The sequence below is a fragment of the Glycine soja genome, chromosome 1, assembly GCF_004193775.1.
Source record: "Glycine soja cultivar W05 chromosome 1, ASM419377v2, whole genome shotgun sequence".
NCBI classification, from domain to species: Eukaryota; Viridiplantae; Streptophyta; class Magnoliopsida; order Fabales; family Fabaceae; genus Glycine; species Glycine soja.
The window spans coordinates 52,406,944-52,479,032 of record NC_041002.1 but is presented as its reverse complement, the minus strand read 5'-3'; the positions used below and the strand labels follow the sequence as shown (position 1 = coordinate 52,479,032).

The following is a 72,089-nucleotide window of genomic DNA, read 5'->3' as shown; positions in this document are numbered from 1 at the left end:
TGAAAATGTTCAAGACAACTAATGTATTTATATACGAAGATGTGTATAAACTAAAGTAAAATATAATTTAAATTAAAACATGGAAGAAGCTTATTTATACACCAAAAGAGTAACATTGTATTTATCACATTGTTGAAGGATAAGATCTACTATTGCCCTTACAAAATTCTTCTACACGTTGTCTTCAAATTTAGCTCTTAAGACACTATTGAGAGATTCTTATGATAAGGTGTTATCTTTAATTAATTATTGTCTTTAGAACATTGTCAATGGATCGGAGTTTTTTCTATTGTTCTTTTTTACTATTGTTATATTCCTTTCTCACAGTCCACACTTAATTGAAGTTTAGTCCTATTATTATTATGATAATTATATTTTGTGTTCTGTTGGCTTTGTTTTGAATTGGAAATGGAACCTCATCCGAAGACTCAATATAAAGATTCATTGTGTTCTTCTTGCTGCCCACTCACTACGCCATCAACATGATTCAGCTCCCCACGTATGTAAAATGTTCCTCTGCAATTTATTTTACTTTGCCGCCTTAAAAGCAGAAAAGTACCATAGCCCACAATTCTGACCCTGACCCGTACGTATTTTATGTTTCAGAACTTGATGATCAGATTCAGCTAGCTAGTATTACTTTCTTTATCGGCACCTGATCATTTTAGCTGAATTGCTATTTCCCTTGGCATCCAGTGATTACAATTTACAAGAGGTTAATTGATATTACTATAATTAAAAAGGTTGATTAATTAAAGATGAAGTAACACTGCGTCATTTATAGAAACTTAGTCAACTGTTTCTAATCATTAATTCCTTCATTTAGAAATTTAATAGCGACAAGTTACCTTCTGATGAGCAATGTTGTGACAGGAAATAAACTAAGTTAAGAATATATATATATATATATATATATATATATATATATATATATATATATATATATATGGGTGTATGCATATATAATTAGAGTATTTGACAACCAAATTAAGAATTTTTTTTTTGTTGAATAGAATCATTTAAGTTGGACTCATTTGAAACACAATTGTCATAAGTATTATTTAATTAGTACTATATATTCACACTATCATACTTATTGCTAAAATCCCGTCCATTACTATGATTATGTTATTTGGTGTACTTGATTTCTTGTTTTGACTTGTATTTTATATTGATGATGCTGGAAGCTGATGATGACTCACTGAAAGACAACGCCTATGGCATTTGGCGCCAAATCCTGAGGTAATTATTGGCACTCCATGGCATGTATGCTGGTGTTTTTGGGAAAAAAAACAAAACTATAGTAGTATCTTGATAAAATTCAAATTGGATTAATGAAGTGTCAATAACTACGTCCGTCCAAAAGTCAACAACTTTTTAAAATGACAGAATTTGCCTTAGGAGTTTAATTATTCATTATTTTTAAACAGACGGACAAAATGAATGAAATACAATCGAAAATTTAAAAACCCGCCATCCCCACTCTTCAAAAGATGAAGACCAGTTATCGTGATGTGATATGACTTAAGATGCACATAATGGATAAAACAAATGATTCCTAATTAATGCAACATTTTGATAGCTAGTTTCCTTGTCACTAATTGATTACATTGTTCAAAAATCACTTTCTTCATTACCCTTGAAAGTAAGTTGCAACAAATGGTACTTCTGATTTTCACATTCACACACCAATCCGTGATTTTTGGTATGCCCATAAAAGCGAAGTTAAGTTAATTGATCCCCTTGCTAGATAATACATTATAAATTAAACTCAGATACATTTCATACTTTGTCAAAGTTCAAATTCTTCGTTTTGGTGACATGGTTTAACTTGTCTAGAGAGGATAGCATCAAACATTATCAAAGTTTAATTCAATTTACAATGGAAAAAGGTTGACTTCCTCAAACAATAATGAGGCATGTAATTAAAAGGAGTTTGGTAATCATGTTACTAAGAATCGAAACACAAAGGAATTTTTAATGAAAGTCAAAGAGGGAACCTCAACGGAAAGTAGTGATGATGGGGAGAGTGAGAAAATAAGGCTGAACATGCACGAAGAAGACATGGTGGTTCACGCATTGATGACTACCTACCGCAGAATTTTCATATCAGAGAGCCCCACTATTGATGCGCATGCTTACCCTCCTTGTCCCCAACAAACAAGAAAAGAAAAAAAAAATATTCGCCCATTTTTCTATCTATCTTTCTTTGTTAGCGTCATTTTCCTTCCTTCCTACCCTAACCATAACATAAGAAATGTGTATTAATTTGAAACTGCAGGTAAAGAAAAGATAGAAAGCGAAATGAAGATTAGTTCTTTGTCAGTATTCATCCGATCAAATTCCAATTCCTTCATGTGATAAACCAGCGTCAGAAATTCACAAAGTAAGTAAATCACATGTGAGTTTAATTCTATAGGCCGGGTCAGAAAATATCTAAAATAGGAATTTAACTTTAGAGCTACTGCATACCAATAATTCAATGTATTAAAAAGCACTACATGTGTATCAAACACTTTGATTTTAATTTAATCATGGGTCAAACAAGCTAATTAATTAAACTTTATTATACATACTATAGGTTTGATATCTTCTAATAGTACAAGTCAAGGTTAATACATATTTAATTTTTTTGTATCATAACGTTTGAGGTTGAGAGATTGTGTGTCATTGATTCTTATTAGATCGACTTACTTAAGACTTCCATTAATTTGGATGTCGAATGATCCAACTCAAATATGATATTATTATATAATACATATTAAATCAAACAAAGACAGATTAAACTTTTATATTTAAATGTTTTTAGACAAAGGATTTTTTTCTCCAAGTTGTGTGCATATGTATAATGTATTTTTTTTTTTTTTTTGAGATAGAAGAGGCAAAAAAGAACAAAGGAAACTAGCTCGAGTCTAATGGATCACAGAGGATGCATCGTGCAGAAGTTTAAAGGAAACAAAACTAGGAACAAGGGAGATGTAGCCCTTTTGTTGTCGATTGGTCGGCCAATGCTGCCCGTGACATCCGGGTCGGAAACCCGTGTTTTTCTCTGGGTGTTGCTGTGATTGTTTCATTCTACTAGAAGATTTATGGGCTTACCCGCCCAATGGATATGCAATAGATATTTTGTTGTTCTGGGCCTGTGGCCCTCCTTCAAATAAAAAAAAAAATTGAAACAACTTAAAAAATTATACTAGTATTACATTTTAAGTTTAAAAAAACCTTTTTAGTTTCTATAAACTAGGGTGTCTTTATATCTTAATCATTATTTTTTTTATTTTGTTTTATTTCCTATAATTTTTTATTTATTTTAATATCTACTATCAAGTAATAATATTCATTGATGATATAATAACATTATTTGTCTCCTATTGACTTATCATATTATCAAGAAAATCATGTGTCTTTTTTTTTGTAAGCTGTGCTTTTAAAAAAATTTCATATCCTCAAAATAGTTAATGACGTCTTTAACCAAGGATTTATATGGGGAGGTATTTTTCCTTAAACTAAACTTTTCACAACTAAAAGAAAAATAATACCATTTAATAGTTGCATACATTAATTATCGAAACAGTAGACAAACAAGCCCCTAGCATATTATTATACATTTGTAAAATACAAGTTTGCAATGGCTTTTAAAAACCAAGAGCAAGTGCAAATGGCTGGATATCTAGTTAACAGCCCTACAGTTAGTCCTTATTTGCCCCCGTGATCCTGTGAGTACACCTATGCGGCTCATTTTCTCCATAGATACCGCAAAGTCTCTGAAGAACATAATAGGCCACTTGCTATACACGTTGACTAATGAAGCAATTGTGCTGTCACCTAAAAGAGCCTGGTCTGATTGAAGCAGCCCCGAATTGTTCACAATGTTTTTGTAATACATGTTGTCAAATGTGTTGGTGGTGACGGGATCCAAGGGAGCCAAATTGGTGTCAGAGTCAGCTTGATTTGGACACAATTTCACTAAATTTTGTAGAAGTGAAACATCAAGTGATGGATCGGATTTACCAGAGCCACCAAAGTCGAAGAGCCTTGGCTTGAACGTGAAGCATTGAGCAAAGCCAAGAGTGTGTGCACCTACATTCATTAAATATTATATAGACATGAATAATTTAAGCTTAATTAGTCTCATGATTAGCAAACCTGAGAGTACTGCCACATCCTTCTTTTCAAGACCCTTGGATATAAACTTGGCGGTAATGTTTTCTACTGGTTCGAAGGGTGATGGCAAGTTATTTGCCTCGCTCTCACTTGCTGTTGTACCATCTCTACGACCCAGAGGCACATACCAAAATGGACCTTTACTCTGGAAATATTATGAAAGGTTTTAATATGTTTGGAGTATAAATTCAATATGATTGAACTATGATCAAAACCAAATAACTATTAAATATATTTTTTTTGTTTGTTTAATTAATCATGTGATTTCTATAATTACAAATTTTTACCTTTTGACCCTGGGTCTAAAGTTGACTAACATCATTTGAGATAAAGGTAGATTAAATGAATTATATCTTGTTTGTTTCAAATGATATTAGACAGGTAGAACTGAAAGGTAAAAAAATTAAATTATAGAACCAAAATAGAATGTTTTAAACGATAAGGAGTAAATCGAAAAATTGTTGCAACCGCATGTATGTATTTTTAATATCATATTTTAAATGCTATATTTCAAATAGTTAAAAATTGGTGTCTTACTAGATAAACAGTTTCTCTTGCCGCTAGAGTAAGTATATCAGCACAAGAAACAGTGGAGGGACAAGCCTTCTCCAATGCAGCCTTGATTGTGTCAATGACCTCAAATCCTCTGAGTGAATTTTTATTAGGCAGTGCATTTTTCTCCCCCTTTAAAGTGCCCGTATCATCAAGTAGCACAGAAGCATCACATCCCTTTGTAACAAAAAATGAAAGAAGCAGCACATGTAAAAAATCTTTAACATTATCCCAACTAAAAGAATAACTAATTAAAATTGAGACAGCTTAATTATTTACAATGACGAAACAATCATGGAAATGAAGGCGCAGGAGAGAAGCAGCAATCCTTGCGTCCTTGGCCATAGCTGACCGCACGTTGTCTCGAACAATTCCGGTCAGGTTTGGACATGTTGTGTCATAGAAATTATAATAAAGTTGACAGTTCACTAAAGGACTAAGGAACACAAACCAAAATATTGAAACAAAAAGAAGCATATTATTAGATTTAAACTCCATAAGTTGAAACTAGAATATGACAACAGGAGAAATTAGTTAACAACTCAATTAGAATTGCTTGTGGGAATATAAGTTGTAAACTGATACCATTTATAGGAAAATAAAACACTTACTAGCTTGGTTTTATTGTAGAGTGGCAGAGCCACTATCCATGTCCCTATCACTCTAGTTTGGTATAAGTCCAAATTGTCTGCTCTTTTTATTTTGGTGTAACAACTCTTAACAAGTCCGCATTTGGTTAATGGAGTGAAGAACTTGCGTAGACCCACCTCATGAAGTTTACAATTGCTCTAAGTGGCAAGATGACGTAGTGTGATAATATATCTCTTGATAAAATAATTAACAGCTTCAAGACTACTAACAATAAAGTACTGCATAGTTGACACATTACGTCTCCATATGAAGAAAATAGGGGCGCTTGCAAGGGTTCAAATTTTCACACAAGTCCAATACAGAGTGAGTGTGGACTATACTAAACTTGTATCAAGCATGAGAGGAATATAAACTTTTGATTGTCTTTATTTATCCAATGTGATTTTACTTCTAGTAGTGAAGGAAGAAGGAAAGGAGAAAAGGGTCTGAGTTTGAATCCCCTAATAAAAATTAACAATACTAACAACTAACATTTAATGATAAAATAAAGTCTAATTAGGTTGGTGTGTGTATTGCCTAGTTGTAACTTAGGTTCTATTTTTTTTAGCTATTGTGAGACTTTATACTTCTCCAACAAAGAGTATAATCACTCTGAGCGTGCTCTGTGTATCTTGTTTTCTTTTTTCCTACTTGTCCTAACACTGCAAAGTTTGCACTTTGAAGATAAGTCGTATGCATTGTGGGAGTAGGAGAAGAATTTTCAAGGCAGAAATTATAGATATATACCGAAAGTGCGTTACATTTGACTGTGTGTGCCATGTGGTGGACTAGTTATGTGTGTACAGTCATGATAAAAGCTAGCAAAACAGGAAATAATAACCATGCATTTTGTGGGAAACGACTTGATCAAATTCACGTAACTGCTATTATGTAAGATATATATAATTGTTTAGTTTGCATAAGCTAGTCAAACGCAATATTTTTAATTAGAGCACTTTTATCTCTGAAACGCTATTGGATTGTAAAATAAAATTTTATTTCACTTGCAAATTGTATGGATGATTGTGTGATCTGACAGTTGCTTATAGAAGCAACTCTCTTCCTCACCCTCTCTTTGTCTGCCACTTCATTACCAATCGTGCACCTTACTGATAAATATATATTCTCTTAAAATAAGTTAAGTTTAACATAATAAATATATTATTTTTTTGGTGTGTGTGCAATAAAATATATTATCTAATTATATTAATTGCTAAAGGCATTATAGTTGCATGTTAAATTGATGAGAAGGAATAAAATAAAACAGACGAATATAGTAAAATAGAGTAATTTAAACTGAAAAATGCTCATAAGACGTATGGCTTGCACGCAAGATCTTCATGAGTTCCCCCAAACTTTCTAACTGTTTTTTATTTTCTCTTTCATTTTTTCAATTTAGAATTTATCCAATAATAACAAACACTTTGTTTCATCTTCAATTCGTACAAGCACATACATTCCATCATAATATCTAAATATATGTTTAAGAATATTCCACGTTGAAATAAGATACAGTGAGCTGTCCACATTAGGATCCAAAGGTGAAGAAACAAGGTTGTAAAAACCTCACATTTTAACCATCTAAAAGTATGTTTTCTTCTTTTCCCTAATCCACGATTCTCGATCATTTACGTACCGACTTAAGTACTTAAGACATTGCAGTTATACCCTACTGATACAGAGCACAGGAAATTACCATTGGAAGATCACCTCAGTCTAGCTCTTTAATTGCGAGATATGTAATCACTCTCCTCTTTGAGCTTGATATATAAGAACATGCATAATGTTTTTTTTTATCAGGAGTATAATGAAATATTAACTCTATATTATTATACTTCTACTAGCATAGTGTCTCACTGCTCTGCATGGATATTAATTTTATCATTTATAATTTTTTATATATTATAACATTTTAATGTATTAATCTACTATATTTTAATTAATAAAAAATATATTAGTATATATATACATGCATAATAGTTAACAATATTAATATATAATAAAATGTTAAATGTTATAAAAATTACATCAAAATTTTGTATGATATATACTATTTTTTCATATACATGCATCAAATTTGTATTCTTTTTTATAAAACTTGTACTGCATAAAAGTTGTATCCCATGAATTTTATTTATATTTAATGTATTTTCTATATTTTTATATTTATAAATTTATAGATTCTTAATTGAAGAAATTTGAATGTTAATCAAATAATTTAATTTAAAATATGAAAATATTTTTTTAATTTAATAAATAAGAAAAAAATTAATTTAAACTAAAAACTTATTTCAAATAGGTGAATGTTATTATTGAAACTTCAAATGCTCAATTACTTTTTAACATATTTTTATCAATTAATGTTTAAATATTATTCATGAATTTAATATTTTCTTTTTTATATTTCATTCTTATGATTTTTAGTTACATGATGTTTATCTAAATATATATTTTCTAAAAAAGATATATTGTTAACTAGAAAATAATAAAAAAGAATGAAATAAACTGATTGATTATTTTTTATAGTATATTATTAAACAATATTAATATTAGAAACGTTATTAAAAATGCTAAAAGAGAAATAAAATAATTGATAAAGAATAAAAAACTTTAGAAATAGAATAATAATTGAATAGAGTTCTAATAGAATAAATAATAAAATAGAATCTATTTTTATAATAAAATAATATTAATTTAAATTAACAATTCAATTAAATAATATCATTTAATTTTTTTAAGAAAATAAATAAAAATTTATGATGTGACATTACCCTATAAAATTAAATCTTCTTTTTTATATAGATACATTAGATTTTATTTTGTTCCACTTAGTTAAGCTTTATCCATCCATTTTAATTCATTCGCCGTTAAATATCCAAAGATATTCTTCGTGGATGTTCACCAATCACCAACGTGGAATTAAAACACGCTATGTACTTGAGAAAACAAAATTTGGTAATCCTTGCTACTTGAACTAATTGACATAAAATAAATTAAAGTAAATATTAACTAATATTCTAAGGTTAAAAAGAAAATATTTTTATTAAAAGATAAAAAAATTATATTATAATTGATTATTTTTATATTTTTCTATAATTTTCACGATAAAAATATTTTTTTCTTTAACTAATATCCTAAAAATACTAATGAGTGAGATTCATCAATCAATATACACATGCACGCAAAATACTAGATAATGGTGTATTGGAACTAGAAGAAGATAGTAAATTAGACTAGACCAATCCCCTTAATTATTATCGTTGGCGCACTGAAAAAAAAAGAAGAAGATATTTTAATATTTGATTTCCGACCTGGATTCCAGTGAAGAATGGATGTCCCTTTAATTAAATTGAATTTCAATAATCCACCAGCTGATGGAGGTCTAAAATCCTAGCCTGCCCCCTTTCTATTCCTTGACTTCTTTATTTTTTTATGTAATTATTTTGGAGTAATCTTTATCAATCATACCTCTCTTAAAAAAAATGTTTGGAATTCAAAATGTTTTACACAACATAATAAAAAAAAATGTTTTACACAATTCGCTTTGAGAATGTTTTTTCTTTTCTTTTAATGATCCGTCAAATGCCCATTATTCATAAATGTTACAGGGAACCGATTAATTCTTCGAATATAGTTCAAATTTGTTTGGACTTACATTACTTGAATCCCACTAGCACCATGCACAATTGGTATTGTTATTATACTCTTTGGTACTAGTTCATTATCTCAATCCAGAAAAACGTGTATATTGTGATTCAGATAAAATAACTTCATTCATCAAACATGTAAAAGGAGAAAAGAAAGAGTTTTTTTGCATGCCCACACTACTTTTTGGTAAAAGGATTCTCTTTTAGTAAAAAAAAGAATAATGAAATTCCCAACGCGGCTTGGATAGAATCAAACTCAAATTCAGTTGGTAAAGGCATACCAAAAGACAGAGAAACGAAGAATATTCTTACTAATAGTCACAATAATGATTAAAAATCACAACTTTTTCTTAGTTAATTCTGATCATCCACCAATTCTACGATAACAAAGGGGAGGGGAAAAGAACATCTCGATATACCTATGTCCTAATGACTTTTACATATTGCTATAAAGTAATAACACTGAAATTTAATCTAAAGACTTCTAACAAAAGTTGCAGCACAAGAAATCGAAGATACCCTGTGTACAGTCATAGCAGCAAGACAACCTACATACCCAGAAAGCAAAAGTTTCAATAATCAGACATATTATATCTCACAATCACATCAAATTTTACAAAAGAAAAGAAGATTACCATTCATTAATGATCTTGTCTTGTGTATCATCCCCAGCTTGGCATCCGGTGCCAGAAACTTCAATGGATTGTGATGGAGGAGGTTCCATGGCTCATTCACCTTCTCTCTCGCACTATTGGAATATGACAAGTAAAAAGTGAAATAAATGCACGTGAAGGCGCCTATTTGTCACCAGATCACGACGTTACAAAAGACAAAAGAATCAAATGCCATTCGTAATCCATGATATGCCCAAGCCCAAATCCATTTCTATGATAGTACCAGACAGACAAAAATGCTACTAATATTTACCACTTCAGTTCTCTTTTTAATGAGATCTTATTTAGAATGTTTATTAAGGAAGGATTTTATTAATTAAGTAAATTGTCTCTAACATTTAGTGTCCGTCCAGTTTATAGGTAGAGTCAATTTTACATGCTATGGCATATATTATTTTAATGTATAAAAAATTGAAAGTGAAATTAATTTAAACATATGAATTTTAGTCATATTTAATGACTCAAAATTTACTATTTTTTTTTGGTACATGCTTAAAGTTTACTTTAGTAATGTTTGAAAGAATAGACTCATTCTCTCGTGAAAATATTTTATTATTATGGTAAATAAAAATTATAAATTTATATTATAAAATCATATATTGATCACATAACCTGATCATTACCTTAAAAAATTATTATTTTTTAATCTTAATCATTTAATATGATTTTCCGTAGAAAAATCATTTAATATGATTTAATGGTCTAAATTTTGATTTATAATTTCTCATAATCAAGAGGAATCATTTTCTACCTTTTAGTATATTTTTGTTTTTTTTTTTTTGTATGGAAAGTGGCTAAACGGCAAACTAAAAGTCACGAAATCTGCAAACAAAGTTAGATGAATCCACGCAGGAGGACGATAAAAAATATCATAAACCTGATTTGCTTCTCAGACGAAAAAATAAACGTTAACTCGATCATCCAATTGAAGACCACATTTAAGAAGAATATCAGCAACCTAATTCGCTTCTCGGAAGATATTTCATGATTTTGACCAACCAAATCCCCCACCCTCTTAGCCAATGGGGAGCGCATAGTTTAATACAAATGATATCAACACCACAGACTGACAAAGGGAATAGATTAAAAAAACAATAAATTACTAAATTGTTGCGCTAATTTGGAAAAATAAATCTATTAGTTTGTGGTTTTGACCTTGATGTTATGACCAAATAATGATCCCACAATCTGCTGAACAGGGAGTGGAGGGCATCTAATTCTTAAAATACTTTTGGCTTGGAGGGACCAAAATCAGTTCATTTTTTAATATCCTATTAGATGTGTAAGTATGAAGTCTAGTTAAATTAATTAAATATTATATATATATATATATATATATATATATATATATATTATAAATCTTTCACATTCTCACGTATTAACAAAAAATATATACGTGTAAGTATATCTGTGGAACTATCAAAGATATTGGTTAGGTAAACTTTTTTTTTTTACCCAAATAGCGATTTATGGCGTGAAATATTTGACGTTACAAGCAGAGTTGATTAAGAATTACGTTATACTTTTAGTGGGACGAATCGTCATTGAATATACCTATTTATTAAGCCATCACTTTCTTTAAAAAAATTCTAATATCTTCTCAAGAAATTTCCTAATATTTAATAAAATAAAAATAGAAAAAATAAAGATATTTAATATCTGAATGATATAAGAGATATTTTCTTTATTTAATAATTTAAAAAATATTAAGAATATTTGAAACTACTGATATATAATGAACGAATGTTGAAGATTTATTGGCCATTAATTTTAACAATAAAGGCAATTTCTTATTTCGTGTTAAAAGTAATTATGTTCCGAAAAAAGGTTTACACCTATTGATCGATTATCACTGTCATGTGAAAGAAAGTTTCAGTTTTATTCAATTTTTTTTTATCTATTTGTATTTCTTTTTCTTTTTTTATAGGAAACCATTTGTATTTCTTACCTTCTTTAAAATATGGATGAATATAATCTTTCATGGTACATATGTGTTTTTTTTTTTTTACATGGGATCAATATAATCTAATTGAATATAATATAGTTTATATATTTTTTGTTTGCATGAAAACCTAATGATTGGTCTAGTTGATACAAAATAAACTTATTTCACGAGAACATGAGTTTGTTTTTTTATCCATGTGAAAATCTTATGCATAGATAATATATAAATATGTTTGTAAGGTGTTCATTGAGTCCTGAGGTCTATTGTAATTTATCTAAACTTTTATTACAACAAAAAAATTGTCATGTAAAAAAATAATTTTCTTGTAAACCTATTTTTTTCATAATTTTAACTCTTCAAAAAGGAATTTACTAAAGAAGTGAGAAATGACACATGTTGTTAGGTATTTTTGTTTTGTTTATAACACATGTATCTTCTGTTAAAATAATTATGTTCATTAGGTTTTTTTTAATGTAGAAATCTTCTTAAAAAAAGCAAAATACAATGGTGTTATTTGTACAGGATTCGTGTGGCTGCTGGATCCCTCTAATATTATACAAAATCTGCTTCTATATCCTCATGCTGTAAACTCCACAGTGAACAAGCTTGTCACTTGCAGGGGCATCAATGCTGATCCCGGGAAAGAACCTTCAACATCTACAGGTGCAGGTGCAAGTCACCTAAAACAAAGTCCGTATGAACTAATAAAGCCATTGGCATAATGTGTGAGAACTTCTCCCAGCGCAATCATTTGAAATTAAATACCATTTTTTTTCCTATTGCCATATTTGACAAAGACAAAGAAATCTCATTGAGACTGTTGCAGGCGAGCTTAGAATTAGAGAGTAGTGAGCTAGGAAGTACTTCAGGAGTAGGGCACTGCAATGCCACTGTCACATAGAACTTATTTTGTTAGATATATGCCCAATCTTAGCAGAGGAAAAGGATGGATCGTCGATTCATTGGTTCAAATATTCATGAAGATATAATCTATGGAAGTAATGAGAAATTCTCACCTCTCAGTGGCTAATTTTCCTTTAGCAATATGTGCACTGGGAATAGAAATTTGATCAAGTTTATTTTCAGACAACTCTTTGGGACTATGGATATCCTGCCAACATGAGATAGATAAATTTAATACCAAACACCACATGGTATGACAAATATAAAAGAATCACAACATTTATATTATTATTACCATCAAGGATGTTCCATTATACAGCTGCATGGAAGATGAAACATCTGGTTGTTGCAAGTTTTTCAGAAATCGATGTTGTAGTAACATTGAAGCAGTTGGTCGCTCTGCTGGATTTCTTATAAAGCAAAGTCTCAGGAAATCTTTACCCTCTGCCGACAATGTTTCTGGAATAGGAGGAGTATCCTTCATTACCTTAAACATAGCTGCGGCCTGCATAATTAGATGAGAATTTACCTCCGGTTAAAAAATGAATTGGAAACGTATACATATAGCATCTATACTGAATCCACAAGCTGCAACAAAAGAAAAATAGTATAAATATGCTTTAAGCCGGTTGTTAAACCAAACTTTAACAATGGAAAAAGTTGATACATTATAATCCATTAAAAAACTTCAGCATCTCACTTAAGTTCATATAACCATGTCTAGATACGAAGTTATTGAAACAATCAATAATATTCTTTTAATGAATATTGGGGTTCTTATACCAATATTGAGAAGGAAATGATAACACTATATTCTGCAACGCTTTTTTGACACACTCTTTTATTTGGTAAAATTGATGAAGGTCTCACTAAATGAGGTTCATTTCTGATTTGGTGCATCTCCTTTTAAACTAGTGGGATTCACATGAATTTTAACCAACAACAAAAGAGAGTGTAATTATGTTACACGGTGCTGAAGTGCCCTGAATAGCAAATTGATAAAAAGACAAGAAATGTTTTTTGAAGGTACTTACTCCTTCGTACTCACTCCAAGGAGGCTTCCCGGTGAACATTTCAATAATTGTACAACCCAAACTCCAAATATCAACAGCAAAAGCTAGGTCAGAGCTGTTATCTTTTTGCACACCCGCTTGAAAAAGCTGTGTGAGAAATAAGTGTCAATAGAGAAAGCATGAGATATCGTGGAGTAATATAGAGTTATAAACTTAGTATATACCTCTGGAGCCATCCAATATGGACTTCCCTTTAAAGAAAGATCTGCAACATGTCCAGTTAGCTGTGGACATAGACATCCAAAAAGTATTATTAGGGCACAAAAGCTACTAGTTAGCAATGGTATTCGTGAAACCAACAAGTAAATTTCAAAAGAAACCATAGATATATGTCATAAAAAATTCAAATTAAATAACATATAGAACTTGGAGACACAGCACTTTTCTACATGTCACAAATTTACAGGTAAGCATTAAAGCACAAGATACATATTCAGCCAAGGAAATTAGAAGATGTACCCGATATACTCCAATGGCTGTAATGGGTAATAAAAATTCAAGATAAGAAATTTCCAAAACAATAAATTTGGTCCTTTTATCTTAATGCCTGCATTTTGTAATGCAAATACCCACCGGAATGTTTTAACAGTGTAAAGATAATCATATCATACTTGGAAATCCAAAATAGTGGTACAACGAGAGAAGCATTCTCTTTCGGGATATGAATAGAGACAAGAACAAGTATATAATAGAAGGGGAATTTTACAACTCACGTGCTTGGCCATCCCAAAGTCAGCAAGCTTAACAACACCAGCAGAATCAACAAGCAAGTTAGCTCCTTTGATGTCCCTACACACATACAACAAAAGAAAATATATACATCAGATGTTCTAATTCCAAATTGAATTAGTAATTTCTGAAAGAAAAAAAAAGGAACTAGTAATTTTTATAATGGTAACGCAAATATCTGGTAGAGATTTCTTATACTAGTTAGGCACGGATCTCATGCAGGTGACCAGTACCTATGAATTGTTTTTTTGCTATGCAAGTAAGCCAAGCCCGAAAGAATGTGGCGCGTGAAATTCCGAACAACACATTCTGTTATTGCACCACAATGTTCACGAACGTATTTATTCATTGAACCGGGATGGACATATTCCAAATAAATATAAAACCTGTCTTCTACCTAGTCAAAACATACCCAAAGATATTAGAAGGTTAATTTGTGGGCAGTTCTATAGATAATGGTTAATCTTAGACAACTAATCATGAATAGGAATTCTTCCTTACTATTTCGCTACCATAATACTGCACGATGTTTGGATGTTGCAGATGGCTAAGAACTTTAATTTCCTGAAAAAGGCAGAAATTGGGTAATCAGGATATATAAAGAAAGTGAACTAGAAAAAGGAAAATGATTTTGGATAAATAAAACATTATAAAAAGGAAAATTGTTAATAAATAAACAGTTTATATACTTCATCCGATTAAGGTTTCGATATAAGTATTAAGAAATATAATTAATTTTTTAAATTTCATAGAAAATATTAAATAACCTTTTACTATATTGATTTATCTTTTTTATACACTATTCTTCTTAAATATTGATTAAGGGTAGTTTTAATGTAATATTAATTTTATAAAATAGCAATTATTTTAAAATAATTTTTATTTTTATTCTCTTACAGGTCATATCATCTAGAATGAAGGGAGTATTAACTAATGAGATGAATAACCTGCTCTAACTGCTTTATGCACTCTGCAGACTTTGGATCATCAGAAAATATTTCTGCTTCCTTCATTGCACACAATGCTCCAGTTTTTCTATGAGGAACAACAATATGTTTTAGACGAGCTTCGAAGAAAGAGAGAATGGAAGAGCTTAAAATAATGCTTATGAAAAATGTAGCACTAGAACCACAGATATACCTGTTGGTGGCAACATAAACAGTTCCAAAAGTACCACGACCAAGAAGTTTTCCTTTTTGCCACTGGTTTTTCATGGGCAAGGATTCAGTCTTAGCCACAGGTGGGGAAAAGGTAGAAGATGGTGAAAGCAAGGGGGGCCCAGGCCCAGCCCAAGGAGGCAAGGGTAAGGGGTGAACAGCGAGAGGAGCAGTGGTTTCACGACGTGCTATAGAGGTGTCAAGGGATAACTTGGGAGGAATGGATAAGGAAGAAAGCCTAGTTGGGCTTTGGTGGGGAGAAGGAATGTTATCGGTGTGTAATGCGGATAAATCAAAGAAGGCAGGAGGTGGGTGGGAAGAGTCAAATGTGGGCATCTCTGGTGCAGACCAGAACTGGTTTCCTTTGGGTGAGACGTAATAGTATGGAACCAAATCATCATCGTTTTTGTTGCTGGGACTGCCCAAAGGACTCGTTGGAGCACTTCTTGGAGGGACGCTCAACCAAAACTTATCTCCTTCACTCCTCTCTTGCTCAGCCACCACCCCTGCTGACCTTGTTTCTTGCCTCGCAAAAACACTGTACACACAAACCCAGACATCAGAATTCTTAAAGACCAACCACTTTTTTCGACTTTCCATTGTTCCAAATACTTAGCAATAACATTAATATCAGCAAAGCATTCGTGCAAGAGGTATGGACTCGGTTCTCTTAAACATGACTATAAAAGTCTTGCAAATCAAAAGGATAAAAATATTTAATTAAATCTTTTAACCAACATTCATTATTAATAAAATTAGTAGATATTTTTATCAGGTTATAAACAAAAAAAAATTACAACTTCAAACCTTGTAAAGTTACCTAACTTTCCCGCACCAATTCTAATATTCATAAATAACTCTGTATTAGAAATATTTATTTGACATTTTTAACTTTTCTTTTTTTTTTCTCTACTTGTTTTTAATATGTATTTCTCTCTTTTATTTCTTCATCTTCTTATACACCAATTTCCCCCCCTAATAATTGATCAATTGGTTGAAAGGATAGAGAAATAAAGTAACTTGACTACATACCTGGATAATTACATTGCACACAAGCACAATTAATTAATAAACATTTAAATATTAAAAAATCAAAATTTATTTTAATAACCTACTGCATAATGAAACGGAAACCCTGCATGCACCAAATGAAATGAGTAACATGGGAATCAAGTTATGTAAATTACCTGCGCATTCGAAAACCAGGGGTGAGGGTGACATCGACGGCGGCGTCAGGTCTGTCGGCGGCATCTTTAGGCGAGGGCGAACGGTAATCAGCGTCTCTGGGCAAGGGCAACGGCTGAGGCTGAACGCAGGAGGTGGAGGAACGATCGAAGGTGCTGGAGGAGCGAGACAAGGGGGGCACCACAAGGGAGTCTAAGACGGCGACGTGGGTTAGCTTCTTGGAGTGCTTCCACGTCGACCTTTTCCCGCTGCCGAAGAACCAGGCCGAGCCGCTGTTCTTCCTGGTGGGGTCGGAGGCGGAGGACGTAGAAGGGGAAGACTTTAGAGTCGCCGAAGAAGATAAGGATGATGATGACGACGACGACAACGATGATGATGTTGATGATGGTGAATTAGAATGAGAATGAGAATGGGAGAAGATGGGGGTGGGGAACCAACGCATGGCGGTGGATATAACTACAATGCTTCATTGTGCGTATATGATAGTCATTGTTGTTAGTAATAAATGCTGTGGCTGTGTATGCATGCAGAGAAAGGAACAGAGGAGAGGGAAATAAGAAATTAGATCATCATGCATAGATTTGTCTTTCTCGTGTATTATTATTCTTGAATCTGTTATGAGCCCATGCTTCTGCAGACAAACAAGGATGCGGTTTTACAACGCCAAATCCGGGTGCCGACAGATGTACGTGCAACCCTTCCTACCTTTTCTCTCAATAATGCTGAGCCGTCATGACAAGATTCTAACTCTTAACATAACATTAACATTCCCACCCTCTCCCATTTAAACCTTTCCCTCCTCTATCCTCTTTTTTCATCATGCATCTTAAAACCAAAAATCTTACACCCCATTTTTGGAACAAAAAACAAAGGAGAGAATGAAACTTATATATATGACAAATAATACCATGAAATTTTATATATATATCATCTAGTAGTAAGATTTATAAAATACTTTTATTCCAATCAATTAACCTACCAATTTTCAACTCTAAACAAACTTTCTAATTATATGTTAACTTTGCGGTTAATCATGACAAATAAAGAGTAACTGAACTATAGGAAACAAAATCTATACATTCATGGAACAGGGAAGAAAAATAACGAAAAACCTTCTTAAACATAACTTTTATCATTTATCCGAAACTTTTAATCCATTTAAACCAAACAAAACCGTCTGAAGTAAAGTTTCTCAAGTAATAGTACGTATATAGGCATAAATAATAAATACAAATGGGCTAGAGGGGCTTATTCTTTTGCGGGTAGTCCTTGTACCCATCACTTCGGTGATATCCCTAAGTGCATTACATTGTTTTGAGATAAATAATATACTCAGTTCCTTTCAAAATATATAAATATAAATGAGTTATTTTAAATATCTATAACTATATATACGTTGAAATTGGATATTTCAGCGTACACATTATTGTACATATTTTATTTCTATAACTACATTCATAATAAGTTATTATTTTATTCTTATAATTATCTTTACAAATCATCTGGTTATTTCTATTATCTAATGGAAAAGCAGTTAGTTAAGCAGGGAGTGTTGTTTCCCTAGTCATTATAATACGACATGATAAATGATGATCAATCAATATTTCACTTAATCCGGATACAAATCGGGAAGAAACCCTTCTACGTCAATCAAAAGGCAAAGGAATTTACCACTGTACTCTCTTGTATCGTGTGGTAAGGAGGCCTTCCTATGATTTATTATAATATCAGCTGCTACCCAATAAATAGAAACTTTGGGCTTAAGGCTCCAGGGCCTTGAACTATCGCAATTTTCCAGGCCATTCTTTTTTAGCCTTTCAAACTGGGCCTCACTTGGACCTAGAGTAACGCCCGGTTTCACATAACATTTCCTTTGACTTTGAGTAGTTTTATCTGTTGTTTTATTGACAAACGAGCAATAATGAAAGAAAAGAACAACAAGATCTTACTAACCTATATCCATAGAGCATTAATTAAGAAATTTTAAAAAATATTTATTATGTAAATCATAAGAGCATAAAAATAAATTATGAACCGTATAATTTTTCGTCTCCTAATAAAAATATTCTTACTTTGGTTCTTTAATTAGTGTTCTTATGATATTAATTAACATTTAAAAAAAAACAAAAGCTTGATTTCAAAACTTAGGTTTACGTAAGAACTACAGTTTATCTGTATGCATTAAAAAAAAAGTGGGATCCTCACTAATGGTGATGCCTATTATTTATTTCGTACCACCCGCCGCACACGCTACCGTGCGTGCCATGCGAAAACTCCAAAATCTTTTGCTTGCAGAGAAATAATGACCTTTTGTTTATGACCCTCTAAAGTGGGAGACAGAGAAATAGGAAGAGTAGTTTTTCTTTTTAACCAAAAAAAAAAAAAAAGAGTACGTAACTTGTCTAGTTTCCTTTTAGTGTGCAATAACAACATCTTCTTCTTATGTGTGCATTATTTTGTACTTTTTAAACTTTTGAAGGGTGGAATCATTTTGACAATGACTGTGAAAGCCCACCCTCTTAAAACCCGATTGCTCTTTTTACTCTAATAAGCTAATAATGCCTTTTCTGTTTTTTAATTTGCAGTTGCTTTTCAACCCAAATAGCTTTCTGGCCATTGGTGATGCTTCAACTTTTAGCTACGAACCTTTCCACGTTATGCGTTGTGTTTTTCTTTTTCTTGTGCTTTTGTTGGAAAGGTTTTCTTGTTTTTAACAAGACAAGAGTTAAAATTCAACTAAAATGATCTGAAATCATTTTTGTTATATTTTTTAATTTTAAAAGATCATTTTTTAAATTCATGTATACAAAATGAATAAAAAGTTTGTATAAAATAAAACCAGTTATACACTGTGTCAATTACTTAAATTGTTTTAATTTGAAAAACACACCCAAATTTGTTGAAGAATAAATTAGCACTGACAAAAAATTCTTGCAGGTTAAATGTTTTTTTTTTAATTTTATTAGCGTATCAGTTAAGTAGTTAAACAAATCATTTGACTGTAAAACATTATAAATTCTTGTTAATTAGGAAGGGGTTATTTTATTAATTGTAGGTTTTTAAGCAACTCCCTAATCGACTAAATTAGGTGAAAGTATGGATAGAGCAAAAAGTAAAGCCGTAAAATATGAAAATGAAAGGTATAAAATGAAATGCGGTAAAGTCATAAACAAAGCTGTAAAGACGTACTACAGTGTAAAGACAAATGCAAATAAATACTCATGTTTGATTGATGTATATATAATGAGAACTTGGCTTCTGAATTATTGTATAGTTAGTACTGTATTAATTTATAAGTTTAAACTACTTGTTAACTGCACCGTACGCGTAACTGGTTTTTTGCATTAAAATTGCATAAGACCTCAATAATAGTGGTCCATACATTTTTGGATTTGAACGACTAGGCCTTGGATGGTCATTATTTACTGTGGTAATGATTGTTCATAAAAACCATTTTTTATAGTGCCTAGAATTAATGTCTATAAACAGTTTTTAGCCTTTCTTCTGTTATCATGTGTGCCATACACTATTTATAGCGGGAAAATGAAACATTAGAAGAAACAAGAACATAGAAGAGACCCACAACTCTTCACGTCATATGTTTCTTATTATGGATTCACGTCGTATGCTAATTTATTATGCGAGAAGCTTTTCTTTTTTCTTGTAGTCTTCTCCTGTATATAATTACTTTTTAGATAAGTTATCCAAAAAGATCTTGAGTTACTATGTAGGCTATATTCCATAAAATTACTTAAAAAGTTGGTTGGAAGTTTAAAAAGTAATTAAAGATTAGTTAATAGCTACAAGCTGTAAAATTAACTTACTAAATTATTAGTATTCAATAAAATTAAGTCTTGAAGTAGTTGAAAAAGATAAAATGATTGACAAATAATAAAATTATGATTTCTTAAAAAATGGTAACTAGAAAATTGGATAAATATATTAAGTATAAAAATGAAAAAAAATATAAAAAGTTAGAATTTCGAATCTAAGGTTTTAAAAAATGTTACTTCAAATAGTTTGAAAAAATGTTAGAAACTATTAAAAAAAACTTGTTTTCCAAATAGTCAAACAAATTTTTTAGCTAGTGAAAAAAATTAAAAATTAACTGAAATGTCTTATCAAATATAGTTGTAATTGATGAATTTAAGATTAAGTTAGATTACATATACACAAACTTTCATAAATCAATAGCATAAATTATTAATTATAAAGACAAAATTATATATGTTTGAGATTTATTTGTAAGTATTTTATCTTATGACATGAATGTTTGTATGATTATTTTATAAAAATAATTTGTGATAAATTTCATAAACTATTTTTTAACTAATATTATAGCAAGCTTTGTAAAATAGATTATGAAAACAACTTATAACTTATATATAAATGTACTATTTGGATTCAACAAGCCTTTGTATTTGGTGGCCGACCAAGTAGATTACTCGGATTCATAGAATCTAAGTGAATTTAATTAAGAAAAGAAGAAAACTCTATCTTCTACCAACATATAAATAGAGATATCCCCAAAAAATATGTCATTTATAATTAAAGGAAAAATAAGATAAAATCATATTTTTTTTCGTTCTTCACATTATCTTAGAAAAATAATTGAGATCTTATCATCCAATTTCACATCTATAAAAGGAAATCATCATGCTTCAGGTAAACCAACTTTTATTCCAACGATGGTTATTTGAAAACTGTCTTGATTGTCAATAAACCTAATTACAAGGGTGCTACCGCATTGACTTTAATGACGGTTTCTTGAAACCGTCATTGTTGATGTGTCATAAAAAGTATTTTCCCTACTAGTGTAGCTTGGGCACTAGGACAAACTTGAAAGAAATTACCTTTAATTTTTTTATAAAAGGTAGTATATGGGCCAATAACAGCCCATCTGGGAATATTGGTAAGAGAAACCCAACCCCCCCCCCCCCCATTTGTTTATCTTAACTTTATAGTGATAAGGGAATTTGCAAACAGTAGGAGTATTAAAGAATTTGTCACATAAAACTCTAAAAGCACACATGGCTTCCCAAACATTTGGATGTAACTAGGTAGGGGTGACATTAAGTTCTCAAAAACATATATGCCAAACTTATCAAAATGGATAGTTAGATGTAGGTTCGAGAATAAAGTATAGTACATATACATAAAGTGAATCTCGGTCAAATATGCACGCATAAAGGCACACTCATTGACAAGACAAGATTCAATGACCACCATATCTGGTCCACTAATGTGATAGAACTCGACTATTTCAAGTAAGTAAGTAATAGACTCATAAGTTAAGAAACTACTTTCATAGAATATGACTTCCTCGTGAACTCAAGAGTAGTCCAGAAGGGTTATAGAAGGCAACTCATAATTTACCTTACTAGGTTTTTTAGGAGGAGTAGGAGGAATAAATGAACGACAAACCAAGACTTGGACAACATAGCCTTCAAGTGTAGGTCAATAACATTAAGAAGAGGAACAGGCAGAGTAGACTTGGCCTCGTCCTCCCTGTGAAGTGAGTCAACTCCAGTGTGAGGTCTTCCCTTAGAAGCATTGGCACCACTAGCAAGGGTCGTAGCACTAGCAATTAGAGGAACACCACCACCAACTAGGACGACGCTACCAATGGGGATACTAGATTTATGGTCACGAATGACATTAAAACCGCCGTGATGGTGAGAAGGATCATTGTTTTAACTTTCACTAGTAAGGCGAACCTCTAGCATTAGTATTCAGCCCTGTTAGAGCGTACATAACCCTCCCCGAAATATGACATAATTAAGATAAAAGGTTGAAAATGTGTACTTGGGAGGCAAAAGGGTAACTAACAAAAAGATACTGGGAATAAGGAATTTGGCCGGAGAAGAAAACACATAAGCAAAGGAGTGGGAGAAGAAAACGTTTCTCAACCCTTTTATAGTCTTCTGGAAGCTTCGGGTGGCTAATAGGACGCATCCATTTGAACCGTCAAATCCTTCCTCAAGGAGATAGATCAACAACTGGGGATAGATGTGACCCTTGGGAATCCCAATGATGCTTCAAAATTCAAAGGACACAATCATTGCGCCTTTCTTGAAAAAGTGGGAAAACATTAAATGTATCTCAACAAATGTAACAACTGATAAGATGTTACTTCAAATCCTTAACCATTTGGACTCGGCCCTACCTAACTATTTAAATCCCTTTGTGACTAAGTTAAAAATTTTGCCAAAGAGAACATCCCTCTCAGGTTCAACTATTACCAAACAAATAATTAACACTCGAACTTGACTGGATGATAGCTTAGTCAGAGTTGAGGACCTAAATTTACTTCTTATACATAAAAGCTCATACATGTACCGTTAGCTTCAGACTTGGCATACTTTCGCACTTGGAAGGATGAGTAGGTTACTCGGATTCATAAAATTTGAGTGGATTTAATTAAAGAAAAAAGAAAATTCCATCTTCTATGAGAAAGATAGAGATATCCCCTAAAAACAAATATTATCTATTATTAGAATAAAGATAAGATAAAATTATATATGCTCCTATGTTACATTATCTTAGAAAAATAATTGAGATCTTATCATTCAATTTCACCTATATAAAAGGAAATCATCATACTTATTTGGTTTAGATAAATTAACTCTTAATGAAACCTATAATCTGATACTTGTATATTTTTACTTTGTTAACTTGAGCGTTAGAATATCTTTCCAAATAAAATCCACCACATAAGTGGAGAAGCTCACATAGGATTACCATCCTGAAAAGGTTTGGTCAAATCCAATTTGAACAATAAATAATCATTTTATTTTTATTATAAAACATATATAAATACTTACGTGGTAAATATTTATTCAATAACAATATTGCAGAAACTACGGTATGTTGATTTTAAATGAACTGAAATATATATATATAAAAAAATCTGTAACTTACAATGTGAAATCTTCCTGCCTTTCCAAAAGGCTACTTGTAATTGCATAAAATAATGAACTCTCCAATATGACTCAAATGTTGCCACAACTTTCTCCCTTATTAGTAGGATTGAACTTTATTGGAAAGCTTAAATTTAACGATCATTCCCGTGCGCATAAAAAAATGTCGTCGCTTAATAGAGGTACAACTTTTAGATGATTGCAAGCAGCGTCAAGATTCTATCAAACATTTGGGCTTTGTGAGCCAATAATTGCATTCCATATTGTTAACTTGTTGTTCGACTTTAAACGTGTTGCTGGGTCTGGTTAGTCTCTCTTTCCTGGTTGGCGTGTATGATTAGTGAAGTTGTTTCCCAAACTCACGATACTCTAACGACATGTTTGACAAATATGCTTTCATAAAGTCTAAAATGGCGTTTAATATGTTCTGACTCTACAAGAAATCTCATCATTATATTCATGTGATAATTTTACTGACTGTTTGGTACTAGTATTTGGTAAAGTGAGCTTACCCTTATAATTTGAGTAGGCTCCCAGTCCCTCTTGTCAACTTGTAATTCGATGATTATATAATGGTAGTAATTCTTTCAGACAGACTCACTTAAAAATAAAAATTATTAATTTTTCACTCATTAAAAAAATTACTTCACATCATTTAATTTTATTAATTTCAAATGAAAAAATTATTTTTAAAATATATTTCATTAAAACTTGTTATCATAAATAAAAAAATTATTAAAAATAAAAATAAAAATAAATAAATGATATTTTAAAAATAATAATATTAAATAGGATAAAATTAATTAGATTTATTTATATTAAGTCTAACTAATATTTTTTTTTTTGTTTATATATAAATCTAGAGGAAGTATTCTTTTTCTTTCAATTACTATTTACCCCAATGATCATGCAATAGAGTGCTTTAAGAAAAACACTAAATTGATTGCAAACTTATAATTAAGATGTTAATAATATTGTTCATTGATAGTTTTTTGGAAACAAAAATACATAAAAAAAATTGTGTAGAAATCAAACACAATGTAACTTACGCATCTTATTTAACTAATTTAACTAAACCTCTCACACAAGACTTTTTGCAAATAATTATTAAAATGGTACATAAAATAAGAGGTCATTAGCATCTACTACAATTTATTTAAAATTTAAATATAATTTTAGTCGCTTAAACTTTGGATAAAATTGTTTTTAGCACTCCAAATTTAAATCAATTTTTTAGCTCCTGTAATTTTAAAAAAAAATATAGTTTTAGTTTCTCAGTTCAAGACTTCACTTAAGTAATTAACAGCATGTGACTTATATGATAACTCATTTTGATTTCATGTTCTTATTAACAAACACCCTCTCACCCACGTATATATATTTTTTTCTCTTAGATGATATTTAAATAACGTTAATTCATACAAATTAAAGAGATTAAAACGAACTTTTCTCAATTATATAGACTAAAAAGATTGTTTTAAATTTTTTAGAACAAAAGCATATACTCATCCTAAATTTGAAAGATAAAGACATTTAAATCTTTGTTTAATCACCGATGTGCTGTTAGCTTGGGGGGGAATTAATTGGAAAATAACATGACGGTGCAGTGAAATTAAAATGATTCTCTCAAACAAGGTAAAATCTCAGTTACCAACAAGAAGAAGGTTAGGGTTCCCTTTCGGGGCATAGGTTAAAGGGATGGATGAGAATGAGTGGGGTATTGGTTGGGTGAGAGAACAAAAAGGTAGTAAAATCAGACAACACAGCAGACCAGACCAGGGGACGTTATTGATGGCATCAGAATATTCATGTCATCCATTTAATAGTAATAATGACAATAAAGTTTCCTTGGTATTCATTCCATCATGTCAAATCCATGCACGTGATGGACTCCCCAGTTCTCCTCTCATTTTCTAAGTCAACAGCGACAAAAAGCATTAGGAAAAAGGAAATAACAAGGTGGAGAATTCAAGTTTTGGAGGGTTGGGAAATAATTGAGTTCCACCCATATGAGACAAAACCCAGTGCTGTGAGTGAATGTTGCTGCAGGGTCACCTGTCAATTCTCATGCAACAAAGTCATCACACATATCACATCTACTACTTCCTTCTCATTTTTAGATGATGTTCTTTTCATAAATTATTTATTATTTTAAAATATTTATTTGTTTACTTTCAAATAATATAGCCTTAAAAACTAAATACACTACCAATATAGTTGTAACTGTATAATATAACTAATCATATATATGGAATCAATATTTTAGTCTTCCCGTAAAAAAAACAAAAAAAAAATATTTTAGTTGGATAAACCTTAAGGGTCCATTCAATAAAATAGAATGAAATAAATAAAAAATAAAATTTTAAATTAAAATAAAATATAAAAATGTGAGTCTCATTTTATTTCATTTTTATTTTTTTTCTATCCAAACGAACGGATCCTAAACACATATATTGTTATGTATATGGGTTAGTCCAAAAGCGATTTGTTAAAGTTTAAACGGCAGGCTAAGTATGTTAAAATTAGGCTGTGAGTATATGTTTTTTTGGCCTCATCTACTATTTAACTCATAAGTTAGTTAGGCTAGTTTAATAATGGCTCACCAAGTCAGTCTGCAATTAATTCTTTTTAATATTAATTATTTTTCATACTTTTATTATTTATGTTTTATCAAAATTTAGGAGTAAAAGCTTAATGCTTGGGGTTTTACTATTAGAATAATCCATACATATTTTTTATATTTATATCAATATTGGATATTTTTCAATTTTTTATCTGTTTTTAATCATTTTTAAAAATTCAACCACCTTCTAATATTTTGGAAATTTTCCCATTTTTTATTATTTGACCGTGAACTAGCTAGTCTATTAACTGCCACTGAGCTAAGCAGGTTAAGCGCAAATTAACTGGACACCTATTTGATTTAGCAGTAGCCGAATTCGATTCATTTAATTAAGGCCATTGACCATCAAGCAATGCAAGTAGTAAAAAGTCAGTTTTCAACAATATGATTTAAATGCATGAAAAATTGTTAATTATATGTTTAGTTTAGAATTTGGTAAAGTTAATTTTAATAGAAGTATTTTTGAAATATTGAATACCATGGAGATGTATGTATAAAGTAATTTTAATAACATATTCAAATTAGTATATTTATACATACGTATATATTTGGTGTGTGTGTGTATATATATATATATATATATATATATATATATATTACTCAAAAGTGTGAAGATCAAATTTTTAACTTGAAAATAAATAACTTAAATTGAACTTGTACTCTCGACATTTAAAACTTTAAACTGACGTTTCCTTTAACCATGTTTATTTCTCATTTAGTACGGTTGGTTAATTAATAGTAATATCTTTTGAGTGTTTTATATTTGATTTTTTTATTATAAAGTAAGTTAGTAATAAAATTTAGTATAATTTTTTATTTAACACAAAAAAATTATCTAAAATTATTTCAACTCAATGAATTTCACATCCAAAATCAATTCATTAACATAGTATAAAATATGTGAACATTTAATTAAAAGTACATTATTTATTGTTTCAATGAAGTTTCTAAATAATTCAACATAAACTCAAACGTTTATTAAAAAAATAACATTCCTCTAACTATAATTACATTATACCCTTCTTAAAAAAAATACATTATACCCATTTACCAATACTTTTTCCATGAAAAAATATTACTTTAATTTTATCATCGAGTTACAAACATATTCATGTTGGAGAGCATACTTGTTAGGGAGTTCTAAAGCTTGATATGAACTCAAACAATCCTACTAAGCCTTTGTTATTATGTGTAATTGACTTGGTCTGACTCTAGTCTACAGGATCAAACCTATTTATGAAGTGTATCCTTTAATTGACTTGTACGTAACAATTCTCATCTTTTTCATGGAGTCTAATGTATTTTATCTTCCTCGATCACATGTGAGGAGAGGGTGTTGCTTCATACACCTCAATTATGTGTGAGACAGGTATGAGATGCCTTTGGCTTCAAACTATGGACTCGAGACCTATAAGCTCTTCTGCTCTTGGATTATGTTGTTGAATCGACAAATAACAGTAGTATGTCGGGATAAGTTTTGGCTTGAGTGTTGTAATTGCCTTACTCACTTGATCATATTATTTGGATTAGTTCCACTAAAGATTCATATTATTTGGATTAGTTCCACTAAAGATTCTAATTGGTTGTACATACTCAACTCTCATTATTGTCAAATTGAGTTGTCCTTGTGCATGACTATTCAAATATTAAGCCTAAAAGGCATGATCACTTATCATTTTTATTTGGTTAATCCAACCAATAAACCTTTACAATAAATAAAGATTTATGGATACTCAATGTTAATTTACACATATTAAGAGGGAAGAAAATAGGAGAGAAGTGATAATATAATAGGTAATATAATGTGAAAAAAATAAAGAAATAGAAGAAAAAATATTAAGAGATATCAATTATAGTTATATTTTTTAGATGTTTATATTGTTAGACTATTGATATTAAAAAACTTGTAACTGTTCTATTATATCAATAGTGTTATATATATATATATATATATATATATGCTTCTTTATAAAAATATTGTACAGTACTTAACGCAAAAAGTTATATTTCTGCAGCCTTTTTTCGCTTTGTTAATTCTTATATTTAACTTTTGTTTCACTGACCTATATACAATTGTGCATACCGCGGAGTGACCTATGTTGATTGAAACAGCCTCCGGGATGTAGCTGATTAATTATAGTACTTAATGGTGGGGGTGTTATTGAACGATGACTTCCAATAATTCAAAATAAATAAGTTTGGATTGATTAAATTAATTGATTTTTAATTTTAATTTTAAACTAAATAAATTATAATTGGTTTTTTATTATATTTATATTTTAAAATTTGAATTAATTGGATAACTCAAATAACTATATTTTCTTCTACTTCTATCTCTATTTTTTAATTAATTTTGAAATGGCCATTTTTTAATTGGATATAAATTTCAAAGTGTCTGTATGTAATAAAAAAAAAATAGTAGGCATGAATTTAAGGTAGTAACACACTAACATTTGAATTGTATGTTAGAGTTACATTGATTGAGATTAGCGACTATTGTGGGGTGGATAAAACATAGTTAATGGGTTTTGTAAGAGAAAAGGAAATTAAGAGAGGGGGAGAAGAGAACAGAGAGGAAGGACGAAAGGAAAAGATGAAAAGACAATGATCCGAAGTGAGTATGAACCAAAAAAACAAAAAATGTACCTGAGAGAGGCAGAGGGAATACATTAATGAGAAGAGTCCCTCTGTACGCAATTGTTCACCAACACACTGAGTCACTGCACCACCCTGATGCTCTGCTCCTGCTCCTGCTCCTGCTCCTGCTGTAGTCACTGTGACTCTCACCACCATCATTCTCCCACCCTTTTGCCCCCCTGGGATCCTTTCCTTTTTACATATCTTTATTTATTATCTTACAAAATGTATAATTAAGCAAGATCACCATGGCCTTATCCCCCGTTAAAAATGTACGATTACTTGAAAATGGACAATACAATCAAGAATATATGTTGTCGGTTAATTTCTTCTACCCCTTTTTCTTAAACTATGTCACCTTTTAATTGCTCCTTTGATACATCCATTTATAGTGTTTTCTAACACTCAAAAATCAATTTTATTCATATATACAATCATGGTTATATCATTAAAAATTGAAGCAGTTGTTTATTAGTATTTAAATTTCACCATGAAAAATTAATTAATTATTACATGGTAGTAAAAGAAAACAGCAATTGTGGATGAGAGTAATATTGTCACAATGCACTTAAATATTTTTAACGATTTTTATATCTATTTTTTTGTGATAAGTACTTAAGTAATTAATATATAGACTAACATATCATTAGTTTGACTGAAATTGAACTTATAATTTTTAAACAGTCTCCAATTCAAATAAAAAAATATAATTCAAAGAAAAAATTGTAATTGAGAAGTTCACCCAATAAAGTTAATCAATATTTCATACCAATAATATAATAAAAATAATCAATGTATAATTTTTTAAAACAAAATATATTTTATTTTGTAGCTTTTATAAAAAAATTGATAAATGGCATAAAATAGCTTATTTTTATACCTGCTTTAGAAAAATTGTAATAACATTGTTTTAAATATTTTGCTATTAAATAAACTTCGTATATATTAGTCCTGCAACCAAAGAGTAATCCTAAATTATTTTTTAAAATGGATATAAATTAAGAAGAATAACAAATCTCCTTGTTTCTATTAAAATTATTTCTAATTTTCTAGTAAATTATATATTTTTATTTACTAAGTTAATATTTTATAATCGGTTACATCTCGATCTACAGTAAATATATAATTGAAAATTAATATTTAATGATATTTTACATTTTAAATAACGGAAAAAATTAAAACAAAAATTTCTTTAAAAGTGATACAGTGAACAGAAATGGGATGAAATAAATAAATAATTATATCAAACCAGCGGAAAATCACCTATTGATCGAAAACCTTATGATACAAGTACTGCAAAAACGACCAGTGGATCACAATTCACAGGATTAGGAAGTGTTATGTATTCCTATTTACGAGGGAAAGCTGAAGAAGGTAATGTTGGTTTTCAAATTATAGGAATGGCATTGTCATTTTCTCTACGCGTGAATTTCAATGCATAATCGATCATAAATTGTGTTACTATTGCATTTGCACTCATTATATGCGTTAAGACAATGAATTTTGATATCATATTCATAGTCATAGTACTAGTAGTATATTACATGGGTAGGTGCAAGAAGGGGTATTATAAAGTAACTTGCACGTGGCATGATATCACCATTATATGGGATCTCGCAGGCTCTGACGTATAACCAGATTGAAGAATTGAAACTTCAAGTCTGGGAAAGCTAAAGAGAAAATAAAGGCTCCTTTCTCGCCAAGTTAAGATAACTTAGTAATAATACTACTATCTTATATATAAAAAAATTAGTAATTATATTTTTTTCAAAGGCACTCGTGTAAAAACATTTAATACCTTTACAAGTGTACACGAGTTAGTTTTGAGTCAAGTTGGACTAAATCTATTACTTAAACTAATTAAAACATTTTAGTTTTAGCTGCGTTGATGAATTTGGCAATTTGCACATCTTTCTATTCATCTCAAAATATATAAACAAACTCCATCAATGATGTACTGATTTGCAATAGAGCTATCAGGTCCAAAAGATTAAAAATCATTTTATTTTATAAAAAATGAATAATAAATAAATATAATAAATATATAACTAATAATTAAAAAGTAAAATGTCGCATCAAATTTGTTATCCATGATGTGTTGATTTGCAATAGGGTAATAGGTTTATGGGTTTCAAAATAAAAACTTGTTATCCAAATTATTTTATTATAGTGATTTTCTTCAAATGTGTGCTATTAATATTCTTTATGTGTACGTTATCTTAAACAATGAATAGTTTGAACTTTGAACTAGTGGGGGTATACGAAACAAAATGTAATTTAAGTAATGCAAGTTGCATATGAATAGACACGGAACGCAAGCTTGCATGGTGTTGAAGTGTGATTTACTGCATTATATTAGCTTACGCATAATCTTCTTATAATATAATTAGAGTTGTACCATATGTACGACTATAAACATGTGTTATACGGATAGCGAGAGTGTAAGGTGAGAAGAGTTATAAAACTACATGGATCATTTTAGTTAATCTTAGTTTTAATGATTAATTTTAATTATACTGTTAATTTTTTTTTCTTCCCACGTGAGACGCTTCGCGTGCGTGTAAAACACACTGACTTTTTAAAATACAACTATCATTTTGTACGAAGGTTAATTTGGTGCAAAAATCACTTGAAGTAATTAGTTTTTTGGCTTTTAAATGAACAATTAGCAAATCCTTAGTATTGACATAATTATATAAGATCTTGTTGTGTTTAATGTGGGAGAACAATCTATTTAATAAGATAATATATGTTCAATTTTGTCTATGAGAAAAATTTCTTTAGATCAATGAGTTAAAGAATACTTATAATTTTTCACACACGGACAAAAAAAGAATTAATAAATACTACATAGTTTGTCTTTGATAGAATATTTCATAGGACTAAGATGAAGAGATAACCTATCAACATATTTCATCTTTTTCTTTTGTGTTTTGTAGTTTAAGAATCCTAGTGTTATTATCTTTTACACTCTCTTTATGATGGACTAAAATTTGTTAAAAATCATAAATTTTGATAGGTTTTATTTCTAAATCAAGAGATAAAGTCATTGAATATAAAGTGTGATCCATCACAATTGATAATTTCCAATAAATTTTATCTAATCATATATAGAGCGTTAATTAGAAAGGATATGTAAGAAAAAGTGTGGTAGCATTCCACTTTTCAATAATTTTATGCTTATTAAGATGCTTCTTTTTACAAACTTTCATGATTTATTCATTTTAACTTTACCACTCATATGTTCTTAACATTCAATGTTTATTCTTTTTATTATCAGATAAAAAAAATCTCCTATAATTATTCAGTAATGTAACTCAATTCCCACAAATACAAACCAAATTAAGAGAATCTAGTTGCACACTAAATTGAATATGATGTGTGAGTTATTATTAATTTAATATTTGTCTTTGTTATAGATAAATGAAAACACAAATTACAATTAAAATTATAGGTTATTTACTAACCAATTTCCTTAGAGCATTAGTTAAGGAGCTAAAAGAAACAAATATTTATTATATAAATCATAAGCCAACGTAAGAAAAGTCATATACAATGTAATTTTGTGCATTCCAATAAAAATCTTTCTTCTTTAAGTTACTTAATTAATGTCTTAAGGACATTGATTAACATTTGTTAAAATTATAAACTACACATCTATAACTAAAAGGCTTAATTGCAAATTTATCATCAAACTTTCATTATTTTGTAAATTTTATCATTCAACTTTTAATATTTTGCAAAATTATCATCTAAGTTTTTAATTTTTATACATTTTATCATCATAGTCGTAACAAAATGATATCATTTTGTTTTATCATTAATTTTTTTGTGATACAACATGGTTATCAAACTCTCGAGTTAACTCGTTAACTCTTATGAGTTTATGAGTTCACTTGTACCCTGCGAGTTAACTCTTAAGTAAGTTTTTTTAGCAGACTCTCGGTAAACTCTATAAACTAGCAAGTTAAAAAAATTAGACCAAAATTTAAGTCATTTTTTATTGTTTTCTATCTGTTTAGCATTCAACATATCTTCATTTAGCGTGTTATTTTCAAATACAAAATTCTCACCTTTAATAATATTAAATCCTTGTTCTTTAATAACATCAAACTCTCGACGAGAATAATCTATCATAGTTATAACTTCTACAAGTTATTGCCTAATAGTAATGTATTATTACTAGACTTGATTATTATTTGAATATTCTGAACTTTCTAATTTACTGTTTTATTTTATTATATTGTTGAAGTATTTAATTAATATGTTATTTATAGATATTTTGTTATTATTTTTATATGAAGTAGACTTTTACTAGTCTACGAGTTGAGTTTATGGAACTTCCGCAAATTTGTGCGTAAATTCTCGAGTTTCATAACTTTGGATACAACAATGATAATAAAATACACAAAAATTGAAATTTTGAATGATAAAATTTGTGGAAATAAAATTTGGGTGGTACAATTTTAAAAATAATAAAGTTTCACTGATAAAATTAACGAATTAAGCGTAATTAAAATTGCATTCAAGAATATTGGTGGTGTGCTGATTCGACCAAAAGTTTGCGAATTACTGTACGTACAATTTTTTTAAAAAAAGTTACCATATTTATTGACATTAATTAGTGTGTCTTGGACCACATAATCAAAAGCCGGATCATTGGCACGGCAAGAACAATCAAAGTTTCAGAATAAAATGGAGTATGGGTTATGTTATGTAAACCTAACATTTCTAATACACTCCTACGCACGAGCACATGGTCGCAGTAGTACGTGAAAAAAGTTGCTTGGAAGGGGCAATAAAGCAAATATAATTAGGAGTACTGCATGCCATATTTAATATGCTCAATACTTATATTAAAGTGATATTAAATTTAAGTTGACGCAGGAATTAGAAGATTTACTTGTAATAAAAAAGAAAGAGAGAGAGAGAGAGAGAAAGATTATAAGTTTGATTATTTTTTTGATGAAAAAAGAACTAAATTGATGCCCTACTTGTAATGTTTTGGGGTGGTAGGGAATATGGTGAGAGTGGAAAAAAGCTGAGCGGTGACGGCTGAGTTGGGAGGGGAATGCGTTGGAACAGAACAGTTATTCGCGGGGGAGGAAGCTTAAGGTTTAGTCACTTCAGGAATGAGTGAAAATACCAAAAGCTGCTAAGAGGTCAATCAAAACGACTGTGCAGCATGTGCGCAGTAGTCAGTAGTAGGAGCTCAAGTCAAGAACGGGGGAGGAGAGGAACAACTAAGCCACTCTTCTTTTTGGGGCTGTTTTCAGTACGATCGACTTTGACCGGGAATAGCAGGTCACACTCAAACCCCCCTCGTTACTCGTGCACGCCTCGCTTTGGAGGTGAGATTACGAAAATCTCCCTGTGTTTGAAGGTTGCGTTGTCTTGGTCTAGAGACAACTGTGGCTAAGTGGTGGAGAGAGGGTACGGGAGCGAGCGGTCACAATAGGGTTGACGCGCACGGTACACGGACGTGTGCTGCAGTCTGCAGTGCATAAAGAAAATACAATCATCATTGCGTTTTGCAGTAAAAACCTGATCTTCAACTTAACTATCAAACTTCCCCCCCCTCTCTCACACTCTTTATTTTACTATGTTTTCACTTTTTACATTGTCCCCGAGCTTAGGATTCAAGTGCTTTTTAATTTCTTTCTCACCCAATACCAGTACTACTCTACATATACTTCACCATTTACACACTTGCCCACGATAGATTTAAAAATTAGTCTTATAATTGATATTAAAGATAAAAAGGTTTAGAGAATATTTCAGTGAGAAGAAAATAACAATAATAACTACTGTGGCTTAAAAAATTGAAAACAAAAAAGGAGTAGATGATTTAATTCCTAATAAAAAAAAGTGCAACAAATGACCAACATGTTCACTTGAAGAAGTCTTCAGAATTTTTAAACGTCAAAATGAAATTAATAATTAAGTGGTGCTATTTGGTACGAGAAAAATGCACCAAGTCATGACGTGGATCAATATTCTTCAAACTTTGAAAATTTGAAAAATTATAAAATAAGAGTTGAGGGGAAGCAAAGCTTTGTGCAATTTTACAACACTTGTTTTCATACTTATTATGTGGAGAAGAGGAGGTTCTACAAACCAATATGTATATAGATAAACTAGTCAATTCCACGTTCGAAACTAACTTAGAAAAAAGAGAGGAGATGGATCTGGGAAGAAACTGTTATAGCAGTACTGAAATAAACCATAAGATAACAGCTATATATATCAGTAATTTTATTTTCAAACTTGGTTTGTCAAATTTGGGAACTACAAATTCAATGCCTATACTAGTACACCACTGTCATTTAAGATTTATGACACACATGCATGACGATTAATTGTGGCACAAATTGAACAATGAACATCACAGCATATCTAGGTAAGGTTATATGAAAGTCTTAAATACGATCAACATCACAAAAAGCTACAAATCATTTGCTCGTAGAACTATATAATCACATCAAGAATTTGATGACTAGATTTTGCGGAAGGCAGAAAATTCCGATAAATATATGCGTTTTGTTTATTGTGAGTTGGTCTCTCAGCGATGAGACAACTAACTCATCTCTCTATTAACAAATATTAAATGTGGAAATCTAAATTTGTTAAAGATTAGTAAAATCTATAATAATAAATAATAATAAAGTATTGCTAAAAAAGAGAAGGCAGTTAAGAAAATAATGATAGTGACCGTAAATAACAATGATAGTGGAAGACATATAGGGTAGGACGAAATAGGATTTATTAAGATAGATTTATGAAGAAGGGAAGGGTAGCTGGTCTTGAAAGCTCTTACGCTTGTGGCAGTAGTGCTCAAGAAACTAGAAAACAAACAAACAAAGGCCTTCCTCCTTCTCTATATATCATTCCCCTCTCTTCTCTTTCGTTTTGTCTCTCTCATGTCAATTTCTATCTTCCGTCGCGCCGATCTATTCACAGCTGGTCACAGTAAGTTCTCTTTCTCTCTCTCTCTCTAGCTTGTTATTAACCATTTTTTTTTTGTTTCTAAAATCACAGGAATTTCGATTATGAGCCACTGATGGATCTCATCTCATCACCTCTTTTCTCCGGCGAAACCCTTCGATTTGTCTTTCGTGTCTTCAAAATTCACCACCACGCAAACAACGCCGTATCCAGATCTACTGGTGCAACTTTTTCTTCTTCTTCTTTTCCTTTTTTTTTTCCCCAAAGAAAATCGCTGAGATTTTCGTCTTTCAAGATTTCGACGTCCTTCTTCTTATTGCGCCAAAGTTATTGATTTTCTCCTTTCCCGTATTTGAATCGTTTATTGGTCATTTTCGTGTCGGTTAATTTCTTGGCGAAAAAAAAAAAGAAAGAGGAAGGATTAGGAGACGCTTTTAATGACCTAGATTAGTTTAATAATATCACGTTTGAAATCTGTTTTTAAAATCCGCGATCACGAATCGGAACATGAAGCTTCGTTGAATAATAATCCATTTTGTTATTCTCAATGATTCCTCAATTTCCATGCCTTCTATTTTTATTTTTTTTACAGCTATGGCGATTTAATTATTAGTATTATTCTTATTGTTATCTCCATTTGACTCACTCGCTCTCTCTTGTTTGTTTGCGTAGAAAAATAAAATCAGGTACTGCAGGGTTGTGAAAGCTAGATACTAATTAGATCGCTGAATCGAAGAAAGAGAAACAAACCATAGTACTACTACTAATTTTGATTAGGGATTTGATCTAATATAATATAATTTCACGATTTAATTAACCGCAGAAGCTGCCTCGGTGTGTGAGGGACAAAAGTGAGTGAGAGAGAGAGAGAGAAGAGGAGAGATTGGAAAAGATGTCATCATCATCGAACTCGCCGTGCGCGGCGTGCAAGTTTCTGAGGCGAAAGTGCACGCAGGAGTGCGTGTTCGCGCCGTACTTTCCGCCGGACAACCCTCAGAGGTTCGCTTACGTGCACAAGGTTTTCGGCGCCAGCAACGTGGCGAAGCTTCTCAACGAGCTCAGCGCGGCGCAGCGAGACGACGCCGTTAAGTCCCTCGCGTACGAGGCCGAGGCGCGTCTCCGGGACCCCGTCTACGGATGTGTCGGCCTCATCTCCGTCCTCCAACACAAGCTCCGGCAGATCCAGGTCGAACTCAACAATGCAAAGAAAGAACTCGCAACATATATTGGCCCCCAAGCGATTCAAGGAATTCCCGCCCCCATGCTCCAACAACACCCTAACAACCCCTTTCCCGGAGCCATGTATGGGAACATGCCGACTGCGACGGCCGCTGTTCACGGCGGGCAGTTGGTGATTCGCGACGCACAGCCGGCGCCTCAGCAGCAGCAGCAGCAGATCTTGGAGGCGCAGCAGTTGGCTGCCGCTGTGGCGGCGAGGGAACAGCAAGAGATGTTTAGGAGTTACGAACACCAACAGCAGCAGGAGTTTCTAGGGTTCAGTGGTGGGTTCGATGTGGGTTCGGCTTCTTCTGCTGGTGGGTTCAGCCAAGTGTCCCCAGCTGCTGCCTCTGCTGATCAGTTGTCTCCTTCGTTGGCTTTGGGATCATTCGATAACGCTTACCACATGCAGCAACCGCAGCAAGAAGAGCCTCACCATCATCATCATCATCCTCATCACATTCCTCTTGAGGCGCAGCTACTTCTCCCTCCGCAGCAGAAGCAACAAACCCATCATGAGTCGCAACTGCCCCTTCACCAGCAACATTCTGATAACGAGGAGCGTAGGAGTGTTGGTCCATCTTGTTGATTTCCAATTTTGCAGCTCAACGCCTTTGTGTTTTTGAGTCCAACAATTTTCAGCCTAGGTATGTCTTTCTTCCCTTGTAAACAATTTTCCATTGTGGGGTTTCCATTTTTTTTTTTTTTTGCTCCCTTCTTCTGGTGTTAATTCATTATGGCTCTTGTTCACGTGGGGTTTTTTTTTTTTTTCTATAACTTTGATGAACTGATCTGTGTTTATGAATGATTATTATTTATATGCTTTTCTGTGTGAGATTGTAATTATTGGCTAGCTTTTTCATTACGAGGGCAATCTAGTTTGGTGGCAGGAGAAAGCGAATATCAGTCCTCGTGGTAGGAAGTAGAGGGTCGGTTAGAGGAATGGTGTTTTCAAAGTGAGAGACGTGTGATCTGGTTCATCAATTATGAGAAGTCAGAAGAGTAAGGAAATGTTAAGTCTAGACAAGTAGGGGAAGGATGAGAAAGATAGCGATAGACGTGAAATCTGATGCAAAATGAAAGGAGACGACATAAGAGGAAAATAAATAAAGTAGATGGCAGATGAAAGAAAGAATGAAATTATAAAGTATAATATAATTATTCAAGTCAAAGTTTTTTGCTTTAACATTTTTTTATTTTGTTTAATTTTTAACTACAAAAAATAGTCCTATTATATTTTTTAAAAAACTTTGTATGAAATAATAAAAATTATTATATTTTTATACAGACTTTTGAAAATAAAAATATATATTTTCCTCAACCAACCAACACCTTAAATTTGTCATTCCATCGGTGGTCAGGTCAAAACACTATGCTGAATAACAAAAGAAAGTTTGCATATTTAGGTTGCAAATGTTCCAAAAAACCTATGTTGTGCTCTTAAGCTAAGGTATCTATGGGGGTGTTACGGGAATTTGGCAATCTCTCAATTCAAGTCCTTGGCATTTGTAATCAGAATGGCTATTCTAGCATTTTGTTTGCATTAGCCTCATTGTGATTGCTGATTTTTGCCTAATGAAAGGTATTACAAGCTAATCTTCTGAAAGGTAGTAAGTTGTGGAAGCCGACATGCCAGCCGAAAATTAAGTTGGTATTTAATACAAGATACATCCAATTCCCGGCAATAGGTTTGGTCTGCTTTTGTGGCATCCTTAAATAGTAATCACAACCCACTCACGTTTTATATCTTGAGTGCTTCAATAATAAGAATGAAAAAACAGTTTATCTTGATTTGCCATATGAATATTTAATGTTTCAAATAAGTACACGGTGTCTAGTTTGAACAAAAGAAGAAGAAGAAACTGCCTTTAGAAAGACAATAGTCCATAATTGTATTTGAGCAAATAGATTATATCAGAGATCACGGTAATGTTTATGTGCCATGCACTAATTTAAAAGATTTGCAAACATGCATGTAAATAATTGTTGCATCACTATTTGACTATATTAATTTCAGTGTTAACATTTTATACACTAGATATCTCTTAATTATTTTCTGGCCCTCTTCTTCAGTTCTACCTGCCGGATACAAATGGACAGCAAAGAGAGAGAGAGGGGGTCGACGAAGCGCACGTGCGTGAGCTAGATTCATTTATCCGCTTCGGTCTGCTAGGCTTTGAAAGGAGACAATTGCAAAAGTAAGATCTTCACCGATCTTGAGGATCTGTTGTCCCTTTTTTCCCCCTCTTAAACTAAAGCAGTAGCTACGTTTTACCTATTTTCTTTTTGTCAAAAACTAAATTGTAAATCAGAATTCAGAATGCTTTTAAAGTCGTGTTTGTCAAATCATTTCTATCACCCTTAGATTTAATGTGTGTTTGGATTAACATGCATGATTCATGTTTAATCAAATTTTCATATCACAGTACATCAAAAGTAACCAAAAGCTTTTTTTTTAATCCACGTTTGAGTTGGATGGGAATCCAAACACGTTATTATTGTCGTTTAGGTGTGGAAGGAAGATTTGCAACACACTAACTATGTGATACATTTGAGTAAAATTTACCTATTTTGCATTAAGCAATTTGTTTCATGATATATTTATCGAGTTCATTCTCTAACACATGATATATTGAAAAAAAATATATATAATTGTTTGTTTAATGTCTGGAATTCAACATGTAATTATAATTTTAAAAAATAAAATTATTTTATTAATTATAAGTTATATATTCAAAAGTAATTTTAAATTACAACTTATAACAATTTTGTAGAATTATAAATAATTAACTTTTACCATTTCTAATTCGTAACTAACATCTTAAAAATTGTTAATTTTACATCTAAGAATTAACAATAGAGGTGAACATTAGTTTGGATAGGCATTAATATAAAAAAAGGATTGAGTTTGGTAAAAAAAAAAAGACTTAATAAGTTTTAAATTCATCCAACCTAGCTCTTTTTTTTATCAGTTTTCTCTCATTTTCTTAAATTTTGTTACTTTTAAATGAATGATTAGAAACTTTACATATTTATGTCACTGACCGGTCCAATTTGAGATATTTCAAATTTTATTATAATTTTCATGTGGATGACTTTTTAGTTTTTAAACAAACATCAAAATAAATTGCACCACGAACACTGTTGCTAACTCATCCTTGCCCAATTAATTTGAACCATTATTTTTACAAATTCAACATAATCCAACCTCATTAATATATACTAGTATATAACTAATTCTTTAATAATGCATAATAATTTTATTTAAATTTTAGATCTTATACATATATTCTAAAATTGAAATTAAATTTTAAATTTGTAATTCAAATTATATGGCCTAATTGTTTACATATATAACCTAGGTGTAAAATTTATTATTCTAACTACTTTTAATTGAATTAAATTTTTAAAATATATTTCCACTTTCCTAGTGTAAACATACTAAGGATCCACTAAATTCGATTTAATAATGAAAGAATTTGAATAATATGCATTGAGATTCAGATTTAATCTTCATTATCGTTATTATTATTATTATTATTAAAAAATACATACTAACAATATTCATTGCTAGAATTTTTCTTTGGTTTAAATACTGTGGAATGTAGATAATTATATGTGAAGATTCTATTGGTATAATATAAGTTTTATGGGCTAAAAATATCCTTAGTGAAATATACGTACGGAAAGGGGTGCACCAATCAATTTAATTTAGAAAAATTTATAGTATTAAATTTGATTCTTGAATATTTAATAATATATGTTAAATATTTGGGAAAAAATATCACTCAATGATTCCACTTAGTTTAAACATAGTTGCTTCTTTTGTAAAAAAAAAATGATTATTTCTCGTAAAAGAGTGTGATGTTCATAAAGAAGTTAAATGGGAATATTCACCAAAAAAAATTCATCAAGAAATTAAATAATAGGAAAAAGAAGATAAGAAAACATCTTCAAGTTATTTTATTGTTTTAGCTATTAAACACTTGTTTTAGAAATCATTTTCATAAATTAATAAATTTGGTATGAAGAATTAATTATTGAGTAGTATGAAATTGTTTAGCTAAAAAAGTAAAAGTTTTTTAAAAAAAAATGAAAATTGAATATAAAGAAGACCCTAACGTTTCCTTTTACTTCCTAAGTTGGCTCCGTGCGCAAAACTCAGTAGATTCTGCGAGCAAAAGAACTATTTTCAGAATTAGATTAGTAACTGTTAATCTAAAATCTACCATTGAGCAGTTGTTTGTATTATCTATGAATTTTAATTTTTTATCTTTTTATCATAAACGTCCTATCTCAATAATATTTCGTTATATTTTTTTTGTATTTAAAACTCAAACCTAGAGGCGATCGAGAGTATTTATCGTCATCACCATTATATCATAATTAACTACATGTGCAGCAAATTATTCTGTGTATATAAGTTCATCAACAGACTCTTAAATTAGAAATAAAAATGTTGTACATAAAGACTGACAGTGGCATAAAATGTCACGTTAGAGAATAATAATTAAACAACAGTACCCTAACACGTAACTTTGTTAAGGTTTTGCAGAAGTATTCAGCTCCCACAAGAAATTTGCTTAGACGCTATATAAACCAGTAATGTACGTCTTTACACTGAAATATGTAGAGTTCTGGTGCATGATTCGAGTTTTGTAAGTATTGTGAAATCCACATTCCTAATCTCATTTCGTCATGGCAATCTTTTGCTGTTTCTTCGACGGTGTTTCTGGAAACATTTTATTATTATTTTTGCTCAGAAATAGATCATAAAGTCAAAAATGGCACATATAAACGCTTCAAAGAAATACAGCTTCACGGAAAGCGCAATATTTTAATGGAGTGATTAGTGCATAACCGACAATTTTGGCAAATGGCAATCAAAGTTTTCATGGTAAGTTGACAAAACAAAGATTATAGAATTTTATTTTTCTTTTCACAAAGATTGCATGAAAGTCAATTAATAAGTGTCTTCTCGTCCAATATAATTAATAGTCCATTTGTATTGTTCATACTGTGTTGCAATATGTGATTACTCAACCGTGGCTTGGCATGCTCACCGATTTCGGTAATTGACTTTGATGCGGCATGTGCTTCGGGCCCAAAATACAATAGTGATATTGTTTAATTTATGCATCAAAATATTACAATAAATTCTAAACAAGGGAGAAAGATAGGAATAGAAGAAAGAAAAGTGCGTGACAAGATAAATAATGATGTAATGGAGAAAAAAGTGAACTTATAGAATTTTGTATGAAAATTGATTATTTGAATACATGGTTTAAAATAAAATGAGAAATGATAAAATGCTACTTAATTGAGTTTTTTTTTTTAAATGTGTGATTGTTTGAATGTTAATTTGTGTTTTAAGACATTAGTTAAGAAAAAAAATTCTTAAAATGTATTATTAAAATTGAAAATAGAAAAAAAAATTGATACTCATTTTATAAAATAAATACTACTCTAGGCTTGAATGTTAATAAAAACTAATTCATGCTAATTGAAAAATCAGATAAATTGATTTAATTCATCCCCTAAACTATCATTCATGTTAATTGATGAAAGACTTCAATTTTATAAGAATTTTTTCAAACAGGAATACTCTTTCTCCATTTTGAAAGTTATGCAGTAGATATCACGAAAAACAAAGGAATTATTAGAAATAAATTTTGAAATGAATAAAAGGATATACTTTGTAGATAATTTCATTAAATATATTAAAATTAGTTAAAATTTATTTATATTTAAACGGTTTATCTTAAGAAGAATAATTAAGAAGTTAAATAAAAAAATCCACTAAACGATATAACACTTAATGTTATAATACATATTCCCCCATAATTTTGATTAAAAAAATCTTTATTTTTTAACTCCTTAATTATTTCCATTGGAACAAGGTTTAGACCGTATGCTAAATAAAACTAATAAACAATAGCATTATAAAGCAGTGGATACCCTACTGCATAAGCGCTAGAGCTTGCATTTCATAGCATTGTTCTTTTCAATTTTCATTTCACTAAACTGATATTGTGATGAAATTACTATGAAATGTTATCATGCTTTTGTTCGGCCAATAGAAACCCAAACCGAATGACGGGAATAAATTTATTCTTGGTAACTGGTAAGTGATGAACATGAACTGCACCATTAAACCCAAATTATATTGTAAAATCTGAACACCGTGGCTTGGTTTTGACTTGTGAGGCTCTCTGCCGGGGGAATTCTGATGTCAACGAATTGGGGAGAAATGGCATAATACTATGAAATGTAATCATGCTTCTGTTTCCGGATTGATGCATTGTCTTATTCTATAGTCAAAGGGATGAATTTGATTGAAGGGTGGAAAAAATAAGAATGATAAATTTTCCTAATGATAACACTAACATGTAGTGTACGTAGCCACTGTAGCCCCACGAGGGTCATAGAGTAATATGCATCAAGAATAACCTTGGTGATGTTGGTAATCTTCTGCAGGTTCGAGTGATAATATATAACAGCTTACACATTTACACAACGAAACACAAGGTCGATCGATCAAAGTTATCAAAAGCTTTTTTCGTGGGGTCTCATGATCTCACACCAATATTATTTTTAGCTCCTTATATATATATATACTATTCATCCTTGAACTAGATACTATGTTTGGAAGGCGGGGAGAACAAACCAACAAAAAAGAAAACGAACACTACTTTTTCACACCTGTGTTACAAAATAGCTTGGCCGAGAGAATTTATAGTGTTATTTCAATCAATCCCTATATTATACAATCATATTTTTAATTATAAAAAAAATAATGTGTCACAAGACACTATTTTATTTTATTTATTAGATTAGAAAATAAACAATTTTACCTAGTAATTAAAAAATATCAAAAATATACATTTTTAACATTTTCTTTTAAGTAATACATCATAAGACATTTTTAAGTAATTTTATTAGATTAGATGGTAAATCTGATAACTCCTCGAAATACAAAGGATAGCCTCTAGTGTGTTCGTTTTAAATAAGTTCCCCCTGCCCCATAAAAATGAAGGCTTAAATAGAATAGAAATCAACCCTCACATAAATATTAGGCTATTACTTTTTACACAATTTTTTTTTGCTATTCACACTCTTGAATTTTTAGTTTTTATTTATTTATACCCCTCATCAGCCGAAAATAATTTTTATTTTCACGTTCAAGAAATAAGTTTTAAATACATCTTGTAATGTATTCCAGAAGCAAGTTTATGAGATTGCGCAATTATTAAAATTCTAAAAACTTTACACTATTTTTTCCCGTGTTACATTTTTAAAGTGGATTTAATTAAATTTAAATTTAAATTTAGAGATAGAAACCATTATGCATCAAAGTAATTAAAAGAATTTACTATCTTTTATTTCCTTAAACTTTTTAGGATTTTTTTTTATTCCTTTAACTCTTTTTTTGTACTTTTAGAGTTTTAGTCCTTAAAAATAACTAAAAGTATGGATGAAAAAAAATGTTTTAAGGGCTAAAAATAAGAACCAAAAAAATTTAAGGGACTAAACAGATAAAAAAAGAAGTTCGGCAGCTAAAAATAAAAACCGTAAAAAGTTTAGGAACTGATAGTTTACCCTAATTAAAACTAAATGTTTTGTGATGGAAAACCAGGTCGAAGACAAAAAAACAACACTAACGACTAACTCTAGATTCTAGAAAACTTGAGCATCTGCAGTGGCATGCCACTTGACGGCCAACGAAGAGCCTCTGTAAATAATGTCTTGGTAAAAAGTAAGGCATGATTAATGAGAGCCGAGAAGTTGAAAGCCACCACACGAATCAACTTCAATAACTATATGATGAAATATTCAAACCACGGGCAAGGTTAATCCCATAATGGAGTTCCCAAAAACCAGTATTGGTCGCTGATCATGCACCCAAGTTACAAGAATGAGAAGACACAAAACCACAGATGTCATTTATAACACTTCTTTATACCTGTAAAGAAAAAATCAACTATCTGGCTTCGGGGAATTAACCAACAAAAAGCATGAAACCTATACAATTGCCAAAAGGCATGAACAGCCAGCGCAGCACAGTGCAAATTTGTTACAATCAGTAGCCTTACAAATTTTTACCTGACTTGGTTTTTTCTTTTCTTTTTTTGGGAAGAACAACGCATATATTCTAATCTGAATCTGATGACAACTGAGGAGGATGCAATGCCGCTACCATTTTAGACAACATCTCTTCCATTTCCACCAATTCTTCCTGGCCAAAGCCCCAACTCCTAAGTAACTCGGCCCCCGCTGCTCCTCGTTGAATTCCAAACTGATGAAGATTTCGCAGCTTACTCTCCAAGAGTGGTAACACAATACTGCTAGATCGTAATCTGGCAGCCATGGGAATGGAATGGATGTCGAGGGATCCTTTTGGTGAAGAATTAGTAATTTGACCACTCATCAATTCACCGTGCTGGCCAACATTGTTCCCAAATATTGATGGAAAAGGCAAGGGGATTGGCAAGGGACTAAGAGCAACAGATAGATGACAGAACATTGGCCTTGTATTGGCACATCGAAAAGCAGCATCAACGGTATCCTTTACCTCACCAACTGAAGCACGATGACCTTCTATAGAAACAAAACAGTGAAGGATTGAGACTTGAGACAAAAACAATCATGCAAAGGAGGGGAAATTAGGAAAGAAACAGAACAGAAAAATAGGCTAAATAAGGAAAACAAATCATGTTGATAAGCAACATACCTTTCTTAAAGTATTTCATCCCACTGACCTAACTAATGTAACAAACTAACCAATGGTTATGACTTATGAGTACCTAAGTACCTATGATACACATTTTTTTAACTTCAAAATACAAATAAGCTTATCTGTCTAATTAAATACAAGTATTGATGAATCTCTGTCGATTTAACTTAAGAGAGTTCCATAACAAACAAACAAAAAAAAGTGGATTCATAAAAGAGCAAAAACCGCGGACCAAATATCATTTGTTAAGCTATGATACAACATAAAACCATATAGTAATTTATCACTTGGTTCATTCAAAATTAAAAAAGATAGATATAATCAATGGTATTATCAAACATTTCATGATAGACATTTGGTAGTTGTCTTCATTGCAAACCTCTATTAACATATTTGAGTTCTTTTGCATATCCACAAAACATGTATTTGTATATATTTTTATTTTCATTTTATCTTTTGGACAGAGACATGTTGCTTTGCTGCCTCCAATGATTCACTAACTAATAAAAGATAGATACCCTAAAATCTGTTGTTTTCATGATAAGTCTTGCACAGAATGGTAAGGTTGAAATTTAGAAAATATACTATACACTAAATTAAACCAATATGATTATTAGATATGGACCAAAAACATTGAACTTGAAGTAGAGACTACTGTTTTATTAAGTTTAGAAGACTAAGACAAGCACAAGGTAAAGGGCAACCAGGTGCTATCAGACTCCCAGAACGGCTGGATTCAGGGAAGGATCAGACCCATTATGGATCTATTATACGCAGACTTATCTTGCATTTGCAAGAAGCTGACTCCACGATTCAAACCCGTGACCTCCTAGTCACACATGCCAACAACTCTAACTGTTGAGACAAGGCTCCCCTTAAAGACAAGCAAAACATACATAAAAAAAATACTAATCGCTAAATCTCTGTAGCCAATACCTGATGCAAGAGCTCCATGGACAGTCATGTGTTCAATAGCCTGCATGTCTTCAACATCCTCTGCTATTTGTGGGGTCAACGGCTGCAAAATCTCTAACAGAGACAGTTCATTCTGTTCCCCTGAATTTCAAGAGTAGGACCAATCAAATACATCTCTTATCAATATTTACCCAAAAAATTAATCACATTTACCAGTTAAAGCTGGTGCTGGCATGGCAACATCCAGAACTGACACCATATTCTGCCTTCCTTGTCCTGATAACATTTGTACGACTCCGTGAACATCCACAGCCCCAGAAACAGAACAAGCATCTGCAGTAGGCCCAACTGGAACCATTCGAAAAGGTAGACTAATGGAGTGTAGTGCGGCAGCATAAACTGCACTTGAGTGGTAATGCTTTGCATCTTCAATGTGGAGGAATCTGGAAGCTTTACCTATGAAATTAGAGGAAAAAAGAAACTTACAATGACATCTAAAGAAGATTTAGTAAAATTGAATAAGAGTATTGGAATCTATAATTTGTACATCTGCCAGCCAACACATGCATTTAACATAGGTAAGGGAAATAGTATCATATTAGAACAAGTAAAACACAATTCAATGCCATCAATGATATCCGGCCATTTAAATTAGTAAAGTATCAGCATGTCAAACACCAATACTTGCTACCTATTATCAAAGGAAGGATATTGACTATTGTGTTGTCTAAGATAATAAATTGTATGTGATGAAGATTGTTACTTTTACTTAAGGAGGGCAGACCAACAGGCACAATAAGTTTACAGTAGGATGATAATCTTGAAAATGATACAGCATCATGAAGATCCTCTAAGACTGCACGCTTCCTGCTCTGAAGATTTGTGCGTGAACCAGAACCTTGGACAGCATACAGTAAGACAGGAATGTTTGTATATTCATCTACAATATTCTCTAAAAATTCAGAAGCCACAGCAGAGAAACCTCCAGAGTCATCAACTACAAATTGAAATCCCTGTCAAAATAGTCAAAATTTAAAGATTGTACAGGGCACATCAAACGAAAATTAATTTTCTTTTAGAACTTAATGGACAAAGGCTCTATGTTTGAGGTTATACATATAATAACATCAATCTGAAAATCACACACCAAAGTTTACAAAGTTGAACAAGAAAAAGGCAGGGTATCTAGTCATAAAGTAACATTGTGAATCGCAAAACTAATATGTCAGATAAGCATTTTAGAGAATCAAGAATACTGTACTTCTGGCATAGAGTTTATATTTACTGAACTAAATTACTCATGTCAAGCCATATGCCATGCATTTTCATATATAAAAAAGGACCATACAAAAAATGAAAGCTAAGAATAAAAATTGATCGAAAAAGTGAAATCTAAAGAAAATATATTGTGTCGCTGGATATTGCTTCCATTCATTGTCTCACTACAAGGGTGAAAGTTATACACGAGAAGTAACCCACAAACCCAACTACAAGATCGGAAAAGTTAAAAGTCATTACCTGTATATGGTCGCACTCTTCAACAAAAAATCGAAGCCTGTCACCAATTTCTTCCCCTTGCGCAGCCCAAGCAAAGGAGTCCCTTCCAATTCCATAATTGTCAAATTCCTCAACATGTGCCCAAACTCCATTTAATTCATATAGACTCCGGGGGTGATAATGTACTTTTGAGTAGTCTGTCCAAAACTGTACACCATTTTCTAGGCATTCAGTTATATCCTTATCCTCATACTCACTTTGAGAACCATTATTCGAACCACGGATCTCATTTATCATATTCAAGCTTTCCTCTTCTTCATAAAGTCTTTGTAGGAACAAATTTCTTTTATAAGGTTCAGAGGCTTGGGTGGAAACTCTACCAGTCCTGCACATTGGTGTAAGGGCATTTAATCCATTAGAACATAAATTTAAACCATGAGAGAATGACAGATATAACTGATGGAGTAGGTTTCATGTCCAATAAAAAGAGGCAGGCAAAACAATTTCAAATTTTGAATACCCTAGAAGGCTTAAAGTTGACGCTCAACACAAACAATAGAAGATACATATAATTAGAATGTTTGCAAGTTATATATTTGAGAAAAATTACCATTTTAAATAATTATGCATACTTTTAAATCTGAGTTTTCTTGTATGTTTTCATAGTAGCAAAGAACTGCCCTCTCGCTTACAGTTTTCAGATATTTCATATGTCAAAACTATTCAAAACTAACCTTATATGATGTCTCCATATTGCTAATATTTACAAAAGAAAAGCAATGAATCCACTAAAAAACTAGTAACTCAGAGATAAGATTCACACAACAGAAATCAAAATTCCCAATATCATCCATTTCAGAAAGAACCTCCTTCAACCATCATTATGAAAGTATAGACTAAAAGCTCTCACCAGGTGACAACATCTGGTGTTGTGGAAGCAACCTCCGTATACAACGTACCACGTGAACTCATAGATCCAAGGGATCCTGAAAAGGTTGCAAAATCCCAAGAATAGATTACAAGTAGGATGGGGACAAATTGAGCTTGCACCAAGAGAAAAATAAAGGGATAAGAAATAATATAATTAATCTAAGGCTAAAAGAAGTTTACACTGAGACATTCTAACATCATGAGATTAAAAGAAGACAATATTAACATGGAATAAATGGAAGTAGCAAGGATGTTGAAACAAAAATTGAAGTCCAAGAAGGAAACACCACATAAGCAAGATATTGTGTTTTATTCAGCTCTTTAAGGGCAAAAAGGAAATGCTATAACGTTGCATAAAAAGTTTTAATATGTGGGTTGTGGGAATCACATCGAAACTGAACATCTAGAATTGACCTCGATGAAAAATCAACAATCTTGAATATCTACTATCTACAACCAACTTTGGTATTTTATATTCCTTATTCATAACTTTCCAAGCTATATTACCAGTCATTTAGTTATAAAGTACAGTAAATTATTGTTCACATTTTGAAAATAAGTTGTCTTCTGCTTTTAGCACTGTATAATGCTTCCCAATTTTTATGATGAATCTCTTGCTCTTCCTCAGATTCACAAACAAAGCAAGCTATAACCTTTAACCATGTTATAGTGTGATTCATTTTGTTATATATTGTGTACAATTTTCCTATAACATGCTATCATTTTTTTTTTTGGACAGCAAAAGAACATGCTATCATGATTTCCATGTCTAAAATTAAAAGACTGGTTGACTAGTAGTATCATAAAATTTTAAACAATTACTAATGAACCTTTACAGTGTATCCTAACTAAACTGGTAATACTAAATATTAGTAATTATTTTTAATTAGTATTCTTTTTTCAGAATTCACTTGAATGTAAGATTAACCATGAATCCTTTGCTGCAACATAGCAGCATCAACTCAAAGAACAGTGATGGCAGCAAATAGATCCTATAAAAATGGCAAAAGCCAAAAAGGAACAAAACTGATATTATTCTTCTATAATTTAAATACATAAAAATTAAATACCTCTTATGTTTATTGAAAGTAGGCGAGGAGTATATGAAGGGATACCCTGCACACATTTAACCAAAAATGGTGTAAGCATAAGAATAATATTTAATGCTTCTAATCTACAGATTTCAATCATCTGTCCCCATTTTCCCTTGCCACCACCAAAAACATGCCAACTAGACAATAAGAGTATCAGTTAATAGTCACACAATCAAATTAAACATACTTTAATGTTTGAACTGGTGCAATAGGTAATGTGGAAATGGCACATGAAATGGAGACACTAGATAGCAGTATACCAACCAGAAAAGTCCAAACACAACATCTCATTCTATCTGCTAAAACATACTTCTAGTTCTGGTTACATACAAGATATTTAATTTATTTATTTATTTTCTAAAAAAAAAATTATAGTTCAACTACAGAAAATTGCACCTGCTGTGTCTCACCAGTACGATAAAGAACATCCATGTTAAGATCCTGATTCTTGAAGACTGAATCAGCAGAGGGATTCCCAGCCAACCCAAGCAACTCATCCTTACAAATTGAACACAAATGAAACGTTACATGATTAAACAATAAACATGCTCAATCAACAGTACTTTCAGTTATAGACAATCAACTTCAACTGGGGAATAAAAAAAAAGGAAAGAAGGTTTAGCTCAATTCGAAATAAATAAACTAGAGTAAACAGTGCATGCAGTGATAGTGTAAAGAAATATTACACTTTTCATCTAATTACAAACTGCTGTATATAATAAGTTCGTTGATTTTTATAATAACTACTTTAAAAAACATATAGCAACGATTATTCGTAATTGGTTGATAGTATAAATTTTTCTACATTAAGAGCGCATAGAAATTAAAAAGAACAAAAAATAGGCATGGAAACCTGAAAGTTCCAGAAGTGAGAACCAACGAAGTTGGCGAAATCACCAACTTGGACAGTCACAATCTCTTTCATTTTCGCTTCCTGTCAGTCACAGAATTGCATGAATTATTTGCTTCAAACTCAAAGCAGAAACATACCTTAGGTTGGTTTTTGGAGGCAAAGGGTAACTTCTGGTGTTCAGGTGATGCTAAATATTTTCAGTTTTTAATTTTTAAGCCTCTGAAATATGAAAATGGTTACTCTCCTCCGCGGACGGCGGAAGAATTCGATTTTCCCTTTCCGTCTCGGGTCACGGGTCATTGATGGATGGGTTGTAACTAATCTAGCAACAGGATGAAAAGGCCCAACTCATCATTTAACACTACGATTTTTTATTCTTCTCACCCCTTTTCTAAGTTCACCCCAACTTTTTAAATGAATTTCTTTTATCAAAATAGTTTCCACGCAAACCTGTTTTCATTTGAGAAAATTACAGCAACATTCCTTAAGATTTCATATAATTACACAAACACTCACTTCTTGTTTTTTAACCATCACATTCATCTCTCTTATAGGAGTGTTAGTATAAGATTTGAAGAGTGTTGAAGAGATATCGGTGTAATATTTTTAAACTAAAATAAAAATTAGTACGGGTGGAAAAAAAAGTGAAGTTATGTATAAGAGAAATTTAGTTACACTTAATGAAAATGACAAGAAAAGCAAATCATGCGCGAGAGAGAAAAGCTGCACGTATTCAAAGAAGAAAAACTTTGTTCCATCTTTCAATTAATTTTTCTTGAACAGTCCCTCCAAACAAGTTCAATCAAGAGATATGGGAGTGAAAATATGAGTACTCTTCTTACCAAGGTTGGGAAGCGGTCAACGGGTGACCTTAATCCTCATTAAGGTCATTTTCATCCCAAAATTTTGAAGTTTTTTACATTGTTATATAAAGTTATAGTTATTTTATGACCCCTACCCTACTTTAAAATTTTAAAAATTACTTTATTCGTTTAACATATTCTTTTCTATTTTTGTACTTTATACTATTATGTATTTCTTTTGTTCATAATTAATGATTGTTATATGTTAAACTTTGAGATTAAAAAGTTAAATTCTTCCATTTATATTAGGATTAGAAAGAAAAGAGACAATTTTTTATTTTTCTAATAAATTTTTTGTACTTGCTTCTCCAAAAATTAAATACTATCAAAGAGAATATTTGAAAACTTCGTTAAATTATTTGTACCTGCTTCTATAGGTAATTAAATACAGTCAAAGAGAATATTTGAAAATACTGATAAATTATTTGTATCTACTTTTCCAAATAATTAAATACAATCAAAGAGAGTATTTGAAAACTTGAAAAATGTGGTTTGAAATGAGAGAGATACATGCGGGATGTCCACACCAAATTGTCAAGTCAGTATCTGCATGAGTAAAATATGCGATCGAGTTGGAAATGGTTGTCTGGAGGTGATGAGAAGTTAAAATGCAGCTATGATAAATTATTTTTACTTGCTTCTCCAAATAATTAAATAGGTCAAAGAGAATATTTGAAAACTCTGATAAATTATTTGTAATTGGCTAAATGTTTTTCCAAATAATTAAATACAGTCAAAGAGAAGTCAATTAGAGTATTTGAAAACTTTAAATAGTGGTTTCAAATGAGAGAGATAAAATTGTCACCTTGGACATGTAGGATGTGCACACCAAGTTGTCAGCTCAGTTCAGTGTGTGTATGAGTAAAATATGGTAGCCTAAAAATGTTTGTTTGGACATGATGAGCGGTTAAAAGGTGATAAATTATTTATACTTGTTTCTCCAAATAATTAAATAGGTCAAAGAGAATATTTGAAAACTCAAATAAATTATTTGTAACTGCTTCTCCAAATTTAAATATGATCAAAGAAAATATTTGAAAACATGAAAAAAGTGATTTCTAATAAATATGAAGTATTTTTTAATATATAAATATTTAATGTAATTATTTTCAATAAAATTGTATAATAAAAGTATATGAAACCATATTAGTTTTTTGAAATAAACCAGATTTGATTATGCACATTAATTAGTTCTCTAATCTCTTATAATAAAAGTATAACTTTTTTTGGAGTAACTTATGAGGATAGATGCTCATGAAAGAATAACCGCATTTTATTCTTACCCAAAAAGGAGCAATATTTAGCCTTTCAATCTCAAGGAAATCTGTTGATACTTGATAGTACGATGCGAGAAAGAAAAAAAGAAGAAAGCAAAGGAAAAATAGAAAGTGATGGTGAAGATTAAACGTACACACGTTTGTGAGAGACAATTTTACGCGTGAATAAGATTTTGCTGAAATCGAAAGAATATGAAAAAGTATAACTTTCCTTGAATATTGACAACTGATACGCTGTTGGAAAAATCCTGACACTTTATGTCAACCTTAATAAGATCCAGCCAAAATGCTGAAAAGCACGTCTACTTAAGATCGAGGAAGAGTGTCCATCAATATTTTCATGCGATCATGGCAGAGACTGATTGAACACTTCATTGTTAATGATGCAAAAAGCTAGCAGATAAGCTTGAGCATGTGTTCAAGATATCCTGAAATAAACCTTTGTGGCATTTTGCATAAAATTCAACATCCAAAAGCCAAACCCAACCACAAATTAAAGCACATGGCATAATTGAGGATTGATCTATGAAAATTGCCCAGTAAAATTTAAGCTCCATACAACTATACTGAGTTTAAAAATAGAAAAGAAGAAACCTTGAAAAATCTGCAAAACCTCAGTTGCTCTCTACCAAACAGTTTAAAATACTGGTAGCATAAACTTGATCCCTATAGTTCTTTTATGTGTTAGATCTCTATTATTCTTATGTTGTCAAATTCTGGGTCTTCAACTCCTCATCATTTTATGTATTGTATTATCATTTATCTGCAAAATTTTAGAGGCTGTGATTATCAGTTTCAAGCTGCTGGTGGTGGAGCCCTCCTTTCCAATTCCGGCAATCTGATGATTGCTCATCTTCTGCATCCACACTGTTCCGTCCAGGGCTTGAGAGACCCTTAGCGGATCCTGCTCCTCCTAGGAGCAGAGGTGTGAGAGGACCTTGTGGAGAACCAGACTGTGACATGTTTCCCTTTGATTTATCCCCACATTCATCCTGTGTCATCCATGAGCCATTATCAACCTGGCCAATTGAAAAAACTGGGAATCTCCTAACATGAAGCCTGTACTTCTGCATAAACCACAGATCCACATAAGTTGTTGGCAACAAAAATTGGCAAGAGGTAGAAAATAATTAACAGTGACAACCAATAACCATGGTTTGTTTTTTGGGTGAATCCAATTGAAGCCAAAGACTAAGAGACCTAGGTTTCAACATATGGTTCTTTAATTGTGTTGTGGGTGTCCTAATATGATCAAATACCAACAAAAAAAAATGAAAAAACACTCACTTGCAAATGACTTTTCACTTCATCATTTGTAAGGCCTTCCACCTGCATCAGTTCTCTAATCTGTTTAGGAGTGGCCACTGCAAAACAAAATAAACCAATTAGGTACACATTGATCCCACACAGGACAAGATCCACAGTTTCAATTTCAGATGGCAGAAGCAACAAATTTTCTTAATTAAAGGTTTTAAATTACCGCAACTTTTTTAAATTACAAGAAATTGTGGACAAATACAAATAATTGCGAAGCAAACACCCCAAAAAAGCATCAACTTCACAGTCCAAATTGCAGTCACGGATCATTTTTAAAACAATCCATGAGACAAAGAGTCAACTAGGCCTACCTTGTGCTCCACCAAGTTGTTGAAGGGCGTCCACAAAGCGCCGGTGAAGCTCCGGCGACCAGCACCGCCGTTGTTTCCTCGGATTCTGCTGCATATGCTGCGGCGGCTGTGGCTGACTCTGTACCTCAACACGGAGCAAAGAGGAGCCAGAACTAGTATCTCCACCAACACTCTTGGAATTGCTATGACTCAGTTCAGAAGCACGAGCCATCAAACCAAAGCTCGGAACTTGCGAGCCCTCCTTCTCGGGGACACACGAATTCCCATTAATTGAGCTCGCTGGCACAGACCTATCATCTTCCTCATTCCTCTGCCATTCAAAAAATAAATAACACTTCTCGTCTCAATTCTGTAAAAAATAAAAATAAAAAACACACACACACAATAAAAAAAAAATCCAGAATGGTAAGTTAATTTGGAATTACCGATTTGGATTTCTGAGTGCTCCAAAGCTGTGCTGAACTCATCCAATTCTTCTTCTCAGAGTTTTCATTTTCATTTCCTCCTGAACTGGTTTTAAGAGGCGGATCTTGCATTCCCGAACACTTCACTTTTTCCTCCTTCAATCTCGCTATAGCTGCACACACGCAACACAAAAAAAAAAACTGTTACTAAAAAAACACACACAACACAACACAACAATGATATAACATTGAAATTCAAGCACTAAGCAGGCACCATCGTTTAGGAGGAGAATGCAGAGAGGAAGCTCGCGTTTGAAAGCCTCGACCTTTGTCAACTCTTCCTCCAATCTCTGCACGAAGCCATCGAGTGTGACCACTTTGTCGCACTTGTCTCTGTTCCCAGAAACGTCGCCGAAAAACAGGGAAAGGGGTTTGGGGACAAAGCCCAGTCTCAAATCCAAGCTGGGCTCCATGATAATATTTGATTTGGGTGTTTTTCTCTGACTCTGAGCGAGACTGAGCTCCCAGAAGTCGCAAACAACCATGACCAGATAACGAAAGAGGCGTAAAGAGGAAGAAGATAGAGATTCATTTATGAATAAGGAAAGAGAAATTCAGATTCAGGACAAAAAGATTCGGTGCCCGCATTCGGGTCGTCGCGTCTTTGTCCCACTCGGTAACTCCACCGTGTGTGTTACAGTTACTGCTCCTCCACAAAATTAACTACGTTCTTTTTATTTTATTTAAATTAAATTCTCCATTTTGATTGTTAGTACTCCACTCAGCATTAATGAAATAGTAATAAATATTTCATTGATATTCTTTAATAATTTATTATGGGTGAGAAAAAAAATCTAATAATATGAAAGATTAAAGGTATGTTAGGAAACTACATGACAACTTTTACTAAATGTTAATTATATTTCTTAATTCTTGTAAAAAAACCTATAATTTTACAGTATGTTTGGTTCAATTTCCATAAAATTTAATGTGTTAATACAAAGCAACTTCTTTTTGATTCTGCGTCATTTGTTGAAATTCAGCATCACTTTCTTAATTATGTGCGTTTCGGATTGGAATTTTAAATATGCACTTAATGACAGACAAATAGGCTCATATTCATGCATTGAGTTGTATTTATTAAATATTTAAATTGATTAATGTTAATAAATTTGAGGCCGTTTAATTTTTAAAAATTTTGTTTAATAACTTGAACCGACCAAACTAATCATATTTAAATTTGATCATGTTGACTAATTGGATTTATTAATACCAATATGTCATTTTATTTTAAGTAAAATCGAGTTTGATCATCTTAAGTAATATCTTAAAATCGAGTAATGTGAATGAGAAAAATATAGTTAAGAGAAAAATTCACTATAGGTGGCTAAATCAATTTTTTGTCAGATTAATCATTGACTATTGATCAATATTTTATATGAATATTATGGTAATTTAATGATAGATAACTAGGTTCATGTTTATTGGGTTGTATTCATTAAATGTTTTAATTTAAATTGACAATGTTAATAAATTTGGGGTGGTTTATTTTGAAAATTTTTGTTTAATAACTTGAATTGATCAAATTTAATCATATTTGAATTTGATCATGTTGTTTGATTGGGTTCATTGACACCAACATGTCATTTTGTTTTAAGTGAAGTTGAGCTTAATCTCTTTAAGTAATACCCTAAACTTAAGTTATGTGAATGAAAAAAATGTGATTGATTAAGAGAAAAAATTCTATTATAGGTGACTAAATAAGTTTTTCGTCTAAAATTAGTCATTGACAATCAGTAGATATTCCATGTCAATGTCATGGTGACTTAATGATAGATAACTAGGTTCATCTTCATGTACTCGGATGTATTTGTTAAATATTCAATTTTATATTGATTAATGTAATAAATTTTAGGTGGTTTGTTTTTTTAATTTTGTTTAATAACTTGAACTAGCCAAATTTAATCATATTTGAATTTGACTGACTAATTGGGTTTATTAATACCAACATGTCTTTTTGTTTTAAGTGAAACTCGATTTGAACTCCTTAAGTAATGTCTTGAGTTCAACTCTTGCGGTTGGAAAAAACATGATTAAGGAAAAAAATTATAGGTGACTAAATAAGTTTTCTAATAGAAATTAGTCATCAACAATCAATAGATATTTCACACTAGTGTCATGGTGATGGAAAAAATGATTTATTAATGAAAAATTATGATGTGATCCAGTGTATTTTGTCTGATAAATATACAAACCTAATGGATAGGAAAGTAAATGAGATAACTAGGTTCATATTCACGTATTGGCTTGTATTTATTAAATATTTAAAGTTAAATTTAAATTGAATAATGTTAATAAATTCGAGGCTGCTAAATTTTTTATAAATTTTGTTTAATAACATGAACTAATCAAATTTAATCATTTGAATCTAATCAAGTTGACTAATTGGATTTATTAATACCAACATGTCATTTGTTTTAAGTAAAATTGAGTCTGATCTTTTTAAACAATGTATTGAATTTCAATCACATAAATAAAAAAAACAAATAGGATTAAGAGGAAAGATGGCATTATAGGTGTCTAAATAAGTTTTTCAATTAAAATTAATCATCGACAAAGATACTCAAAATTAGTTTCATGATGACAAAAAAAAATTATTAATGAGAAATTGGGATGTGAACTTACATAAAAATTTACTCATCTAATGACTAAACATGTTTTATGATATTATTGATATGAAAAAATACAGATAAATAAATATAATATTATAATAAAATAATTATCATCAGATGGTTAAAAAGAAGTATGTCGATTTGGTTCAGATGAGAATTTTTAGGCTCCAAATTTGTTCGATGCTCACCCCTGATTAAAATGCTAATTTTGTCTAAAGAGTCAAAATAATAAATTTGCACAAAATAAAAAATAATTAAAATAATATAAGTTTAAGTTGATTTAAGTTCTACTTGTCTAAACCTAGTATTTAAACCTGTATTAAAAAAAATTAAAAGTCAAAGTAAATAAATTATTTAAACTAATTCAAAATTTTCTCTTTGAGATACTTGAGGTGATTAGGGATTCAACCAAAAAAATCTGAGGTGATTAAGGTGAGAAAAGTGGATATGGAAAAAATAAAATAAAAAAGTTGTGTGACTTGTATCCATATGGGAATCTTTGGATTGCGTACTTAACGCGTTGGAAATGTAATTGATTAATTGCGATGCTGTGTGAAATTGTATTTTGGGTTGGTGTGCTTTTTGCTAAGATTCTTTGTTTGGATGGCTACACACAGTTGTGATTGTGCTGTGAAAAGCGAGGTATGGTTGACCTGACACATTGATCAAAAGTAGGGACTACAGCACCACATCCATGACCCTCACTCTTCTCTCGTGTTTGGCATGATTACATTTTCAATCTTCTTCCATATTACTATAAATTATTACATAGTCAAATTTTTGTGATATTTTCATTGCCACGCCAATAAAACTCTTGTTAGATATATACCATTTTTAGATATGAAAACATTGAAAAACAAAGAAATACAGTACTACTAGTGTAAAGGCGACCACAGATCAATAGCCTCATCGTTTTTACCGCACCCGATGTTTGACAATTGTTTTCTTTTCCATCCCTAATCCAAAGTTGATTTGTGTACTAACATCGATAATTTAATGCTGATTTCAATACTTTCCGTTATTTATTATAAAATAAAATTTTTTAATTGATTTAAACATAAAATATACACAGTTTACAAAATTATCCTTTTTAAAAATGAACTAGTTTTGTTAATTAACTATTGTAATATCCCATTAATTCTTATATACTATGGTAATACAGTGACTATTGATACAATCTATTATTATAAGAAAAATGAAAAGAACCTATAAAAAGTGTAGAGTAACCAAATTAAATGTGATATAGTTGGATATTAAGGGTAAATTGAAAAGGCGTTTAATATTGCATAGTCTTAAGGCATTTAATAAGCCAATATTGAATGCGAAAGTTATTTTATTAAACTATTATTTGTAATAGTTTACCCATTGTGACAATATTAAATTGTGTAGAGTAATATGGCTCTCTAAATATTTCAGTCTATTTTAAGATATTATCTTCCTAATTAATATCTTAAGATATTGATTAAAAAATAAAACAATGAAAATATTTATTGTATAAATTACAGAAATATGTAAAAAAAATTATGAATAACATAATTTTTCACCTCTTAATAAAAATATTTATACTTTAAATTTCTTAACTACTATTCTTAAGACACTCATTAATATTTGTCTTAATATATTTGTCACTTTAAGAAAATTAAGAAAGTATTAATTATATTTTTTTATACACTACATGTGTCTTTATCAAAAGTAAATTTGTGTGAATTGTGTAAAATCACTATAGTCATCAAAGTTCTCAATATTTAACACAACTAACAACTTCAACTCAATACCACTTGTTAAATTGACACATTCCTTGTGCTAATTATTTCACTTGTTCGATGATATTATATTTTTTAATAATACCTTCATTTAGCAATGTATATAAACATCTAAATAAATTCACAATTATGTTATAATTTTTTAATAAGGAAATATCCATAAAAAATTGTTTAGCATAATACAACCTCTAATTATTTATAAAAAAATCAACAGTTTAACATATTTGAAAATGAATTTACGTTGCTTGTAAGTAGGACGAGAAAATTCTCCTATTTATTTGTCTCTCTCTCTCTCTTTATACAGTAAACAAATAGGTTAATTATTTTGTCCTACTTGTAAGAAACATAAATTTATTTTTAAATGTTTACATCCTTAGCATATTATAACGTCTATCAATAAAAAATTACTAATTTTTTTATGTAAGTTGATAAATTTATTGGCCTATTAATAATATAAGTCACCCTCATTGATGAAAAAAACATTATTTGAGTTAGGAGTAGTATTAAATATAACCGCTGCTTAAATTATTTAATTTTAAGAATATTTTCAAATAAAATTTAAACTTACTACATTAATAATTTAAATTAACTTGTTTGACTATTGTTATTAGTCTTAACAAGTTAGTATGTTGCTTTTTACCTACGGGATTATAGGTAATAATAATTTATATAATTAATATTTTTCCTAAAAAGTATACTTCAATTTAAAACAGATAGGCGTGTTTGCTTAAAATTATTTCTTTAATCATTTGTTTAACCAACGGGAGTGGGTCTGCTGAACATTAGTCTCTTAATATCATATCTTAACAAATTTTCGTTAGAATAAGATTGTCTAAAAAAAATTATGGGAAAAAATTTATTTATGAAAAAAATCACTTTTAAGAAATTGTATGATGTTTAAATAATTTTTTTTTTCAAGAATAAGAATCAGACAAGAAACAATTTTATGTTTAGTTTGAGATTTTGTTTGCACTCGCTTTTTCAAATAATTAGATGTGGTAAAATAATAAAAACACAAGACAGAGAAATCAGATTAAAAACACAAAAAGTGGCTCCAAATAGGAAAGATCGATAAAACTGTCACTTTGAATGGGCATGAAGTGCACGCGAAACATACACCAATTCAGTATATGCATGAGATAAAAAATATACGGGCTCTATAGAGTGCGTTTGATTTAGGAGAGAGAGTGAAAAGAACGAAAAGAGAATAAAAGAAAAAAAAATGAGATTAATTTTTTAGATTATTTGATATATAAGAAAAAATAGAAAAGATAAAATCTTTTAGGGTAAATAGTCACTTTTATCTCTCATGCTTAATTCGTTAACAAATGTGTCTCTCAAAATATAAAAATATAAAATTGAGTACATGAAAATGTAAACAACAAATATATGTTCTCTCGTTAACTTTTGTCGGTCACCGTTAATAAAATAATCTACATGACACAGAAGGACAAATTTATCACTGAAATGACAGTGGAGCTTATGAACTTATCATGGGCCTTTAATTAGTGTTGACTCGACAATTGGCTTAAGACCCGTGACCGTCTCGTACATTGGGCTGAGAACAGTAGCCACTTATTGTATCATCCTCAGCATCATATCCTGATTCTCTTTTCCCACTTGTTGCCTAATTATAGCCACCTCTTGGTTGGTAATTCTTGCAGGTGCCACAGCAGGAAGGGGGTTGGCGGAGCCACGACAGCGAGATTGGCCTCCGCGGCTATATGCGAAGATCCTTCAGCAGGAGGGTGTCTGGTCCCTTCCGCCGTAGTCTCGTGTTTGCCATGAAGAGTACCATCCAAATGGACCTACGGATGAGATCTCAAACCGCTCTTCCTGGACTAACTGCCAGAAAACTACCTGAGAATGAACCTGGGTACTCGCTTTAGAGTAGATTCCTTCCGACTTTGTCAACATAGAGACATATTTGTCGTAATATTTTTTTTTTGTCTTCCCACTCTGCTAACAAATGCGTCCCTAAAGGATGTTAATGCAAAATTTAGTCTCCAAAAGTATAAAAAATGTGACAAATATAACCAAACGTTAATAATAGACTGTGATTAATTATTATTATTATTATTGTTTATAATTTACTGCTCCTAATTATTTAGTACTTAAGCAATATATTTTTAAAATTTTCTTTATATATATATATATTTATTTATTTATTTATTATTTTGATTTCTTTGTCAAACCTTAATATTTGCTGTTAAAAAAACTTTATCTTATATCTTATAATTTTATCAAATTTCTCACTTTTAATCTTTACAATTATTCCAACTTAAGTGCCTTCATATTTAGATTAAAAATAATATGTCGAGAATTTTGAGTAAAAAAAACACAATCGGCCGCGAGACCAAATTTATTTATTTTTTTAAAAAAGAATTTAATCAACTATTTTAAAAAAAAAAATCTCACAAAAATTAAACTAGATAATGCTAAAGTGGAATTATAAGTCTTTTTTCTTAATCAATAAAATGCATATATATACATATATCTCAAATATGAAAGAATCCCTTGGATAAACCTTATGCTTCCACTCGAGACAACACTTATTATACATAATATGAATGAAATGAAAAAACAGTTACTAACAAATAATGAATTCAAATAAATTTAAATAAAAAATACAATAATGTTCAAACTAATACAGAGGTTAACTTTAAAACAAAAAAAAAAACTAATACAAAGGTTTATTCTTTGCCTTTGGGACGTAGAGTTGTATCTCTCACTGATTTAGGAGCAGCGACCTTACATTTCATTTGACATACTGTGGAGAGTACGTAATAAAGATTAATAATTAATTGAAGAAACAAAAAATTTCAAGAAATAAAAAGCTTTCATTTTTTTTAAAATGGTAACTCAATTTTTTTATATCATAAAACTAAATAAATTTATTTTATTTTAGAAAATAAGTAATTATATTGATTAATTAAAAAATTAATTAACAATTTGATCGATGGATAAATAGATAGATAATCAAAGTATAAGAGTTCAAATCTTAAGTTGTATTTTACTATTTTTTAATCCATTTTTCCATAGCCTCTCTCCTATACGATTCATTATTAACGTCCGATATATTTTTCATCTTTCAAGAACGTAGGTCGGTAGAGGGGAGTGAGAAGACGAAAAGTCAAAAAAATATTATGACAAGTATGTCCCTAGCAATTCACGTTGGCAATCATTTCTGTAACGAATTTGTCCATTCATGTCACGTAGACTATTTTATTAACGGTAACGGACAGAAGTTAACGACAAGATACTTTTTATACTTTTAGGGATTAAATTTTGTATTTTCATCTTTCAGGGACGCATTTATCAACGAATTATACATTAAAAGACAAAAGTGACTATTTACCCTATTTTCGATAACAAATTAGCATTCCTTCTTTGAAAGATTTTGATTCCATCTCCGCTCAATGTTACTACAATAATACACTTAGTTAATGTAACTTTCATCAAACCTTTAAGATCTCTTTCGTGGAGAAGGAAATTGCCAAAATTCTTAATGTACCTATTAAAATAAAATCAATGGTAAAAAGCATCTTCATATATATATATATATATATATATATATAAAAGAATATTTTTTGTCATTCTTAATTGTAAAAGTCATTAATTAATTAGAGGAAAATAATATGGAATTTCAACACCAATATGAAATTTTCAAGTAAATAGTGACGCTCTAATAGTACAATTTAATTTATGAGATTACTTAACTCTAAGTTTAAATTTCACCAAGGTCACTTGGTTCCATTCAAGCTCACCTCATTCTTTATCCTAGGTATGTAAGCTTCCTTATTATTCTTTACGTTTTTCCATATTTTATTCTATATGATATAAAACGTTTAATCAATGGATGTTGACCCTTAGATGATGAAAAGCTTTGCTCTTTATTTTGTTGTCCTGAATTTAAATTTGTTAGTAATTAATATTCCCTGGGACCAGTGCAAACTTTTCTATGCTAGAAATCTAAACATAATATATAAATAGGAACAACTTACCTTTTAATAACATTTCAAGTAGTTGAAACTCGATGATAAGATAAGAAACATAGTATTTGTATCATCGATATGAATGATCAACGTCAATTCATTTATGCTATTACACCAATACCCTTAAATAAGTTCTCTTCCTTTGTTTACATGTTAAATTATTAAATTAATAATAGCATTTGTCGTATGTGTTTGAACAAGTATTTGTAAACTTAATTTTAAATTAACAAATTTAATTATACAAAATTAATTTGATTAAATTAAAACGATTTGTGATTTTCACCTTAATATGGAATTAAAACGATTTGATGAAAGTAAGTTTGTAATAAATTTAATATGACATTGTTAACACAACGTAAAGGGTAATGTTTTAGCCAAATATACTTTTTAAGAAGATACATAACTTATTTTTAAGAAATTCTCCTTATTACATAAATTTTTTCTAACGTCTTATAATTTCTTTACTTAAAAAAGGGTAAGAAACAATTTCTTCATAAAGTCCTCATTGAAGATCCTCTAACAAGTTAATGGGTTCTTTTAAAACAAAACTTATCGGATTACCTTAGCTCTTATCCAAACATGCGACCAATACCTAAATTTGGAGTGCTAAACTGCTAATTCTCTTGTTATATGAATATTTCACTGGATATATATATCCTAACCGGAGGGGGTCAGTATTCGAATTTCGTTAGGCAATTTGAGAAATTTTAATGAATAATGTTATATCTTTTTCTTATAATTTTTCTATTGATTTATAAAAATTATTAAATAAAAAAGAAAATATATTTCATATTTTAAAATATAAATAATATCCAATACTTATCATGAAGAAGAAATATCAATAAGAAAATATTTTAAGAGAATTTAAAATAATCTTACAAAAGAAGACACATGTTCTTCACAGTAGATAATTCTGTCTAAATTTGTAAGACTATTATGTGAATCACAACCTCTTCTTCAAATATTTAGTAAACTTGCATATCAAGACTTAGAATTTAAAATTATTTGTTAAAGGACATTTGCAAATTATTAAGGGATCTAATTTAAGTGAGTTATTATAAATTATTTAATATATTAAAAGTTTAATTTTTACAAATAAAAAAAGGCAAATTGATTCATGTCACTGTAACCTACCTGAGTTATTGTAACTGTTTTTCCAATAACAATTTATTTTTAGCTACTTTAGCCTATGCATTAATCAACAAATTAAGAAAGTTTGTTTTTTCTCTCTCTCTCAAAGGATATACTTCTTTCAGTTTTGATTATAAAAAAATATATTTCACTCTTATTAAAAAAAATTAATTAAATTATGTTATTTTTAATAAAAAATAAAATATATTTTCTAAATTATCTTTCATTAAAATATAATATCAAACATAAAAAAAATCGTTAATCTTGTATTTGAAAGTAAGAAAATAAAAATAAAAATTGTTACTTATATTGTCTGAAAAATGAAAAGCAGCATGATATGTCTGTCACGTGCAAGATTCTTTAGACGTTATAAATTTTGATGTTTATCAAGATGATAGATTGATGGGCTATTGCTTTCCAATTTCTCTTTTCTCTTCTCTCTTCTCTCTGCCATCACCACACCTATAATGAACGACCTAAACCTAAAGTGGTCCTTGTTCTAGTAATATGAATCTCGCAGATAACCTCAAACGCTATAACAACACGTGGCTTGGAATATTACTTTTGACGAACGGTGATATTCTTCTGCGGTTGTCCTCGTCCACTACCAAGGATTCGTGGCTTCTACAATTTTCATTTTTCAATTGGATCCATCCACCAAATGAAACGTCAGATTGCAACACAACACTTACTTGGTATTCCATTTCTAGTTTGGATTCTATGACTTATGCTTCTTAGCGTTTCAGGAGCATCTATTGTTAAAAATGCTACTAGTAAGTTTTGTCTTTTCATTTCAGAACTCCCAAGTCAGGAAATCAAATATATTTTATTCTATAAAGTGCAAGTATAATTATTAATTAAAAAATTAATGACTGAGTTGGCAGAATTAACTTTACCATGTAGTAATAGATATTCTTAACTCAAATAGTTTATCTCCGATAAAAGACATGCATGTAGTCTTAGACCCGAAGATTATTTTCCATTATTTCAAACACTCTTTATAACATACTATTGTTTAATAAAGAATATATTTGGTCCCCAAGAAGATATTATTGTTTATTATCAAGTAAAAAAATACGTGAGTTTGTTTAAATTGACAACTTAAAACTCACTTTTTTAATTAAAGTAATATATAATATTGTTTAACAATATTCTCCCATAACTAATCTTTTACTACATGATAAGCATTTGATAAGTTAAAGAAAATATTAAATTAAAAACAAATACATTTGATAACTTAATAACAGGATAAGCATTTCATACTTTTCTTTTCCACTTGGTAAGTTTGAGAGAATAAGTAGTCTTAGTGATATTAAGTTTGATATTCTTAAATAAGATAGATTTTGAGTTTTATGAATGAAAAAAAAATATGATTAAGATAAAAGAATATGATTAATATTTTACCCTATGCAATAAAATCCATACTATTTAATAGGACTTGAGAATTTCGTTTAATAATACGTGACTGGGTTGTTTATTGTCCGTCCATAAATACATGGATAAAAGCATTAAATAGACTATATTTTTTTCTCGTCAAAAGCTAAGACTCATAATAGATTTTACGCCAGAGAGAAAGAGGGAGGTAATAGATTAGGAAAGTGTCAAATTGCATTATAACATCAAACAAATACATAATACATTCACAAATTATGTTTTTCGGTTTAATTATCGAGATGACTTAAGAAAAAATGAAATATTAAATGCTTTAAATTAATATTAAATGAATTTTATGTTTTCGTTTTAATAAATTCTTTTTGTACCATCAAACCCTTTTTTAATTTATTTTCTTGTTATATTCTCATAGGTAAATAATGGGAGTTTTCATACTTTAGAAATAAAATATTAACAAATCAAACTTAACATTTTGAAAACAAAAAAATAATATTTTATAAGAAAAGGATTAATAAAAATGTTATAATTAAATTTAAAATAATTTATTATTATTATTATTAGTTAACAATAATAGTAATAATAATAATAATGCATGTGAACCCTACCCAATGTTAGAGATAAGGATTCGTCAAGGATGGGGTATGGTTGGTGTAGTTTATGTTATGCAAGGACAAAACACAATGAAGATGATGCCTCCTTTCCTTTTTCCTTTCGTATTCATTTCATCTATATTCGTATCAATAGTTGACGATTAAGGGGAGCCATTGGTTCTGCCTTCACTTTAGCCTCAATATTATTATTATTTTATAAATTTAATTAAATTTGTAGTCCTTCAATCTTTTAAAATGTAAATTTTTAGTCCTTTATTTTTTTTACAACTTTGAATTTCTCATTAATTTTTTGTTATTATTTTTAGTCCTTCTCAGATTTTTGTCCATTTTTAATCTCTTATTTATTTTTATTACTCAAAATTAATTTCAGATATAAAATAAATAAATAATTAAAAATATAAAAATAAGAACTAATTTTGAACAATAAAAATAAATGAAACGCTAAAAATATTAATGAAAAATAATAAATGACTAAAAATTTAAATTTATAAAAATTGAGGGACTAAAAATTTAATTAATTATATTTTATATTATACTATGTTTCCAATTATTATTATTTGCGTCGTTGATGGGTCGTCATTTGAACTTTCTCTTAAAAATTATAAAACGTGAGGAATTAAAAATTTAATTAATCTTATTCTATATTATACTATGTTTCTAATTATTATTATCGTTGATGGGTCGCCATTTGGACTTGTCTTATTAGGAAAAAATCCTGGTAATTTCATGACGTGTATATATATAGTTTAGGTCTCGTGGTGGAATTAATACTTGTTTTTTCTTTTCTTGTCATTGGTCATGGTACATGGCGATAGGACAGATTCTTCGTCCTTTGAAATAGATACGGATAGATATGATGCTCAACTCAACCAGATTTCAGGTGAGAGAAACTAGGGATATACATCACGTAGCTTCTAATCCACATTTCTTCGTAAACATGCAAAACTCTTTTATATTATAAAATATAAAACATATTCGAATTTATATAAAGTTGTATCTAGCTACTCACAATTTTTTTTTAATTTAATACCTACATTATGAAATTGAATACTTATTAAATTATACAACTCAACAGCAGATTAAGATGCGCGCATCATAAAAATAGTATATGCTTTATTCTCTTCAAATTAAGATCTGGATTCAAACTTTATGTATTATAAAGATGTTCGTGGTCTTGAAAAAAAAAAACACACTCGCATCAATCCAATAATCTCTATCACTAATTTTATTTCAATTTTTTATAAACAAATCACTTATATTTTAAAAATCCACTTCGGAAGTTTTTGACTGTATTCATTTAAGTTTGAGAAAATCAGAATTCAGAAGTTTCGAATAGCTTCTGAAAAAACAAAACTATAATGATAATCAATTTAAAAGAAGACCTTTTTCTAAATGTATAGGCTGTTATTTGAGTGAACCCAAATTACCTAGCTACCAAAAAAAGATGCAGTTTTTGTCTTTTATTTTTTTGTTGAAAAAATGGGGGTAGAATCACTTGTATTTGTAAAAATAACATGGATTTTTTGCTATGATTATTTAAGAACATTTTTAATAATTATAATATTTTTTGTTAAATGATTAATTTAGTTATTTATCTTATTTTTTGTTCAATTTAATTTTTTATCATTTAAAAAGTTCAATTTGACCATTTATCTTGTTTTTTTTATTAAATTTAATATTTATCTTTTAAAAATTTATTTAAGTTATTTATCTTATTTTTTTTGTTTGATTTGGTCACTTAAAATTGATGTCTTTAATCATTTAGGATTTTTTTTTGTTAAAAATGAAATGGAGAGGAAGGAAAAGGGGAAATAATTGAAAATATATATATTTTAAATGATTAATGACGTTAATCTTAAATAAAATAAAGAGTTAAACTGAATAAAAAATAAAATAAATGACTAAATAAATTTTTTAAAAAGATGAAAGATTAGACTGAGGGAAAAAAAGTTAAAAAATCAAATTAAATATTTTAAAAGAGAAAATATTAAATCTAAAAAAATCAAATAACTCATTTAATTTCTCATATTATATATATATATATATATATATATATATATATATATATATATATATATATGTGTATGTGTGTGTGATTTATAAATGGGGATTTTGGCATTCTTTTAACAAGAAATAAAATGTATATAATTTATAGGTAATGTACGAATGGGGCTTAAAATAATTTTTTTTATTTAATTATATTTTTTTATTATTTATGATAAATATAATACATGATAAGTTTATTAATTTTTATTTGATTAATAATAATATTTTTTACATTGACATTATATATAGTGATTAATTTTTTTAATATGCCTAAATTGTGAGATATTGTATATAAGTTTTTTTTCTTTTTAATTAGTTTTTTATGATTAACAATAATATTTTATTGTCATGAATAACTATATTTGAATACTGATTGTCCAATGAAATTTAACTATGTATACAACTAATTTAAAAAATTCACTCAAAGTATTTATCTTCATATTTGAAAGTGAGTAAAGATCGAAGAGTTACTTATGGCAATGAGAGTAACATAAGAACCAAATAAAATAATACATCTTAAAATCGCCGTCTGTGGGAATCGAACCCACGACCACGTGGTTAAAAGCCACGCGCTCTACCAGCTGAGCTAAGACGGCAAGATATACATTATGAATTAGTTATTAATATAAAATACTTAAATTACAAACCAAAAGTTATTTTATTAGGCCTAAATATATGTTCTTAGTACTTTAAATATGAATATTTTTTTTAGTCATTGATAACGGTAAAATCTGAGTTAATTTGACAGTCAATTTTGGTTAATAATAATTGAAACTTTTTTACTCTACTATTATTTTTAATAAAATAATCAAGAAATTAACATTTTTGTAATTTTTTATTAACAAAAATCAAAAGAAGAAGATTTCAAATGCTTTAGATGAAAAATTGAAGAAAAAATCTTGAAGAAAAAGTTTGAAGAATTAGACAACTTGCTCGGTGCGCAATCCAAGCTTAGCGCGAATAAAACTCACAGTGAAGCCTAAAGGCGTGCTTACGTTGAGAGAGTCTGACAGGTCAACAATACCCTTGTAATGTAACTATGGGTTTGAGTCAATGATTGGGAAATTGCCTTCTCTTTATCTTGATTTGCGTTGAAATTGAAAAACTATGATTTTTGTTAAACCATGAAGACTTGAACTTACATCGGTATCATAAATTTTCTTATATTAGATACCAATCATCTATATGATTAGATATCATGTGAATAGGCCCGGCAAAAATCTTGTATAGCTTCTTCAAATTCTCGATAAAAAGAAATATGACTAACATTGGTTTGAATGTATATATAACGAATTAGTTTTTTTTGTACTTCTTACTATTAGATGATGCTCATAAATTTCATGATAGGTACCTAAAGATTCATATCAAATGTAATTTTTATTTCTATTGATTCTTTTTTGCTCTTCATCTTTATTGTATGGTTTGATCATCTATGCATTAGTTTTAGGGATTATACATTGGGGAAGGATAATTTCTAAATAACTGGAAATGGACATCTAAACAATTCATTGTTACGGATAGAATGACTTTGTTTTGTCTCTACATACATTTTTATGCTTAATGCGATTTACTATTCAATCTTTGTAAAGAGATTTGGAAGATAATAGATAAATTAAACTCTTTATCGTTAGCGATCAAAATTGAGTGTCTCAGTGGGTGGAAGTTGGGAAAATATTTAATAGAGAAAAATATTAATATTGCATTAGGCATGATAGGCCCCAACATATTTAAATTATGAATTTATCTTTTATCATCATCTTTATCTTATATTTTTCTTATCTTTTGCATAAAAAATTCTAATCTATTTTATCTTCTACTCTTTTTATCTTTATCATCTTTTAATTCAAATCTTTATCTTGTCTTTTATCTTTCTTTAATTTTTTATTTTAAATTCTTTATCTATTACTTGTAAATTGAGTTTGCATTAATCTACGCAATATTTGCACTTGCCAACGAGTTAATTATCTTCCAAGTTTAAAGTTATTTTTTTAGTCATGAAATCTACAAAATGCATTTTTTTTTCGTTATTCTAGAAAGTGAGTCAAACAAAAAACAAAAGATTCATAATTTTTGACATTTTTTACCGCTATAATTTGATTTTCTATTTTCTATTTTCTATTTTAAAGTATGATTTTTCCGATGGTTTGAAATTGTCAAAATCAAATCAATAAAAAAAATTAAAGTAAATTTTGAAGTGATTTATTAATTTTTTAATTTTTTTACTGACTTGATTACGATATTTTTTAACCATAAAAAATGTACTTTAAAATATAAAATAAAAAATAAATTTTGACAATCAAAAGTTGGTATAAATTACAAATTTTTTATTTCATATTTGACTTGTGTTATACATAATGATTAAAAATAATATTTTGTGAATTTCAATTACTAAAGAAATTAGCTTTAAATTTGGAGAATAAAAAGAAAATTATTAAACTTTAGAGACTAAAAATATATATTTAAGTCTTTTTATTATTTTAAAATTTCATGATTTTTCTACAATAGTCCCATAACCTAAGACAATAAGTTATATTACATAATTATTGAAAATTTGGAATGAATAAGAGTAAGAATCAAACAAAGTATCGATTATCAATAGACATCGGGAATCAATTTTGGAGTCCAAATTTTTTCATCAACAGGGAAAATAAAAACAAATCTCACTTAGCCACAGGACATAGAAATGCTCTGTTCATTATATTGATGATTTTTTTTATTATAAAGTGTAATATTACATTACAGTAGACATTGTTTTAGTCATTAAATAAAATTTTCGTCTTATTATAATGTTTTCATCATTAAAATATGTATATATATGTGCATGTGTGTTACATGTAGCATAATTATCATTTTTTAACTAATTACATCTTTCATTTTTAATTATAAATGTACTTATTTTCTTTATTTTAAATGTGATTTTTGATATTGATATTTATTATTTTAAAAAATTCTACATATTTATTTACTTACGAAGACGATATGTATAATATCTTTAAAAATTTATTAACTATACAAAATTTAAAAAACCCTTTCCTTACAATGACCCTGTGTTGCATTGTTCATTCGTCTCCTTTTTCTTAAGAAAACAATCTTATAGTATGATTTTTATTTTTGAAAACATTTAACTTCCATCTAAACCTTTTTCAAAAGCAGTAAAGTGAGTAAAAAAAAAAACTATAAAAGTTCCGCTGTTCATCATCCTCTTTTCTCTTATTGTTTTTAACTTTTTATTTGATTTTCTTTTAGAATCTTTTCAAAATGAGTAAAATACGCATAAAAAAT

The 72,089-nt window shown here is 30.1% G+C and overlaps 6 protein-coding genes, 1 long non-coding RNA gene and 1 other non-coding gene across 12 annotated transcripts; 1 reads left to right on the top strand and 7 right to left on the bottom strand.

The window, feature by feature from the left end:
• Positions 1-3,536: 3,536 nt before the first annotated feature.
• LOC114421487 (peroxidase 10-like) lies at positions 3,537-5,258 on the bottom strand. Its single transcript, XM_028387426.1, has 4 exons — positions 4,996-5,258; positions 4,702-4,893; positions 4,147-4,309; positions 3,537-4,080 (listed from the first exon to the last, which is right to left on the bottom strand). Exons 1-4 carry the CDS (start codon positions 5,212-5,214, stop codon positions 3,671-3,673), a joined length of 984 nt encoding a protein of 327 aa, XP_028243227.1. The 5' UTR covers positions 5,215-5,258; the 3' UTR covers positions 3,537-3,670.
• A 4,043-nt stretch (positions 5,259-9,301) lies between these two features.
• LOC114405759 lies at positions 9,302-9,989 on the bottom strand. Its single transcript, XR_003665295.1, has 2 exons — positions 9,629-9,989; positions 9,302-9,541 (listed from the first exon to the last, which is right to left on the bottom strand). It is a non-coding gene; the product is annotated as an uncharacterized LOC114405759 (long non-coding RNA).
• Positions 9,990-12,181: 2,192 nt separating this feature from the next.
• LOC114395504 (mitogen-activated protein kinase kinase kinase 5-like) lies at positions 12,182-16,074 on the bottom strand. Its single transcript, XM_028357334.1, has 10 exons — positions 15,458-16,074; positions 15,265-15,352; positions 14,819-14,881; positions 14,551-14,714; positions 14,302-14,377; positions 13,753-13,812; positions 13,550-13,675; positions 12,811-13,020; positions 12,629-12,723; positions 12,182-12,260 (listed from the first exon to the last, which is right to left on the bottom strand). Exons 1-10 carry the CDS (start codon positions 16,072-16,074, stop codon positions 12,182-12,184), a joined length of 1,578 nt encoding a protein of 525 aa, XP_028213135.1.
• Positions 16,075-16,657: 583 nt separating this feature from the next.
• LOC114395416 (putative protein TPRXL) lies at positions 16,658-17,175 on the bottom strand. Its single transcript, XM_028357231.1, has one exon. The coding sequence runs from the start codon at positions 17,099-17,101 to the stop codon at positions 16,658-16,660; it is 444 nt and encodes a 147-aa protein (XP_028213032.1). The 5' UTR covers positions 17,102-17,175.
• An 18,425-nt stretch (positions 17,176-35,600) lies between these two features.
• LOC114421466 (LOB domain-containing protein 36-like) lies at positions 35,601-39,389 on the top strand. 4 transcript variants are annotated; one of them, XM_028387408.1, is made up of 4 exons: positions 35,601-36,005; positions 36,457-36,470; positions 36,608-37,649; positions 39,076-39,389. In XM_028387408.1, exon 3 carries the CDS (start codon positions 36,677-36,679, stop codon positions 37,589-37,591), a length of 915 nt encoding a protein of 304 aa, XP_028243209.1. In that variant the 5' UTR covers positions 35,601-36,005; positions 36,457-36,470; positions 36,608-36,676; the 3' UTR covers positions 37,592-37,649; positions 39,076-39,389. The 4 variants fall into 4 exon arrangements, with proteins under 4 accessions (XP_028243209.1, XP_028243218.1, XP_028243202.1 ...); XM_028387417.1 differs by having other exon boundaries at positions 35,601-35,808; positions 36,457-37,649; XM_028387401.1 differs by having other exon boundaries at positions 35,601-35,808; positions 35,878-37,649.
• Positions 39,390-44,787: 5,398 nt separating this feature from the next.
• On the bottom strand, positions 44,788-51,322 carry LOC114421455 (protein misato homolog 1-like). Of its 2 annotated transcripts, none has more exons than XM_028387384.1 (9): positions 51,026-51,322; positions 50,583-50,670; positions 50,149-50,194; positions 49,059-49,134; positions 48,170-48,533; positions 47,415-47,664; positions 46,865-47,107; positions 46,673-46,792; positions 44,788-45,600 (listed from the first exon to the last, which is right to left on the bottom strand). In XM_028387384.1, the coding sequence occupies exons 2-9, from the start codon at positions 50,667-50,669 to the stop codon at positions 45,155-45,157; spliced, it is 1,632 nt and encodes a 543-aa protein (XP_028243185.1). In that variant the 5' UTR covers position 50,670; positions 51,026-51,322; the 3' UTR covers positions 44,788-45,154. The 2 variants fall into 2 exon arrangements, with proteins under 2 accessions (XP_028243185.1, XP_028243177.1); XM_028387376.1 differs by having other exon boundaries at positions 50,569-50,670; positions 51,026-51,321.
• A 2,269-nt stretch (positions 51,323-53,591) lies between these two features.
• Positions 53,592-55,812, bottom strand: LOC114421446 (transcription factor HHO5-like). Its single transcript, XM_028387362.1, has 5 exons — positions 55,472-55,812; positions 55,219-55,370; positions 54,794-55,103; positions 54,453-54,529; positions 53,592-54,232 (listed from the first exon to the last, which is right to left on the bottom strand). Exons 1-5 carry the CDS (start codon positions 55,740-55,742, stop codon positions 53,939-53,941), a joined length of 1,104 nt encoding a protein of 367 aa, XP_028243163.1. The 5' UTR covers positions 55,743-55,812; the 3' UTR covers positions 53,592-53,938.
• Positions 55,813-69,330: 13,518 nt separating this feature from the next.
• Positions 69,331-69,403, bottom strand: TRNAK-UUU. Its single transcript has one exon. It is a non-coding gene; the product is annotated as a tRNA-Lys (tRNA).
• Positions 69,404-72,089: the final 2,686 nt, after the last annotated feature.

Bases quoted from the DNA above. Each gene is read 5' to 3' on its own strand.
- LOC114395416 (XM_028357231.1), bottom strand. From the start codon at position 17,101: ATGCGTTGGTTCCCCACCCCCATCTTCTCCCATTCTCATTCTCATTCT.
- LOC114421455 (XM_028387376.1), bottom strand. From the start codon at position 51,097: ATGAAAGAGATTGTGACTGTCCAAGTTGGTGATTTCGCCAACTTCGTT. The intron at 50,671-51,025 runs GTTTCCATGCCT...TCAATTTGTAAG, and splicing joins CTCACTTCTGGAACTTTCAG to GATGAGTTGCTTGGGTTGGC. The intron at 48,534-49,058 runs GTGAGAGCTTTT...ACCAATGTGCAG, and splicing joins ACACCAGATGTTGTCACCTG to GACTGGTAGAGTTTCCACCC.
- LOC114421466 (XM_028387417.1), top strand. From the start codon at position 36,677: ATGTCATCATCATCGAACTCGCCGTGCGCGGCGTGCAAGTTTCTGAGG.
- LOC114421487 (XM_028387426.1), bottom strand. From the start codon at position 5,214: ATGGAGTTTAAATCTAATAATATGCTTCTTTTTGTTTCAATATTTTGG. The intron at 4,894-4,995 runs GTAAATAATTAA...TTTGTTACAAAG, and splicing joins TCCATGATTGTTTCGTCATT to GGATGTGATGCTTCTGTGCT. The intron at 4,081-4,146 runs GTTTGCTAATCA...TAATGAATGTAG, and splicing joins GGATGTGGCAGTACTCTCAG to GTGCACACACTCTTGGCTTT.
- LOC114421446 (XM_028387362.1), bottom strand. From the start codon at position 55,742: ATGGTTGTTTGCGACTTCTGGGAGCTCAGTCTCGCTCAGAGTCAGAGA. The intron at 55,371-55,471 runs GTGCCTGCTTAG...GCGTGTGTGCAG, and splicing joins CATTCTCCTCCTAAACGATG to CTATAGCGAGATTGAAGGAG. The intron at 55,104-55,218 runs GTAATTCCAAAT...TTTGAATGGCAG, and splicing joins GCACTCAGAAATCCAAATCG to AGGAATGAGGAAGATGATAG.
- LOC114395504 (XM_028357334.1), bottom strand. From the start codon at position 16,074: ATGGAAAGTCGAAAAAAGTGGTTGGTCTTTAAGAATTCTGATGTCTGG. The intron at 14,378-14,550 runs GTACTGGTCACC...GTATGTGTGTAG, and splicing joins AGCAAAAAAACAATTCATAG to GGACATCAAAGGAGCTAACT. The intron at 13,021-13,549 runs GTAAGTACCTTC...CTAATTATGCAG, and splicing joins CTTGGAGTGAGTACGAAGGA to GCCGCAGCTATGTTTAAGGT.